General features: G+C 37.8%; 4 protein-coding genes across 4 annotated transcripts; all 4 read right to left on the bottom strand.

The window, feature by feature from the left end:
- LOC102181293 (olfactory receptor 52N4) lies at positions 13413 to 14388 on the bottom strand. The gene has a single exon (XM_005701481.2). The coding sequence runs from the start codon at positions 14386 to 14388 to the stop codon at positions 13423 to 13425; it is 966 nt and encodes a 321-aa protein (XP_005701538.2). The 3' UTR covers positions 13413 to 13422.
- On the bottom strand, positions 37617 to 38594 carry LOC102181024 (putative olfactory receptor 52P1). Its single transcript, XM_005701480.2, has one exon. The coding sequence runs from the start codon at positions 38580 to 38582 to the stop codon at positions 37617 to 37619; it is 966 nt and encodes a 321-aa protein (XP_005701537.2). The 5' UTR covers positions 38583 to 38594.
- On the bottom strand, positions 46831 to 47820 carry LOC102182689 (putative olfactory receptor 52P1). Its single transcript, XM_005701485.2, has one exon. It carries the CDS (start codon positions 47818 to 47820, stop codon positions 46831 to 46833), a length of 990 nt encoding a protein of 329 aa, XP_005701542.2.
- LOC102182401 (olfactory receptor 52E4-like) lies at positions 63849 to 64826 on the bottom strand. Its single transcript, XM_005701484.2, has one exon. It carries the CDS (start codon positions 64824 to 64826, stop codon positions 63849 to 63851), a length of 978 nt encoding a protein of 325 aa, XP_005701541.2.

Here is a 72089-nt window from a genome sequence, read left to right as displayed (position 1 = left end):
CAGTGAGAAACCTGAGCACTGCATCTAGAGGGCAGCCCTGCTCATCCAGCTAGAGAAAAACCCTTGCAGGAATGAAGATCCAGCAGACCCAAAAATAAACAAAAATTTTGAAAAAAGAATACTCAGCTCTCTGTCAGAGAAGACAGGGAGCTGTCCTTTGAATTTTCTTAATATAACTGCAAAAGATGTAGGCATTGTAGGTATGGTGTATATCTGGCTGTAGATTAAAATGTGTTTCTCATTTAACATCATAATATTATAAAAGTATCAATAACATGAATTCACCAGATTTTAGCCAAAATCTGAGTGCTTAGACATATGTATTTATGTTAATATTTGCATTGTCTGCCAAGACAATGTGCACATATTTGATATCAGTAAATATTTTTGAGTGAATGAAGAGGTTAATGAATAAAAGATTCAGATTTTGTAAGACTTTAGGAATTATTACACTGTATTTTAAACATTATTTTTTGAAGGTATAAGAGGAAACATCAGAAGAAAGAACTATACTTTCTATTTCATAATTCAACAGAAAACTTAAATTCCTAAAAAAAAATATTCCCCACTGCAAAACAGATTTAAAAAAAAAATCAAAGGAGCATGGAACAAAATAATCAACAGTCAAAACAAGTATGTTAGATTTGTAAATTAAGTTCAGTCAGTTAGACAATGCTACATGTTAACCATATTTTACATTGATTATATGCAAGTGTTTATGCAATAAAATATATATGTATAAACCTCCATGATTAGCCCTGGTGACTCAGTGGTAAAGGGCCAGCTTGCTAATGCAAGAGATGTGAATTCCATCCCTGGATCAGGAAAAACCCTGGAGAAAGAAATGACAACCACTTCAGTATTCTTGCCTGGCAGATCCTATGGACAAAGGAGACTGGAAGGCTAGGTCCATGGGGTCACCAAGAAATTAGACATGACTTGTGCAATGAAATATATATGTATAAATATGAATCACCAAAAGAGACTGCAAAGAAAATAGTAAACTGAAAATGCACAAGATATTTGGAAGGAAAAGTTATACTAATACACCAAACACATACTCCCAAATAGGGAAGACATATTATAAGAAGCAAATTAGAAACTCAAACAAGTATATGGAGTAAGATCACCTTCATAAAAGGAAATGGCAACCCACTGCAGTATTCTTGCCTGGAGAATTCCATGGACAGAGGAGCTTGGCAGGCTACAGTCCATGGAATCACAAAAGAGTCGGACACGACTGAGTGACTAACACTTTAACTTTTATAAAATAATAGATGACACATTTTACACACAGTAATTAAATCTTAGTGCATCAAATTGTTTCATTCCCATGTTCCTGATGATTGGCCACAAGCAAAATGATAGAATATATTGAAATTATCATGTTCACTTGATTAATACATGGCAGAAAACTTAAAAGTTGGGAATTTAAAGCAATCACAAATTATTAAGTCACAAATTTAAAGCAATCACAAATTATTAACTGATTCTCAATATCCTGTTTAATAGCAAAGGACTTAAGCTAACTGTCGCAAGGCTAACAAAAGTCTTGGAATTTTCATTATTGACAAAGACTAACATGAGTTTACCATATAAGAAGGTGTTTCCATATATACCAAAATTGTCAAGTTTCTTTCTCATGAGGCTTGTAAATTTGTTCCTAATGTTTGTATGCCATTATACTTTCCACATTTCTTTTAAATTTTTCAATAAGAAACAAAACTGTAATAACTCATATATGTATAATTACACATATTTAACTGATTACTGTAGAACAAGATAAACTTTGAAATGTAGTCTTATAAATAATTAACTTGTGTATACAGATTTTCAGAATTGCTGAAAAAATAGGATCATTATGCATTTCTTCCTCTCAAAACATTTAAACGATTAACTGTTAACTCTATGTGTATGTGTAACAAAAGGAGGTTGAGAAATTAGCATAGAAACTGATAAATTGAGAACAGCAACTATATCTCTGAGGTTGCTTGTGCTCTATTCTTAAGGATATAGGTTCAAAATATGAAATAAGTATCCTATTTATATCCTTCATGGTTTTTTGTTAGGTCTGAGTTTGAGTGAACTCTGGGAGTTGGTGATGGACAGGGAGGCCTGGCCTGCTGCGATTTATGGGGTCGCAGAGTCGGACACGACTGAGCGACTGAACTAAACTGAAGATTGATTACTAAAACTGGTTTTATTTTACATTAAAGCTTAGGTACCATTTGCAAAACATTTGTAAAACTCCCTAGTTAATGATCCAAGCTCACATCAAATATTGTAGTATCAACCATACTCATGTATGGATGTGAGAGTTGGACTGTGAAGAAGGCTGAGCACTGAAGAATTGATGCTTTTGAACTGTGGTGTTGGAGAAGGCTCTTGAGAGTCCCTTAGACTGCAAGGAGATCCAACCAGTCCATTCTGAAGGAGATCAGCCCTGGGATTTCTTTGGAAGGAATGATGCTGAAGCTGAAACTTCAGTACTTTGGCCACCTCATGCGAAGAGTTGACTCATTGGAAAAGACTCTGATGCTGGGAGGGATTTGGGGGCAGGAGAAGAAGGGGACGACAGAGGATGAGATGGCTGGATGGCATCACTGACTCAATGGATGCGAGCCTGAGTGAACTCCGGGAGTTGGTGATAGACAGGGAAGTCTGGCGTGCTGCGATTCATGGGGTTGCAAAGAGTCGGACATGACTGAGTGACTGAACTGAACTGAACCATACTTATATTAGATGTTTTCCAAACAAAAATTGAATTATTTCCATACATTATAACAATTTTCTGCAAGTAAAATGGGCTCATATTATTCTATCGGAGACTAGTGTATCAAAGTTGTTACATTAACACAAGAATATGATTACTTATTTATATGCACAATTATCATAGTCTCAGTTCAGTTCAGTTCAGTTGCTCAGTCGTGTCCAACTCTTTGCGACCACATTATAGCCTGCCAGGCTCCTCTGTCTATGGGATTCTCCAGATAAGAATGCTGAAGTGGGTTGCCAGGCCCTCCTCCAGGGGATCTTCCCAACACAGGGATAGACATCGTGTCTCCTGTGGCTCCTGAATTGAAGGTGAATTCTTTACCACTGAGCCACCCAGGAAGCTCGATTATCATAGCACATGTTGAGAATTCCCACTTCTAAAATCCATAGAAAATGTTTGTTTCCTCACTAATTAGTCCTAAATTTTACATCCCATGTTCTTTTCCTAACATAAAGTTTGTTCCTCAAAGTATGTTTTCCTGTCTAATATGGATGAAATGCATAGCACAAGGCATTATTGTGAGACAGAAAGCCAAAGAAACCATTACCCAAGGTTGTGTGTATGTGCGTGTTTATTTGCTCAATCGTGTCCGACTCTTTGCCACCCTTTGGACTGTAGCCCGCCAGACTCCTCTGTCCATGGGATTTTTCAGGCAAGAATACTGGAGTGGATTGCCAAGAGTACTGGAGTGGGTTGCCGTTTCTTTCTCCAGGAGATTTTGCCAACCCAGGGATCGAACCCGGGTTTCCCGCATTGCGGGTAGACACTTTACTGTCTGAGCCACCAGGGAAGTGGGTTGCCAGTTCCTTCTCCTGAGGATCTTCCTGACCCAAGGATCAAACCTGTGTCTCCTGTATTTCCTGCATTGTAGTCAGATTCTTTACCTACTGAGCTTTGGGGGAAGCCCCATTCTGGACGAAATGCAGTCACAAATAAGTGTCTCTAGAAATAAAGAAAAGAAATCAGATTCTTATTCTGAGAGCAGTGGGGGGATAGGTGAAGAGCAGATATGTTGTGACCGTGATCAAGAACCATTCTCTTGCTATTTTCCTATCTCTTCTAGTCATGTGGATGATTCATATCTGACATCCACCATAATAGAATCAAAGGATCCTATTTTCTTAGAATAATTATTCATAATAATCATGGAAAGTTACACTGTATTGCAACCTGAGAATTGGAGAAATAAATATTTCTCCAATCCAGTATTTCATAATATTCCTCTCTTCAAATGGGTAGATGGAATCACACCTGAAGTTATGTAGATATAATAATCAATTCATATACATTCAAAGGCCCACTGTACATTTTTCACTGCCTATGTGTGTGTGTGTGTGTGTGTGTGTGTGTGTGTGTGTGTGCATGCTCAGTCATGTCCCACTCGGGGCAACCTGATGGACTGTGGCCTGCCAGGCTCCTCTGTCCATGGAATTTTCAAGCAAGAAATACTGGAGTGGGTTGCCATTTCCTTCTCCAGGGGATCTTCCCTACCCAGGAATACAATCCGCAACTCTTTAGTCTCCTGTATTAGCAGGCATATTCTTTACCACTTGCATCACCTGGGAAGCCACTTTCACTGCCTATTGAGTGAAAAAAAAAAAATCTGCCTTCACTCTCACTTTCCCATGTCCTTTATTACCTTAGTTTCTGGATAGCAAAACAATGAGCTGAATGCAATCTGGTCCAAGTGTTCAGGATTCTGGCCAAAAAAAAAAAGAATCATGGATCTACAACATATGTACGTTCACAGTCCTCAAATTCTAAATCCCTTGATATTTGTACTGTTGAACTGAATATTTTTAGAAACATGACATATATCCCAAGAGGGTCTTGCAAAGCACTTGAAATACAGGTGCTGGTATGGGAATTCTACTGGAGAAGGAAGAGTAGGAGTTTCCACCCTCAGTCTATGAGATAACATGTGAAGAACAAATTTATCTCAACATATCTAATTCGTGTGCTTGAATGTGAGGAATGTGTACAGGAGAATGAGAATGAGTGCAACCTAATTTTAATAAATATTATAGATTTAATATTTATTAAAGAGTTCTGCTTGTTTCCTTGTGTGTTCAGAAAGTTTTAATCACACACACATTCCTATATCCTTTTTTTTAGAATTAATCTATGTCTTTATTAACATATTAATTAAGATACCAATCAGATATTAGATATGAGGCTTGTTCACAGTTTCACTAAAATTATGTAAAATTCTAATTTAAGAGAGGTTTAATCTTAATCTTTATTTTTATTTTTACTTTATTTTGCTTCACAATACTATATTGGTTTTGCCATATCCTTTTATCCTTTCAGTTTTCTTTCAAGTAAGGAAGATGATGAACATTGAAGAACATCGGTCAATAGTTCAAACTAATTATGCTAGTAATATTTTGATGCCCAGTTTTTGGGATAATAATGATGGTGGTGATATAAAAAATAATAATGATACACAACTGATTCTAGTTGTTTTCATTAATTATATATTAAAATTGATTCCTGTATTTCTTATTAATTGGAAAAAATGATTTTAGAAATAGATAACTCAAACCCTTTAATTTCTATAATCTAGAGGTAACTGTTGATAGATTGTCTAATATGCATTTTCTATATATATATTTGATAAAAAGTTTGAATAATACCACACTGAAACATAAATTCTACCATTTTAAAGTGCTGCTATGTGATAAATAGTTAAAATGATTTTAACTACATATATAGAGAGAGAGACAGACAGACAGACAGAGATGGTGTAATGTTTTTATACTGAAATATAAAAATTATATATCATTTTTGATTGAAGTGAAATTCACATGCTATAAAATAACTACTTAAATCACTTAAAAATGTGCAATTGATTGCCTTTTAGAACATTTTAAAATGTTGCACAAACGTCAGTATTATATAATTTCAGAACATTTCCTTTGTTACAAAGGAACAATCTGTAGCCATTTATCAGTCACTTCTTCTTGGCCTGTCCATCTAGTTCTTGCCAAAACAAATTTGCCTTTTGGTTTAATGATTACCTGTTTTGGCGATTTCATGTAATTGAAGTCAGACAACATGTGGCCATTTTTGTCTTTCTTTTTAAATTTAGTATAGTGTTTTCAAATTTCATATATGTAAGAGCATGTACCAGCATTTCATCATTTTATGAATGACTAAAAATGCCTGATACAGATATGCTTAGTTCTGTTTATTCACTCAACTAACATTCAATGATATTTGGCTTCTTTCTGCTTTTTAAATTTAATACTGATAGGATAAACATTTGTGTATAAGTTGTTTTTACATTTGTGTCCAATTGTCTGGTTATAAGCTTAAGGGTTGATTTTCTGAGTCATACGGTAACTGTGTTCAAAACAAGTAATTGCTAAACTGTTTCCCACAGCTCCTATGTGATTTTTACATACCCTGCAGCAATGTACAATAACTCTAATGTTTCCACAAAATTGCCAATATCTGCACTATTTATGAAAAAAGCTTTTTAGGTTATACATTATTATCTTTGTGGTTTTGATTTGAATTTAGTTACATTGAAATCTTTTCATGTATTTGTTGGCCATCCACATCTTCTTTAGAGATACCTCTGTTTGAGTTCTTTGTCTATTTATAAAGATATAAAGCATGTCATTAAACATACAAAGGCCTGGGGTTACATTTTAAGTTAACACACACCTATATATAAAAAAAAAACCCAACAACTATTTTTGTCAAATACATGAACATGTGTGAAATACTCATGAATATCATTTAATTTTTGTTAAAATATATGAGGTAGGTTAGTATATAATTTTTTTTTGTGAGAAAGCTGACTTCTGCAAATACTGATAAGCTATTTAATGCCAAGTGACTTAGCAGCAGCAGCAACTATGAAATATACAAACATGGTTGGGAAATTTCTATTTTTGAATCCAATTGATTCTGGTTTTAAGCAACTTTCCCTTATTTGGACAGAGTTTTTCTTCTTGGAGGAGTCCAGACAGTCACACTATACTCAATAAAGCAGACATCAAAATATAAAACAATGAAGCTGAGATAAATGTTTTGACAGACAACCTGTTAAAATCACTAACACCATATCTAAGGCATACTTGATTTCATCTTTTATTAGTATTTTAATTTAAAAACTGAACAAAGAATATTTTGTGATCTTTTCTAGCTGTTTATCTTTTCTTTGAAATTTTAAAATATTAAATACATGATATAAAGGCATGATATTTTAATACTAGATGGTTCAAAATTATACTATCTACAGGAAAAAATATTAATATGGACTTGGTGGACTTAATCTTAAACCATGTAATAATATTTCATTTACTTTTAACATAACCAAGAAAGGTAAATAAAAGTTATGTATTTATATACATATGTATGTTGCATCATATATTGTTATAACTTCTAAGTTTCAATCATTTATTTTAGTAGCATGTTTTGTTTTTTAATTTTGGAACTCTTTCTTAAAAGTCTTGCAGTGGTTTACTGTTACCTGACACTAATCAAAAGCCTTTAGAAAGTGGATTTGAAGCTATGCAATTACTGAGATTCATCTACTGATAATATTTACTTGGAGTGTTCTTTTCTTCATTGTAGTAATCCTTAGTTGGAAGTGATCTTCTCTCAGGGACTTTCAGTTTTTCCTGAATATAATCCACCAATTTATTCCTGTAAGAATATGTGACTGGTTGTCAGCATTCTTGACAGTGAATAGTAGGACAGTGGAAATCATACCATATATGTGAATGCTGGATTAAGCCTTCTCATTTTTATGATGCCTCATATTTGGCATCATATTTACACTTTTTTGTTAAATATTCTTCCCAAAGTAAACTGCTAGTCATCATAAGATTATATCAGCATTTAGCATTGTTTAAAATAGTGAATAAACCTAAGATTTCAAATGTTCCTTATTGTATTTCCTAGCTACATCCCATTTTACCTTTATGTATTCACATCAAATACATGGACAGAGGAGCATGGCAGGGTACAGTCCACAGGGTCTTTAAGAATTGGACACAACCGAAGCAACTTGGCATGCACATATTTGCATCAAAGGAAGACAGTTTAGGTATTGTAAAAAGTGACTTGTTTTGAAAATAGCAAAGCAATACATGGGAAACTACTTCATAAGAGCGCTTTTCAAAGACTTATACTGTGTTACTATAAACTCAAAGTAATAAAGAAGTAGTCAGGAAATGGCAACTAAGCAAAATTTTGGAGGGGATCAGGATTTTTTACAAAAAGGAAAGATGAATTGTCTTTGACCTAAAGCTTGATTTGTTTGTTGCTGTTGTTTAGCTGCTAAGTTGTGTCTGACTGTTAGAGATCCCATGGACTATACCCCGCCAGGCTCCTTTGTCCACAGGATTTCCCAGCCAAAATCACTGGAGCAGATGCACCTATGGGCATCTTATCTTTGACAAAGGAGGCAAGTATATCAAATGGAGAAAAGACAACCTTTTAAATAAGTAGTGCTGGGAAAACTGGATAGCTACATGTAATAGAATGAAAATAGAACATATTTAAATATAAGGCCAGAAACTATAAAGAGCTTGGAAGAAAACATAGGCAGTACACTTTTTAACATAATCAGAGCAAGATCCTCTATGACCCACATCCTAGAATAATGGAAATAAAAATGAAAATATACAAAAGGGATTTAATTAAACTTAAAAGCTTCTGAACAGCAAAGGAAACAATAAACCAGATTAAAAGACAACCCTCAGAAAGTGAGAAAATAATTGCAAAAGAAACAACTGACAAATGATTAATCTCCAGAATATACAAGCAGTCCATACAGTTCAACATCAGGAAAACAAATAGCTCAATCAAAAATAGGCAGAAGACCTAAACAGACCTTTCTCCAAAGGAGACATAGATGGCTACAAACATATGAAAAGATGCTAAATATCACTCATTATTAGAGAAATGACTGTATGTTTATATGTAAAAGAGGTAATGTAATGGGGTAATGTCTTTTATACTAAGGAAGCATAAAATTTATGCACCAATGACAAAAAAATTATGAAAAGAGTTAAAAAACCTATCTAAATGGAAAGACTTCCCATGTTCATGAATTATAAAACTTAATATTATTAAAATGACAATATTATCCAAAATATCTATAGATTCAATGCAATTCCTACAGTTTCAACAAAATGTAAATTGCTGAAACAATATGAAAACAGAATAAAATTGGATGACTCACACGTCCTAATTCTAAAACTTAGTACAAAGCCATGATAAGAAAAAAGATGCAATATTGGCATGATGATAGGCACTTATGGTATAGAATTAAAAGTATAGAAATAAGCTCATACATCTAAGGTATATTTGTTAGACTCTAGCCCCAAGACCTTTTTATGAGGCAAGTATTGTCTCCAACAGATAATGCTGGGGTGGCAGGATCTCCACATGCAAGAGAATGAATTTGGACCTTGACCTCACACCACATACAAAAATTTACACTAGATCAAATACTTAAATATAAGCTAAAACAATAAACCAATTAGACAAAAAAAGAGAGGTAAAATTTCATGACCTTATATTTGGCAGTAGCTAATTAGATATAAAAATATTGCTTGAGGACAAAAAAGAAAAAAAAATAAATTAAACTTTATCAAAATTAAAAAGCAAACAGGATTTTATATCAAAGAATAGTAGCAAGAAAAAGACAAATCAAAGAATAGAAGAAAATACATGCAAATTACAGATCTGAAAAGGATCTAGCATTCAGAACACTTATCAGTTCAGTTCAGTCTAGTCACTCAGTCATGTCTGACTCTTTGTGACCCCAAGAATTACAGCACGCCAGGCCTCCCTGTCCATTACCAACTCCCAGAGTTCACCCAAACTCATGTGCATTGAGTTGGTGATGCCATCCAGGCATCTCATCTTCTGTTGATCCCTTCTCCTCCTGCCCCCAACTCCCCCCAGCATCAGAGTCTTTTCCAATGAGTCACTTCTTCACATGAGGTGGCCAAAGTACTGGAGTTTCAGCTTTAACATCATTCCTTCCAAAAGAATCCCAGGGCTGATCTCCTTCAGAATGGACTGGTTGGATCTCCTTGCAGTCCAAGGGACTCTCAACAGTCTTCTCCAACACCACAGTTCAAAAGCATCAATTCTTCAGTGCTCAGCCTTCTTCACAGTCCAACTCACATCCATACATGACTACTGGAAAAACCATAGCCTTGACTAGACGGACCTTTGTTGGCAAAGTAATGTCTCTGCTTTTGAATATGCTCTCTAGGTTGGTCATAACTTTTCTTCCAAGGAGTAAGCGTCTTTTAATTTCATGGCTGCAAGCACCATCTGCAGTGATTGTGGAGCCCAAAAGAATAAAGTCTGACACTGTTTCCACATCTATTTCCCATGAAGTGATGGAACCAGATACATGATCTTCGTTTTCTGAATGTTGAGCTTTAGGCCAACTTTTTCACTCTCCTCTTTCACTTTCATCAAGAGGCTTTTTAGCTCCTCTTCATTTTCTGCCATAAGGGTGGTGTCATCTGCATATATGAGGTTCTTGATATTTCTCCCGGCAAGCTTGATTCCAGCTTGTGTTTCTTCCAGTCCAGTGTTTCTCATGATGTACCCTGCATATAAGTTAAATAATCAGGGTGACAATATACAGCCTTGGTGTACTCCTTTTCCTGTTTGGAACCAGTCTGTTGTTCCATGTCCAGTTCTAACTGTTGCTTCCTGACCTGCATATAGGTTTCTCAAGAGACAGGTCAGGTGGTCTGGTATTCCCATCTCTTTCAGAATTTTCCACAGTTTATTGTGATCCACACAGTCAAAGGCTTTGACATAGTCAATAAAGCAGAAATAGATGTTTTTTCTAGAACTCTCTTGCTTTTTCCATGATCCAGCAGATGTTGGCAATTTGATCTCTGGTTCCTCTGCCTTTTCTAAAACCAGCTTGAACATCAGGGAGTTTCGGTCCATGTATTGTTGAAGCCTGGCTTGGAGAATTTTGAGCATTACTGTACTAGCATGTCATATGAGTGCAATTGAGCAGTAGTTGAGCATTCTTTTGCATTTCCTTTCTTTGGATTGGAATGAAAACTGACCTTTTCCAGTCCTGTGACCACTGCTGAGTTTTCCAAATTTACTGGCATATTGAGTGCAGCACTTTCACAACATCATTTTCAGGATTTGAAACAGCTCTCCTGGAATTCCATCACCTCCACTAGCTTTGTTGTTAGTGATGCTTTCTAAGGCCCACTTGACTTCACATTCCAGGATGTCTGGCTCTAGATGAGTGATCACACCATCGTGATTATATGGGTCGTGAAGATCCTTTTTGTACAGTTCTTCTGTGTATTCTTGCCATCTCTTCTTAATATTTTCTGCTTCTGTTAGGTCCATACCATTTCTGCCCTTTATCGAGTCCATCTTTGCATGAAATGTTCCCTTGGTATCTCTAATTTTCTTGAAGAGATCTCTAGTCTTTCCCGTTCTGTTCTTTTCCTCTATTTCTTTGCATTGAAAGCCTGAAGAAGGCTTTCTTATCTCTTCTTGCTATTCTTTGGAAATCTGCATTCAGATGCTTATATCTTTCCTCTTTTCCTTGGCTTTTCACTTCTCTTCTTTTCACAGCTATTTGGAAGGCCTCCTCAGACAGCCATTTTGCTTTTTTTTCTTTCCCATGGGGATGGTCTTCATCACTGTCCCCTGTACAATGTCACGAACCTCATTCCATAGTTCATCAGGCACTCTATCTGTCAGATCTAGGCCCTTAAATCTATTTCTCACTTTCACTGTGTAATCATAAGGGATTTGATTGAGGTCATATCTGAATGGTCTAGCGGTTTTCCCTGTTTCCTTCTATTTCAGTCTGAATTTGGTAATAAGGAGTTCATGATCTGAGCCACAGTCAGCTCCTGGTCTTGTTTTTGTTGACTGTATAGAGCTTCTCCATCTTTGGCTGCAAAGAATATAATCAATCTGATTTCATTGTTGACCATCTGGTGATGTCCATGTGTAGAGTCTTCTCTTATGTTGTTGGAAGAGGGTGTTTGCTATGACCAGTGCATTTTCTTTACAAAACTCTATTAGTCTTTGCCCTGCTCCATTCTGCATTCCAAGGCTGAATTTGCCTGTTACTCCAGGTGTTTTTTGACTTACTACTTTTGCATTCCAGTCCCCTATAATGAAAAGGACATCTTTTTTGGGTGTTAATTCTAAAGGGTCTTGTAGGTCTTCATAGAACCATTCAACTGCAGCTTCTTCAGCATTACTGGCTGGGGCATAGACTTGGATTACTGTAATATTGAATGGTTTGCCTTGGAAATGAACAGAGATCATTCTGTCATTTTTGAGATTGCATCCAAATACTGCATTTTGGATTCTTCTGTTGACCATGATGGCTACTCCATTTCTTCTAAGGGATTCTTGCCCGCAGTAGTAGATATATGAACCCATAAATAACTTTATTTGTTATTGGGGAAGTCCTTAGTGAGACTGACAGAAGCAATTTCAGTTAATGGAAGTGATGACAGAAAGAAAAACTAGGGAAAGAGTGATTTCAATTTGAGGGGAAAAACTGGAGAGAATGTTGAAAACTCGTTTTAGAAGTTTTGAGGTCAAGGTGAACAGAGAAATGGGATGATACAGGGAGGATAATTGCAGTTTAGGGGATAGAGTTGTTCTGTAGGATTTTACAAGATAGTAAAGAAAAGCAATTAAATAATTCAATGCAATTTTGTGTGTGTGATTAACTGAATTGGGGAGAGACAATGTGTGCTTTTTTTTCAGTTGAAAAGAGAGATAAAAGTAGATTCAGAGTACTCTAAACTTCTCATATATAATTGAGTAAGTTCTGAAAAAACTAATAAAAAGTGCCATTTCCTTTAGTCCCTCACTTGCTTATTAATTTGGCATAATCTTAATGATAGTCCCTCACTTGTTTATCAGAATTTTAATTATCTGAAATATTTCTTTTTATTAGTTTAACAATTGGAGATGAGATGAAAACAGTCAATTTTGATCCAATCTCATGCCATTCTTATAAAAATAAGTTATGCTATTTAGTAGATTTGCTTAGATTTATCTACCTCACCTTCCAGATTGCATGTTTTCAAATACAGTTTCAAAGGAAAATGAACACCAGATTAGTCTGTAGTATAATAGTGTGTGTAGTCTGGCTAAGAGAGACCTATTCAGTATAAAGTGAGATTCTAATAAAATTCCCAGAAACTTAAAATTCATCATAGGATACTCTCTACCTGTTCCTTGAAAAGAAAGAGATATTTTGTTAGTGATTAAAAGTAGAGAGTATATATTTTCGGGGGAAAGTCACAACTGGCTATCTAGTTATTAAATTCACTGTTTAAAACAAAATCATTTCCTCCCATTTTATTCACTTTTTTATGAAAAATGGTCTAATTTGTTTATGTTCAAGAAAACGTGGGTTAGTTATTAGACTAATCTTTCACAGCAGTGAGAAATAAGAAATTCATAGAAAGATTGCTGGGTGTGCAGGTGATACTGAGATTCTCATGACAGGACATGCATTTGGAGATGCACTTACTACTAGATAAGTCCCATTTTAGTGGCCAAAATAGAACTTGCAAAGATTTTGCCAATTCCCGCCTAAACAGGTAACTCAAACTCATCTTTCTCTTTTCTTTCCTGGGAATGCCCACTCATATGCTTTGGGATTTGGTATTCTTAGAACCTGAAAGGATTCCTGAAACACAGTCTCTTATCTGCTTGGTTTTCACCCCATACACAACAGGATTCATAGTTGGAGGCAACAGTAGGTAAATATTGGCTATAATGATGTGACAAGAGGGAGGGATTGTATGGCCCCCAAAGCGATGGGAAAAGAAGGAGAAGAAGGCTGGGCTGTAGGAGAAAACTATAGCACAGATGTGAGCCGTGCAGGTGCTGAAGGCCTTCCGCCGAGCTTCTGCTGTGGAGAGGCTGACCACTGCCCTCAGGATCATGGTGTAGGAGACTGTGATGCACAGGATGTCAAAGCCCCCAATCAGGAGGGCAACAATCAGACCATAGATGGCATTGACCTTGATATTTCCACAAGACAGCTTGGCCACAGACATGTGGTCACAGTAAGTGTGGGGGATTACGTTGCCTCTGCAATAGGGCAGGCGCTTGGTGAGGAAAGGGAAGGGAATGATGAGCAACACCCCTCTGAGAAAGGTGGACAGACCCGCCTTTGCAATGACGGGATTTGTGAGGATAGTTGAGTAGTGCAGCGGGTAGCAGATGGCCACATAGCGGTCCAGGGCCATGAGCATGAGCACCCCAGACTCCATCCCTGTGAAGGTGTGGACGAAGAACATCTGGATCAGGCATCCATCAAAGCTGATTTTCTTGAGATGAAGCCAGAAGATGGAGAGGGCTTTAGGGACTGTGCTAGAGCACATGATAAGATCAGTTAGGGAAAGCATGGCCAAGAAGTAATACATAGGTTTGTGCAAGGAGTCCTCACAGTAGATGAGGTAGAGGAGGCCACAATTCCCTGCCATAGCTACAACATACATGGAGCAGAATGGGAAGGAAATCCAAATATGCACATCTTCCAGTCCTGGGATTCCATTCAGAATGAATGAGGGTGGGTCCCGCTCCGTTTTATTCAGCATTAGCATAATCAAATAGACTTAAACTTTATGTGACTTTTCCTAGAGTAAGATAAAGACAAGAGAAAACATAGTTTATGGTTACTTTCTCTTTTTCTGTGTTTTAAAATTCTGTAGTTTATTTGATCAAACAGTCAACTTTCCTGAGTGATAGTGAGTTTGTCTTCTGTTTGTTTATTGATTAGTTCATTTATTCACTCAACAAATTTTTATTAAGAAGTTCAAGTTCACATCACAGACACTGATTCAAATTGTTTTCTAAAACTAGTTTTTCACCCTCATAGATTTATAATAAAAAGTAATTCTGTTATATCTTCTCTAAAGAGATTTTGGATAGAAAACTTCATTTGTTAATAACTATATAGATCTCCCTGTGGATGTGATCTTAGTGTCCTTTGATAACTATACCCATGAACCAAAAGATATGAGGACTTTAAAAATTCTTATTCTTGTTTAATAGCTGATCATTGATATTTAATTATTAAGGCACTATTTGAAACCTTTTGTAAATATTAAATTATGCATTTCTCAATGGAGATCGGGGTCTCACAAATCAGAAAAATTTTGATTTGGTCTTTTCACATTTAAATTGACTCATTTTGATTTTCTTATCATGGTCTATGTGCATTTATTAGAATGCTTTTGATTTCTAATCAGAATAAGCTTTCAGTAATAGGTTGTAAGTGGCTAATTTTGTTTAGGATGCATAAATATATCAGTGGTAATGAATCCTTTTTTTTTATAATGTCTTTCTACCAATCTTTCTACTATACCTTTAAGCATTGTTGTCTGAGATTATCTGGTGTCTGTAACAAAAACAAAGCAAACTAGTTTCACACTATTATACTTTACTAAAAGAATTCATGTACTTTGCCTTGATTATGCTTGTTTCTCTAGTAATATTCATCATTCAATAAATACACTGACATCTCCAATTTTTATTGTTTTATCATTGGTTGTCTCTGATCTTTCGAATTTACATTTTCATATATTTCACAATGGAACACGTTAGTCGAGTTCTAGTAGGAGACAATATAAATAAATGCAACTTTACATTTGATATTTCTTACCACACATCAAATGTATTTCTCATCTAAGAGAAAAATTAATTAATTCCAAATTCCATGCTTATGGATAAACCTCATTTTCAATTTAAGTATTTGAGATAAGTAAATGCTACCTCATCCTTTTATTAATCTTTTAATTTCTCATATATATGTATTGAACATCTAAAATGTGACAATGTGGAGAAGAAGGGCTTCACTCTTAAGGACATCAGAGTTAATGGACAAAGATGCAAACAATTTATCACAGTAAAAGTAAAAATTAAAATAAAAGTATGTGCAACCTCCTAAATGAGCACTAGACTATTAAAGTGGATATTTATTGTTGTTGATGGGATGTTGAAGGAGGAATTGGTGATTATAAAGAAAGGCTATGTTGAAGAGAAGGTGTTTGGTACCTATTCAGAAGGGAAAACATGCTGTAAAGGAGACACATTTATAAAAGGAATTCCAGAGAAAAGAATCAATAAGCAAAAGTATGGAAATCAAATGATCAAGTCTGTGAGAAGTCACTGGGGTTGAGGGGAAAAGTGATAATTTAGATGCTTGGCGAGGAAGTAAACCACAAAAAATCCTGCAATTAGCAGATAATAGGAAATTCATTGTTGCTAAATAATATGTGATAAATAATTCATAAATATTCAGAGAGCCATTAGTTAACTTCATGGTGCTTGGAAAGCATTGGGCAGTGAAGAAGCTAGAATCCTCTCCTACCCCTCCCTTAAGAAATACGGTCTGCAGTGTTTAGGAGTTAGGTCAGAAGAAGGAAGGAAAAAATTTAGTGCTATTGTAGTGTCTGCTAAACAGGTAAGAAAAATGAGCTTCATGCAAGCCTAAGGCTGATTGCAAACAACAGATAATAATTTAGCCAGTGGGCTCTAAATCACCAAAAATCTATGTAAACTTTATACTTAGAATGAAAATAATTCTGTAACCAATTTCCCAAGGGAAAAAGAAATTGGTTTCTATTAAACACCTTCTTAATAACCCTATAATTACCAGAATATGAGACAGTTTATCAGATTTTTCACAGAAACATGGTCAACTATCATGATGGAAATCCCACCAATTTATAGGATAGAAAACTGGATTCTATAATTGATTTTTATAGTTCAATTAATCTCCTTGAGATTTTATTACATCTCAATTTTTCCATCAGGTAGTACAAGAAGAGCAGTATAGAAGAGAAATATATAGATTTTAATCTTATCTTTTCATTTCTTAAAGATATGCATGAGGATAATTTCTATAACTTCCTTAAAAAACAAATTACTCATCCTTTTAAACGTGGTTAAGAATACTATTACAAGAAGTACAGAGCCAGAAACCAAATTCTGAAATACACATTAAGCCATTTAATTTATGACAAAGGAAACACTGTAGACCGGGAGAAAACACACCATTTTCTATAAGTATTACTGGATCAGTTGGATATACATTGCGGGAAAAGATACACATTTTGTTCATACAACAGTTTTTTTTTTTAATGTAGAGTTAAATGTGAAATGCAATATGCATATCTTCTTTAATATCTGGAATAGACCACAAAAGGTGCTCCCCACAGAAAAATGACAGAGTGAATTAAGTTAAAATTAATTTTTTAAATTAAAAAACACTGCTGAAAGTATGAAAAATGAGCCACAGACTAAGAGAAGGTATTTGCAACACATAAGTTCAACAATAATTAATATTCAAAATATCTAAAATACGCTTACAATAGCAATAAGTAAAGGAAGGAGGGACAAATTACATGAAATATATATTTCACAAAAGAGGGAAAAAGTGACAATAAACATGTAAGTGCTCACCAATTTTTATAATAATTTGGAAAATGAATGCAATTTGAATGTCTCATGGCATAGAAACACATACCAAACTAGATAGTTAAAATGAAAAAGCATAAAAGATACCAAGTATTGGTGAGGACATGGAATGACTGGAATTCTCATACACTACTGATACGAGTGTAGGTTTGAAATAATTTTGGCATATCTTGATGGCAAGTGTACATATAGCCATCACATCCATTCCAACTAAAAATGTGTACCTATTTTTGCCAGAACAAAGGCTTCCTTGGTGACTCAGACAGTAGTGTTTGCCTGCAGTGTGGGAGACCTGGGTTCGATCCCTGGGTTGGGGAGATCTCCTGGAGAAGGAAATGGCAACCCACTCCAGTACTCTTGCCTGGAAAATTCAACGGACTGAGGAGCCTGGTAGGCTACAGTCCATGAGGTTACAAAGAGTCAGACACGACTAAGCGACTTCACTACATTATCAACTATTAATTGAATGATTATTCCAATATTATTTGTAGTATATTAGTAATCTAAATCTGGAAGATATCTAAATTTCTATTGATATCAGAATGGGTAAATAAATTTTGGCGTATTCCCACAGTGAAACTTGATGACAATAGACAACCTATAACTACATGCACAATATGAAAAATATAAATCTCACAACTGTTGATTTTAAAACCTAAACAAAATAGAGTGTAATGTTTAACACCATTTACATTAAATACAAAAGTGGGTCAAAGAAATAGGTGCTATTAACACAGAAGAGTGTTTTTCCCAGGTGTGAATGAGTGAAAAGAAGCATGAGGAGGAGGGGTCTAGTGACATGCTGGAAATATTATCTTTCTGATCTAGTTGTGAGAGAAATGGGTTTCCGGTTGTAAAAAATCATCAAGATGTAATTGTGAAAATTTCATGTGTACATTATGCTACTAAAATCAGAAAATCATATTGAAAAGAACATTGAAGGAGCATACTGAAACATGCTACCACATTTTGTGTGTTCAATATTTGTATATTTTTTTCAGACTGACAGCAATTTTGCAATGCTTACAAAAATTAATGGTCTAGAAAACCATTGAGTGCCACTAAATGAATCCTTTACTACGTTCCATTGGAGAGAATATTCATTCTACCTTCCATTAATAAATGTGTCTATTTCAATATCATTATCTATAGGGAATATAATCACTTCGAAATTCTGCATCAGAAAGTGCCACCAAGAAATGACAGATTAGATTTGTTAGAGCTTTGTAAATATAGTTAATTCATATTCATTAAAAAAAATTCCTCAGAAAGAATTGAATGTCTCTTGAATGTGATAGTAGCGAAACATTCTATAGATAATCTTGAAATAATGTAGTTATAAACTGCCATAATTAGAGGCAAGGAACTGATTTATTCAAATAATAATTATTTTCATTATATTTAACTCATGGTGCTATAAAAATCAATTCGTAGTGGAAATCCTCCACAATTCAGTAAAATTATTTATGTTAAGGACAGTTTGTATAGTTTAAAAAAGGACAGTTTGTATTTACATTAAAATCCCCAGTATCTAACAACCACCTGATATATATCAGATAACCTTTAAAATAAATGAACAGACGGATGAAAGAAGAAATAAATAAATGAATAATATTTTATGTTTGACTTTGAAAATTTTTAAGTTATAATCTAATTAGTATTACTTGGAATGCATAAAATAAACTAGTAGAATAAAAAATACAAAGCATCTTCCTCAAGATCTCTAGAGTCACACATATAGGAAACAAACGAGGTTATCGAGGGGGAAAGGAGGGGAGGGATAAATAGTAAGATTGGGATTGAAATATACAGATATTATATATAAGATAACTGATACGAAACTTTTGTATTAGCACAGGGAACTCTACTTAATACTCTGTAATGACCTATATGAGAAAAGAATCTAAAAAAGAGTGCGTATAAGTATACGTAGAGCTGATTCACTTTGCTGTACATGTGAAACGAAGACAACATTGTAAATCAACTATACTCTAATAAAAATTAATTTTTGAAAAAGATCACTAGAAAGATACACAAATAAACATTCCCCTGATAAAGTAGGGAAACAAAATACAGAGTGGTAAGAATAAGATGACAAACACAGAACAAATATATTCTTTTGGTCAACAGAGGTAAATTACTTAAACCACCTATCAGTTTTAACATAATTCTAATTAAATGAAAAATAGGATTTCTATTCCTTTCTCCATCTATCTACTTTAAGGCATTGAAGAGTTTCTCTTAACTGTGATATTCAATACCTGCTTTGAACTGTATTGTTATTTAGCCACCCAGTTGCATCCAGCTCTTTGCAACCCCATGGGCTGCAGCACTCCAGGCCTCCCTGTCCCTCACCATCGCCTGGAGTTTGCCCAAGTTCGTGTTCATTGCATCAATGATGTCATATAGCCTTCTCATCCTCTGAAGCCCTCTTCTTCTGCCTTTGATCTTTCCCAGCATCAGGGACTTTTCCAGTGAGTTGCCTGTTCGCATCAGATGAACAAATGCTAGAGTTTCAGCTTCAGTATCAGTCCTTCCATTGAATATTCAGGGTTGATGATCTCCCTTAAGATTGACTGGTTTGATCTCCTTGCTGCCCAAGGGACGTTCAGGAGTCTTTTCCAGCACCACAGTTCGAAGGCATCAATTCTTTGGAGTTCTGCCTTCTTTATAGCCCAGCTCTCACTACCGTACATGACACTGGGAAGCCCATAGCTTTGACTATACGGACCTTTGTCAGCACAGTAATGTCTCTGCTTTTCAACACACTGTCAAGGTTTGTCATCACTTTCCTGCCAAGAAGCAATCATCTTCTGACTTCATGGCTGCAGCCACCATATACAGTGATTTTGGAGCCCAAGAAGAGGAAATCTGTCACTACTTCCACCTTTTCCCCTCTGTTTGCCATGCAGTTAATGGGGCTGGATACCACAATCTTAGTTTTTTAATATTTAGCCTGAAGCTGGCTCTTTCACTCTCCTCCTTCACCCTCATCAAGAGGTTCTTTAGTTCCTCTTTACTTTCTACCATTAGACTGGTATCATCCGCATATCTGAGGTTGTTGAGGGTTCTCCCTCCTGTCTTGATTCTAGCCTGTAACTGATCCAGCCCAGCATTTCTCATGATATCTTCAGCATACAGGTTAAACAAACAGGGTGGCAGCAGACAGCCCTGTCATGCTCCTTTCTGGATCTTAAACCAATCAGTTGTTCCATGCAGGGTTCTAATTCTTCCTTCTTGACCTGCATACAGGTTTATCAGGAGACAAGGAATATGGTCTGGTATTCTCATCTCTCTAAGACCTTCCTCAGTTTGTCATGATCCGCACAGTCAAACGCTTTAGCATAGGTGATGAAACAGAGATAGATGTTTTTCTCTGAAATTCCATTGCTTTCCCTATAATCCAGCGAATTTTGACAATTTGGTCTCTAGTTCCTCTTCCTTTTCTAAACCCAGCTTTGACATCTGGAAGTTCTTGGTTCTCATAATGCTGAAGCCTAGCCTGCAAGATTTTATGCATGTCCTTACTAGCATGAGAGATGAGTGTGATTGTCCAATGGTTAGCACATTCTTTGGTACTACCCTTTTTGGAAATTGGGATGAGGACTGACCTTTTCCATCTCTGTGGCCACTGCCAGGTCCTCCAGATTTGCTGACATAGTGAATGAAAAACCTTGAACTGTATATCGCCTTGTAAATAACAGTGTACAATGCAATATTGCAGCTTCTCTTGGAGTAAAAGGGTCTCTTGACAAGAGTGAACAATGTCAGTTCAGTGCCTTAATAATTTCTCTGCAGAAAGAATAATTACTTGTGTTGAAGAAAATCGGGTACTGGGGTGTGTTCAGAGTTACTGGAATAATAATACAAACACAGGATTATGGCCACTTATAAAATACATCTCTGATATATCTGTTGCCAATCTTCATCCTTAAATTTAATAGGTAAAAATGTATTTTCATTAGACCATGTTTAATCCTTGGATTCATATTTTTCTTTTCATTTGAGGGTTCTTTACTCCATGTAATTTTTTCTATCCAAAATCAATGAAACAAAAGTCATAGGTCTGTCTCTGCAGTACATAATCAAGGCAAATTACATTATGATTAGGAGGAATAAGAAAAGAATCAGGGGAAAACAAGAGCATTTTTACCATCAGGCTAATGATTGAGAACCATTTTTCTAACTATTTTCCTATTTCTCTTTGTCATGGGAGTGATTTGCTTCTAATTTCTCTTTGGATAGAGAAATAATAGAAATAATCATAACCACAATGTTACACTTGGGGAAATACACATTTTTCAAGAATGTCCAATATCATACAACACTTCTGCCTTAACATTGTGTGACTAGAATCAAAGATTTATTTCTGCAGAAATAATAAGCAATTGCTATGTATCCATAGACCTTCTTCACTTTGTCTTACTGCCTACAAGACAAAAAGAAAAAAAAGTAATCCTGCCATTATTCTTTCTTTTGTATATATTAATTACCTTATGCTTTGCTTTCACAGCAAAACAGTGAGCTAAAGGCAATCTGGTCCAAGTATTCAGGGTCTTGGTTAAAAAAAATTCAAATCTTAGAATAAATGTCCTTGCATAGCAAGCAACCTCTTGCTTCCTTGCTATCTGTACTATCAAACTGAGCCTTTAAAGGAAAATGTGTGTTAAATGTCCCAGTGGGATATTTCAGAGTATCAAGATACAAGTGTTGATGTGGGAATAAATCCTCTATAAAAGGAAGAAACAGAGTAAACACTTTCCACTTTTAGTGCTGAAATAATGATATACAAATATGTGAATACTCTCATATATGTGTGTTTATGCATTAGCATGTATATTTGTTATGGGAGAGATTGAAAGTAAACACAAATTATTTTAATGAAAACTAGGATTAAATATTTTCTTTTAAATATTTTATCTCAAATGTATATTTCCATTTAGGGTTTTCCTGGTGACTCAGCAGAAAAGAATAGCCTGCAATGCAGGAGACACAGGAGACATGGGTTTAATTATTGGGCCAGGAAGAACCCCTGGAGGACGAAATGGCAACCCCAGTATTCTTGACCGTGAAGTTCTATGGACAGAGGACCTTGGTGGGCTACAGTCCCTGCGGTCACAAAAGAGTCTAACAGAGCTTAGCAACTAAACAGCAAGCAATATTTCTCTTTTACCCACTGCCCTTTGGAAAACATATCAAAAGCAACTGAGTATGGACTCTCTTTCATTCATACCTTGATTTATTTGTTAACATTTCTTCTTTTATTCATGTATTAGTTCATCTCCCCATTTAATAATGCTTATTGAGAATTTTCTACTCTCCAAGCTAAGCTAGGAAGTATATGAACATTGCCCCTGGTTTATAAAGTTTACTTTCAAGTAAGGGAAGTGATAAACATTATGGTGGTCTAGAAAATAAAGTCTTGGACAGTTTAAGCATATTATACTTACATATTAAGTTAGGAAAAATTAGATTAATATATATCCTTAGGATAATAATCATGATAATAGCAGTAATTTTAAAGATAACTGATTCAATTTTTATCTACTTAAAATAGATAATAAAAATGTCAACATATATTGAATAATTTGGAAAAACAGGAGGTATTTTAAAAAGATATTAAAAAGCACCCATAGTCTACAACTTAGAGGAAACCTCACATGTATTTTATCCTGATTAAAAAAAAATACATGTATAAAATATAATTATATATATTTATTATATATGTTTTAACAAAAAAATCATAATATGCTACAGTATACACTGGTATTTTTATTTAACATTTATGAGTCCATTTTCATCAGAATTATTATAATTGAATAAAAGTTCATAATTTACTTAAAGATACCCTAATCTCATATTATAGATCCTGTTAAAAATTCTATAGCAATTGATCCATATGTGAAACTTTTACATTTCTGATCTGATTATTTCTCAAGACAAATTCCTGTTTTGTATTGGACTCCTCCTCTTCCATTCCAAAAGTTATGTGCCAATTTGGTAAGAAAGTGCTGTCTTATTGTCATTTAATTATGCTCTTGGTTACTTATTAAAAATGCTATTTTAAAATTTTATACTACTAGTTTTGATTCACTGTGATGAGAGTTGCTTGTTTCATTTCTCTCTATAGGGCTTGCTGATGGTATTGTGTAATCTGCTTTACAAAAGCATGATATTTTGTTAATTTTTAACATGCCCCTGAGAAGAATGAATATTGTCTGTTATTGGGGTATGTATTCATAAATATCTCATTTATTAGGCTTACTTTTTGTGTATATTCTTGATTTATCTTTCAAATATATTAGCATTTTTAAAATCTGATCTTAAATCTATTTGATCTTATTTTCCTTGAAATTTGTGAATTGACAATAACATATAATTATACATATATATTACACAAATGTGTGCTTTATATATATTATTTTGTATTGTAGAAGTTTCAATGTTTTATTTCTATATCTTTTTTAAATCTTTTACTTTGGAGTTATTTCTCAAATGTATGGTAACCCTTGGCTAGAGTATTACTTTACATTTATGTGTGTTAGTCACTCAGTTGTGTCTGACTCTTTGTGACCCCGTGGACTGTGGCCTACCAGGCTCCTCTGTCTATGGAATTCTCCAGGCAAGAACCCTGGAGTGGGTTGCAGGGGCTTCCCTGGTAGCTCAGCTGGTAAAGAATCCGCCTGCAACAAGGGAGACCTGGGTTCAACCCCTGGGTTGGGAAGATCCCCTGGAGGAAGGCATGAAAACCCACTCCAATATTCTTGCTTGGGAGAATCTCACAGACAGGGAAGCCTGGCAGGCTACAGTCCATGAGTTCCATGGGGTCACAAAGAGTTGGACACGACTGAACGACTAAGTACAGCACAGCAAGAGACTATAGGGGCTTTCCAGGTACAGCTAAAGAACCAGCCTGTCAATGCAGAAGATGTAAGAGACACAGGTTCAAGCCCTAGGTCTGGAAGATATCCTGGAAGAGGGCACGGCAACCTATTCCAGTATTCTTGCCTGGAGAATCTCTTGGACAGAGTCGTCTGGTGAGCTAAAGTCCATAGAGTCTCAAAGACCTGGACACAACTGAAGTGACTTATCACATGCGTGCACGCACACATACACACAAACACAAGAGACTACAGAAAAGTAATTCAAAATTCCAGGTGATGAGTGAACCTCATCAATTGGTTTCATTCACTTTAAGTGCTGAAGTAGGGATCTCTGCCTCTTTCGAGGCATTTTAGGTATCAGATTCAAACTTTTGTGTTGTTTTTCTTTTTATTTAATGACTAAATTTCTCTGGGAAGGAAAAATGCAATAATCTGTATCCTAAAGGATTATATAATTGGTTGCCTGTGTTTTTAGAGATAAGTGGTAGGCTACTGAAGATCTCACACTTGAATATGAATACTGGATCCAGCCTTCAGATATTTAATGATGCTGATCTTTGACCTTTGTCACACTCTGTATATATGTATTCATAGAACATGTTAAAATTTCTTCCCAGGGTAAATTTCCAGTCAGTATAAGAGGAGAAGTAATGTTTAGAATAATGTGTTAATCAGAGGTATCAAATATTTCCTTAGGCAGTTTTTCTCCCTGTGTCTTGGTTTTATTTTCATGTGTTTGCACATAGGATGACAAATTAAATATTGCAAAAGGAAACTCTTTTGGAAACAGTAAAGCAACATGGAATAAACATGTTCATAATAGAGTTCTTCAAAGACCTCTTCTTATGCCATTACAGATATCTTAGAGTCAAATAGGAGCTGCTGCTGCTGCTAAGTCTCTTCAGTCGTGTCCGACTCTGTGCGACCCCATAGACGGCAGCTCACCAGGCTCCCCCGTCCCTGGGATTCTCCAGGCAAGAACACTGGAGTGGGTTGCCATTTCCTTCTCCAATGCATGAAAGTGAAAAGTGAAAGTGAAGTCGCTCAGTCGTGTCCAGCTCCTAGCGACCCCATGGACTGCAGCCTACCAGGCTCCTCCATCCATGGGATTTTCCAGGCAAGAGTACTGGAGTGAGTTGCCATTGTAGGAATGAAAACTAAGTAAATATTGAGTTATATTAGGAAAATTTCCTAAAAGAAATTGCCATTTCTCTTAGATCTGAGGCATGCTTATATTTCTACCAGAGCAAAATAAGGAGAGCAGTGTTCTTTCTTGTTGCTGTTCGCTATTTCCTACTCAAATCATACTAACATTTTTCACTTTGTGAATTTGCAATCTTTTCTCCTTTGTTGACATTCTCCTTGTCACAGCCAAAATAGCCTCTAGAATAACATTTTTCAGGAAAATTCCAGTCTCTTGATCAGGTTAGAGTGCCGACCTCTAAAAGTTTATATAATATATATTTGTTATATACATATATATTTTCTAATTTCATATAATTAGCAAAGTACCAGACTTGTAGTTAAGGAATAGATTTGTTGATGAAATCAATTTTGTCACTATTTTACCTATAGGGTATTATGAAAATATTGTTATATCCTTGAATCATCCAGTTTAATAAAGCCCTTAATTTTAGAACAGATTGTATTTTAAACCTGACGTATATAGCAAGACACCTACTAAATATGACATGCCTGTAAGTATTTTTCAAAGAATGAACAGGTTAATGAATTATACTTTTTATACTTTAAGCATTATTAAATTAAACACTGTGATCTAAATATTTTTATTTGGAAAATACAAAGGAACCACCAGAAGAAATGAAACCATAATTTATAGCTCACAAATTACTAGATATTCTAAATTTCAAAGAAGACCCATCATAAAGAAGAGAAAATAATCTCAAGAAAGTAGAAAAAAAAAGTAGGCAAAAGAAAAATACATTGATTTGGTAAATAGGATCAATTATTTGGTAAATATGATCAATGATACCATTTTGTTGTTATTGTTGTTCAGCTGCTAAGCTGTGTTCAATTCTTTACAACCCCATGGACTGCAGCATGCCAGGCCTCCTTGCCCCTCACAATTATACTATAAATTTATCTTAATTCAGAGTCATTTTTTAAAAATGTGCATTAAAATAAAGAAGTGTATCAGAAAGAAAAATCATGCTCAAAGCAGGTAGAAATGTTTTCATGCTAAACAGAAAACACCAAAATAGCAGAAAGATACCAAATATTAATTTCAGACAATGCAGAAATAAAAGCAAGAAAAATTTGGATCAAGTTCACATTTGGGAAAAATAAAAGAAGGTATCATGAAGTGCAAATAAGTTGCTGTACAAAACAATTCCATTTCTAGGCTTGGCAAAGATTCTTCACAACCAGAATATTAGAGAGTACAGAAATAAGTTCTCTTACTCACCTTGTTGGTCCACAGTAGAAGTTTTAAAATGGTGCAATTCCTGAAATCACATTGCAGCTTATTAGCTGATTCTCAATTATATTTTAATGTCATTGGTGTTGCTTTAAAGTAATAATCAAAAGGTTAACAAAAGCCTTAAATTTTGCATTTTGAAAAAAAAGAATACTTTGGATTTACAATTTTACAGTTGTTTTTCCATGAATACCAAAATTGTCAACAGCTTTCTTTCTGGCTTCCCTGGTAGCTCAGATAGCAAAGAACCTGCCACAAATGCTCAAGAACTGAGTTCAGTCCTTGGGTAGGTATGATTCCCTGGAGTTGCAAACAGTTGGACACAACTGAGCAACTAACACTTAAGACTCTTTCTATCAGGCTAGTAAAGGTACAATTGTTTGAATACATTCTACTTTTCAAGTTACTTTCACAGATGTACTGAAAGAAATAAGAACACTATAAAAATCGCACATATGTATATTTGTGTATATATAAATATAAAAGTACCATTGAAATCGACACCAAAATTGATTTTTAATAAATGTGGCTGTGTTATTCAGTTGCCCAATCTTGTCATTTGCCACGACATGGGCTGCAGCATACCAGCCCTCCCTGTCCCTCATCACCTCCAGAGGTCTGCCCAAGTTCATGTTCATTGCATTGGTGACGTCAAATGTTTGGATAGTGTATTCTAAACTGTTATTAATTGTTGCAAAAATGGCATCACTACTCATTTATTCTTAATACATTTGAACAGTCAACCCTTAACTCCATGTAATCAGTTAAAGAAATCAAGAAAAGTATAGGTATTTATCCAACCTATAAACCTTCAGAACCTCCTATTCTGAAGGAGATCAACCCTGGGATTTCTTTGGAAGGAATGATGCTAAAGCTGAAGCTCCAGTACTTTCGCCACCTCATGCGAAGAGTTGACTCTTTGGAAAAGACTCTGATGCTGGGAGGGATTGGGGGCAGGAGGAGAAAAGGACGACCAAGGATGAGATGGCTGGATGGCATCAAGGACTCGATGGACATGAGTCTGAGTGAACTCCGGGAGATGGTGATGAACAGAGAGGCCTGGTGTGCTGCAATTCATGGGGTCGCAAAGAGTCGGACACGACTGAATGACTGAACTGACTGATAGGTATTTATGATTTAAAAACAGACAACAAATTTCAAAGTGCTGCATTCTGAAGAATATCTTTCCTAAATATCAAATAAATATCCTATTTATACTTTTGTGCTTTTAAAGATATTTTTTCATTACTAAAACTAATTTCTTGTTATATAATAATTTTAGGTCCCATCTTCAACACATTTGCAGCATTGTCAGAGCTCCATCCTTATACCACATAATAAGACATTTTCTAAAACAAGTTGAAAATCATTCAAGTACATTATAATTTAATTTTTATTACAGGGAAAATTAATATTATGCTATGAATGTGGACAGCATATATTGGAATAGTAACATTAACACATGAATATCATACTTTATAAAGCACTATTTCGACATCATCTGTTATAGATTTTTCCTAAACCCTGTAGACAACAAGCTTGTTTTCTCACTGCTGCTGCTGCTAAGTTGCTTCAGTCGTGTCTGACTCTGTGCGACCCCATAGATGGCAACCCACCAGGCTCCCCCATCCCTGGGATTCTCCAGGCAAGAACACTGGAGTGGGTTGCCATTGCTTTCTCCAATGCATGAAAGTGAAAAGTGAAAGTGAAGTCACTCAGTCGTGTCCAACTCTTCGCGACCCCAGGGACTGCAGCCCACCAGGCTCCTCTGTCCGTGGGATTTTCCAGGCAAGAATACTGGAGTGGGTTGCCATTGCCTTCTCCATGTTTTCTCACTAGGAGGTCCTCAATCTTAAAAACTCATGATTTTCTCTCAATATGTCAGTGGGCTCCTCCAGGCAAGTGTTATCTAAAATGGATGAAATATAGCCATAACTACATCTCTCTAAAAATGAACCAAGGAAAATTAGACTGTCATTTGAGAACAAGAGGAGGGCAGTTAAAAGTCAAGAGTATTCTGACTATAACTGAGGAATATTCTCTGACTATCCCCCTATTTCTTCTTGTCATGGGGATGATTTGTATCTGACTTCTACCACAACTAAATCAATCATTCCTACTGGTGAGGGAAATAACATAGCTATTCATAATCAAGATGGGAATTTACATTGAAATGCAATCTGAGAATTGAAGGAATAAGCATTTCCAGCCTCCCAAATTCCCAGTACATTTCTGCCTTCAAACATAATTAATGAACTCAAAGCTACATTTCTGAAAAATATCATAAACAATTCATATGCATTCAAAACCTCACTTCCCTAATAATTCTATCACTACTGCACTTTTTATTTCCTTAAATACCTTAGCTTCTGGATAGAAGAACAGTGAGCTGAATGTAATCTGGTCTAGGTGTTCAGAATCTTGATCAGAAACTATCATGCTTCTACAATATATGTACATGCGTAGTCCTCAACTTCTAAATCCCTTGATATCTGTACTATTGAATGTGTATTTAAGGAAAATCTGTGTCACATATGTCAAGAGGCTAATTCAGATGATAAGAGACACAGATGCTTGTACAGCCATCAGGTTAACCTCACGGGAAAAAGAAAGGAACAAGCCTTCTACACTTACTGCTGTATAATACGTATATAAGTGAATTATTCCATATTTTGGCATCTGTGAATGTACTTATGTATGTGCATGTATTCAAAGGAGAGAAAGTAAAATGAATACAAACTAATTTTAGTAAAAGTGAATGTTTTTAGTATTTGTTGCAGAGTATTGTCTTTCTGTGGGAGGCATTCTGAGACACAAGTCAAAAGCTCTTAAATAAGAATGTTTCAATTGCTCACATATCCATCGAACTTTTATTTTGTCATGTTTGTAAATAACATCGTAGTGTACTTAGTGCCTTCCAAATCATATTAGGAAATGTGTAGAGGACAGGTAACATTGGCCCTGTTATTCAAGAAGTTTACTTTCAACTGAAGTAGATAATGCATATTACGGCATTCTAAAAAGTCATCAAAAATTCAGGTTTGTCATGCATACATATTAAGTTAAGAATAATTAGATGCCTGAACCTTTATGTGATGATGATAACTATGAAAGAAGCAATAATAAAATTCAACAACTGATTCTAATGATATGGTTGCACAGTATTGTGAGTGTACTAAAAGTCACAGAATTGTACATTTAAAATTGCACCTTTAAAATGCTCTAAAGAGCAAATTTTATACTTTATGAGTTTTACAACACTTAAAAAAATGTCATATAACTCTCTAATTGTGTGCATGCTAAGTCGCTTCAGTTGTGTCCAACTCTCTGTGGCCCCATGGACTGTAGTCCACCAGACTCCTCTGTCTATGGGATTCTCCGGGCAAGAATATTGGAGTGGGTTGTCATGCCCTCCTCCAGGGATCTTCCTGACCCAAGGATCAAATCCATGTGTCTTACATCTCCTGCATTGGCAGACAGGTTCTTTACCACTAGCACCACCTGGGAAGCCCACCTCTCTTACTGAGAATAAGCTATGTTTTTTCTTGGTTAAGCCTTCCCCTAGTTGTAGCAAATTTTTAATTAGTATTGAGATTTGTGAAAGATTGATTCTGACAATTACTTTTTCAGGTTATCCATTGTTTTATTAGAGACAAACTTTTATATTCCTACTTTGCTATTTTTATTGATGTCATTCACCATCTACTGGCTTTTATGTGAACATAAATATTCATTGTTCTGGGATAAGTATCCAGAGATGTAACGCTAAGCTGAAATAGTTACAGGTTGTGATTTAAACAAATTTCTAAAATATGTTCCAGAGTGGCTGTATCATTTTACATTCCCACCAGCATTCAGCATTCCCATTCAGTTTTTCCATATCCTTGCCTGAGTTTCATCTAAAGTTATACCTATCCATTCTCATATTTGTGCATTCATATTCTGTTTTAACTTATGCTTAATAATGCCAAACATTTTTATGTGCACATTTACCATTTGTATATTTTATCACTGAAATTTCTGTTTGTATTTTCTGTCCAGTTTCTAATTTTGTTTTTGTTTTTTGTTTTTTGCATTTGAGAAATAAACACTGTACCTTAGAGCTGTCGGTTATTGTTTTCTGCATGAACTAATCAAGATAAGATGCTTATCTTCTTCAGATCTCTGCAGGCATTTTGACCTTTCTAACCCTTGTTCTTCAGTTACTGAAAAAGTGAAAGTAGCTAGACCTGTCCAGCTCTTTGTGACCCCATGGACTATACAGTCCATGGAATTCTCCATGCAAGAATACTAGAATGGGTAGCCTTTCCCTTCTCCAGGGGAATCTTCTCAACCCAGGGATCAAACCCAGGTCTCCTGTGTTGCAGGCAGATTCTTTACCAGCTGAGCCACAAGGGAAACCCTCAGTTACTGAAAAGACCTGTTTAAAGATCGAACTTTAATTTCACTGTGAATTTGCTAATTTTGCTTGGTTCTGTTAAATTTTTCTGTGTTTCTGTGTATATGCATATGTGTCCATAATGATATTAAGCACATGCAAATTGAGTCATTTTATATTTTTGTGTTGAAATACTACTGTAATCTTTATGAAACGCTGCAGTTTATCACTCCTAATATTTATTATGTTAAAATTTACTTTGTCTGTTATAGGCAGAACACAAGTTCTTTTTGTATTTATATACACCTGATGTCTCTTAAAATCATATATTTTTATTGAAGATATTTTCTAAACTTTTATTTCATATTCTATCAGTTTGATTGCTTAGGCAACTTACATTATATAGTTTCTGACCTTTTTTCAGGTTTACTATGTTTCTATCATCTTAGTTTAGTTTCCTCTGTTCTCTTTTTCCTTTGTTCCTCTTGCCATTTTAGACCAGTAAAATAGGTGTTATTATTGTTATTGTATCTTTCTCCAATGGTAGTTTTTGTTGTCCATTCCTTTACTTTTCTGTAGAGGTTAACAGGTATCACATTGTACTTTACCTCCCAGTGTCTAATGTGCTCAAAGTAGCACATTTATCACTGTAATAATATAAGAACCTTACTAGACTTTGACTCCATTAACTCCATTCCTGCTCTTGCTGTTTATTGCTATATATTTTACCTCTATGTATGTTTAGACCTTACATATTATTTTTCCCATTTAAAAGAGTAAATATTTGTCATTAATATCCTCAGCTTTTTCTTTCTAGCAGTTTAATTTCTGTAGTTCTTTCTTCCATTAGTAATCATTACTCTATACTCTGAATAACATAATTTATGCAAATAAGTATTTATTTTTGATGGATATTTTCATTGGATTAGAATTCTAAGATGGAAATTGTTTTTCAGCACTTCAAAAATATAATTTCAGGTCTTCTGGCTTCGATGGTGTCTTTTGCAAAGTTGACTGCATGTATAAAGGCTACTGTATTAAAGGCAGTGTGCAGAGATTATTATTCTGCAAGGTCACTTCTTTTTGTATATTCTAAATAAAATATCCCTTGTTTCATAAGAACGTGCCCGTGTATGTATGTGTGTATGTAAGAGATGTTTGTCATAAAATTATTCCTGGTGACAGAGAGATTAGAAAACGTTAGATATCAATAATCAGATAATAATTTTTAAAAATAGTGTCAGTTGCATGTTATGAAAGTCTATAAAGTAATTAGAAGCAAAAGTGAAATATAAATTACATAAACACACTTAAAATGATGGAGTTGAAAGTAAGCAATATAATAATAGTTAACACAATATAATGAATACAAGTTTCTAAAATAAGCATTCAGTAAATGACTTTATATTCACGTATCTGAGGACATATGTCAAACACAGTATAAGTGAAGTCGCTCAGTCGTGTCCAACTCTTTGCGACCCCATGGACTGTAACCTACCAGGCTCCTCCGTCCATGGGATTTTCCAGGCAAGAATACTGGAGTGGGTTGCCATTTCCCTCTCCAGGGGATCTTCCCAACCCAGGGAGTGAACCCGGGTCTTCCGCCTTGCAGGCAAACACTTTAACCTCTGAGCTACCAGGGAAGCCCGAGGATGCCAATGATTGATGGGCCTAAGGATTAGGAGTGAAATTGGAGCAAAAAAGTACAAACAAAAAGCAAAACAAGAACTAGACTCAGAAAAGATGCAGTTTGTGTACCATTAAGAAAAAGATATTAGGAAGCTTACTTCACCTTGAACTTGCAACTGAGCTTCAATAAATTTATTAATGAGTTAATCAGTTTTGGAGTCACTAGCATACATTGATGCTTATGGCCATTTAAATTGGAAGACCTAGGGAAAGAGTGAAAAAGAAACCTAAGTCCAAGGATGTCCTGGTATAAAGAAATCCAGAAAAAAATAAAGGGCCAGAGGTTGATCAGAAGTGTTTCATGAGAGTGAAAAGTAAGTTTGAATGTGTGGTATGCTCCAGAAGTCAAGCAAAGAAAATGTTTCTAGACAAAGGGACAAATCAGTTATATTTAGGATTGTTGAGAAGTAGAATATAATTGACACAGAGGTGAAAGTGCTAGATTTAATGACATGAGAGTAATACGTGAAATTGACAAATGCTATTTCAGTGAAATGTTCAGATGTACGGTATTCTGGAGAAAGCCAGAGGTGGCTAAAAATTATTTTGTGATGAATAGGTAGAGAGAACAAACACTGGCAATCTTTCATTAAATTTTGCTTTCAAGATAAACTATTAAAATATGGTGAGTTTGTGATGAAAGATTGCTTTGTGCCTTTAAGAAATGAAAAACACAAAATGATATATCAAAACATAGAAATTAGTGTAACAACATTGGGGAAAGTATTGTGAAATCTTGAAACTAGGCAGGAAGAATTAATGCTGAAATCTTTGCTATGATACCTGTGACAAGTCTATTAAAGTAAAATTACTCATTGTGTCTCACCTTCATATTAATTTTAAAAGACCCAGAATATTATACAGAAAACGTTTACGTCAATCTACTAATCTCATTTTCAGCTCAATGGGAAAAGCGACCACTGCTCTCCATAACCTTCTACTCATAGAAACACATTTGTATAATATTTTATAAATGTCATTATTGTACTTCTCCCTCCAAAATGTGCATTCTTTGAAAGCCCTCTTAAAGAAAGGAGACAACTCATTAGGTGGGAATAAGCAAATACAAGTAAGACTCATGCAAGGAGAGACCTGGTCAGATATCAAGTCACTATGTTTCTCATAAGACAAACAGAGGTTTACAATTCATTATATTATTGACCTCATGGTAAACTCTCTATGTCATCTTTAAGATATCATTGAGAAAACAGAGAACTTTGGTGAAAAATAAGAATGTACAGTACATTTTGTTCAGAGTTAAATCACAGTTATTAAACTGAAATTTCTTTCACAAGTGAAAACAGCAATTTCAGTCATCTGGCCCCAGATCATTGGTTTCTGTAGATATATGTTTCAAGATGACTGTTCAGTTTCCCATTCATATTTTTCTTTCCTGGAACTTGATGTTATTGAGACTTGAATTACAGGGAGAACTCATGTGGAGGGTAAGATCGCATGAAATTTACTTGGTATTCTGCAAAAAATATCATGGAGATGGACATTCAAATTTAGAGTTTCTTAAGAACAAAAGAGTTTGTTTAAAAAAATTAACAAACAGAAACTTCAATTAAATAGAGTTGGGAGTTCAGAAAGGGAAGATTTCACAGATTAGAGCCCAACAGGAAGAAAGACCTTGATCCTTTCAGGCAAGGATTTAGCCAGTAAAAAATGCATGAAGCCTTGGTTCACTATGGCCCTCCCAACTTTCTTCCTCCTGCTGCAAAAAAGTTATTTCCTTGATATGCCAGATACTCATATGTTTCAGTAGGGTTTCAGAGCCCAGACTGCAATTCCCTGGTGATTGGAAATAGACCTATCTGTACTGGAAAAATATCTGTCAGTCTGTTTGCTTCAGGTCAATAGTATTGACATTTCAAAAAATCTCTAGTCTTATTTTACTCAGTTTTGAAATATTTTTTATTATTTTTCCTGTGGACCTCATTGAGGTTTTCTTTTTGATCTAATATCATTTTTTTTTTCAGAACATGAAGGAAAACATTGTAGACTTAGAAGAAAAGATAGGATAGTGTACTATCAAGGAAGTCAATAGCAGACAGATGGTGGAGAAGTACATTGGTCAATAATACAACTTGTTGAAAAGTAGTCCAATTAGACAAGATACTGCTGACTTTGATGACCCACACTTCACTGGAAACTTCAACCCGCATTTGAAGCCAGATTATAATGGAGGGAAGAGGTAGGAAGCAAGAAAGCAGAAATGATTAGTTCCAAATATATATATCAAAAACTTGCATAAAAATGAAAAGTCACAAGGTCTCTGCTATTAGATATTAAAGTCGGTAAGTTCAAACACATTGTGAACATAAGAGGTGGGAGGGGGGTTCATGTTTGGGAACGCATGTAAGAATTAAAGATTTTAAAATTAAAAAAAAAAAAGAAAGAAACACACACACAAAATAAATAAATAAATAAATAAGTTTGGTGAAAAAAAATACGTGCTTAATTGCATGTATTTCACCTTTACCAAAATCACATATATACTGTCTTCAGAGCAGTCTCTTAGAGCTAGCTGAGGTGCTGTCTCCCAGGCTGCAGTCCTCATATTGCTCCAAATAAAACTTAACATGCAACTCTCAAAAAAAAAAAAAAAGAAATAGAGAAAGTGAGTGATGGTCTGAGCTCCCAAGAGCATGTTTTGAGAACTTTCCTTGATCAGAAAAATAAATTAGTAATAAACAAATACAATAATATGAGAAAATAATGACTGTAGATGTCAAAAGATTGGAATTTGAGATAGTTTGCTTCTATAGTGATAGTGAGATAGTGTTAGTCTTTCAGTCGTGTCCAATTCTTTGCACTCCCTTAGACAGTAGCCTGCCAGGCTGCTCTGTCCATGGAATTCTTCAGGCAAGAATACTGGAGTGGATTGCCATGCCCTCCTCCAGGGGATCTTCCCTACTCAGAGATCGAACCTGGGTCTCCTGCATGGCAGGCAGATTCTTTACCATGTGAGCCACCAGGGAAGTCCAGTTTACTTCTAATACTTTTATTTTTCTTTATGGAATAGAAATTAATGGAATATGGAAGCCACGAGGGGCAGGAGGTACATAATAGATTTAGTAGGATAAAAAATTTATTGCTATAAACCATGTAATAGGTAAAGCATAGTTATGTAATGAGATATGAGTTAAAGTCTGAAATTATGAGCAAATGGTGCTTGAAATTGGCCCATTCTTATACTTTCTTCAGAAGTGCTCCATACTGAGAGCAACATATACAGCAACACATGACACAGAGCACAAAATTGTTCCAGAGTTGGTGTTGTAGGGCTTGTGTGCCAGTATGATGGTCATTTTGAGGGATAAAATAGAAATTTAGTTGAGGAAACATGGTGTTAAGAATTGTATACAATTCTTTAATATCTGTTAAGAACATTTCCATTTGAGGACTATAATTTAAAAAAAGATTAAAGTCAGTGCCACTCCACGCAATGGCAATCTTCCTATAGAACAGTGTAATGATTACCTTTCCTTTGAAAAATAGTGTTTGACATATTTTATTGACTTCTAATATTTGCGAACTGTTTATTCCCATCTATGTGAAGCATCAGAATTATTCACATTCATGAGAATGGAAGCTTTAGAAGCTCATCTTAGTATTTTGCCCTTGAGACTGGTGTGGAAAAATCTGTTAATTGCAACAGGGAATTTCATGTCTCTTCCACCTAACAGTGTGAGATGGCAAACTGAGAGGATGACAAGCAGACAATGAGAACCATCTATAAATTCACAACTGAAAATTAATCTGTCAGTTAAATGTGTCAGGCTGATTGTCTGAAGCTATTCTTTTTGGAAGCAGAAGACTTAGGCTGTACAGTAACAATTTTCAAGCCCAGTTTCAAAGATGTGGTTAAGACCTTTCCACTACATTGTGTTAGCTAAGACTGGAAGATTAAGATCAACTTGGGACCTTTTTCCTTCTACATAAATGTATGAATGAATGGCTAAGACTTCCTATCCCTACTAGTTTGAGCAAGTGACTATCCTGACTCCTAGGTTCAGAGTTACAAGTCAACGATCTCTGGAAGGACCTCTTGATTACATGAATGCATAATAATATTTAGAAACCTTTGTCCCAGAATGATTTCCAGGTCACTTGGACTTAGGTTGGATCCCTAGAGACTGGAGTCAGAAATGTATCTGTGAGATGAATATTCCAAGTTTAGAAACAGCTCTTCCTTACCTATGCTGTGCCCTCATTCATGAAGGTCTTAATGTTTTAGGAGTCTAGGTTTCAAGCCCTTGATCTGCCACTTGCTAAAACTGAGAGTATAGGTTAGTCTTCCTGCCTTCAAGCTCTAATGGAGAAATATACCATTAATGCAAAAGCGCATAAGTCCCTTGCAGTTCTGATTTCTTTAACTGTGTATGGTCCTATTATTTGATCTTTCTGATGGTAATGAAAGTGAAAGTGAAGTCTCCCAGTCGTGTCTGACTCTGCGACCCCATGGACTGTAGCCTACCAGGCTCCTCCGTCCATGGGGTTTCCAGGCAAGATACTGGAGTGGGTTGCCATTTCCTTCTCCAGAAGATCTTCCCAACCCAGAGATGGAACCCGGGTGTCCCACATTGTAGGCAGACGCTTTACCGTCTGAGCCACCAGAGAAGTCTGGTAATATACCTGCCTAAATTATGAGGCTAGAAATCCATGCCCGCAGAACTGGGAGACGGCCAGGTAGTGAGGAAAGTTCTGATGACTATGCCAAACCTCCTCTAACCAAGTTTGGAAGAATCTCCCCAAGTTATACCTCCTTGGATAAAAATTAAGAATGATGAACCAACTTGAACTTCATTGTGATTTTTTATGCTTTAGAATGGTCTAGAAAATACTGTAACCCAACATAACCTTGTTTAAACCTCTATCCAAGTATCAAACACTAAGGACAGTTTAATCTTGAAAAGCTTATTACCATATGGACTAAGTCCCTTCTATACTCCTAGGTCACTCTGACGCCTTGAGCCCAGTTCCCTGCCCCTTTTGAAACACCCTGACAACTCTTTCCCGAATTTCTTTGGTCTTAACTCCATATACCATAGGGTTAAGAGCAGGTGGAAAGAGCAGATACACATTGGCCAAAAGAATGTGGATGTGGAGTGGAACATGGTGACCAAAGCGATGGGTGAAAAAAGAGAAGAGGGCAGGTGTATAAGAGATTAGGATGACACAGACATGAGAACCACAGGTCCCAAGGGCCTTGGACCGAGCTTCATGAGATGAGAGGCGAAGGACAGCTCGTGCAATGAGGAAATAGGAAAGACCAATGCAAAACAAGTCCACCCCAATGACCAAAAGTGCTGCTGTCAGCCCATAAACACGATTAGGCCTGGTGTCTCCACAGGCCAGCTTCACTACAGCCATGTGCTCACAGTAGGTGTGCGGGATCACATGGCTTTGGCAGAAGCTCAAGCGTTGAATGAGGAAGGGGCATGGGAGCATGAGAATGGAACCTCGTACCATAGCTACCACCCCAATGCGGGCAATGATGGTGTCAGTGAGGACAGTGGTATAGCGGAGTGGGTGGCAAATGGCCACATAACGATCAAAGGCCATGGCCAGCAACACGGTGGATTCCATCATGCAGAAAGCATGAATGAAGAACATCTGTGCCAGGCATGCAGAGGCAGACAGGTGTCCAGCTCCACACCAGAGGATGGCCAGCAGCTTGGGAACTGTGGAGAAAGAGGCAGCCAAGTCAATGGCTGAAAGCATACACAGGAACAAGTACATAGGCTTGTGCAGGGCTGGTTCAGTGGCAATGACCACCAGGAGGGTTATGTTCCCCACAACTGTGACTGTGCCCAGGAGGCACACAGGGAGTGAAAGCCACAGGTGGAACTGTTCCAGACCTGGGATGCCCATGAGTATGAAAACAGAAGAGTCCAGGGAAGTATGATTAGGAGACTCCATGGTCTGGCCAAGAGTACTAGGCAACTTCTTGGGTCAGAAAGCCTCATACAGTATGACATCACCTAAGGAAACAACACAGAACAGGGATATGAATCAGCTAGAGCCACATTTCTCTTTCTTACTCCACATTTGTATTTAACAGAATACAAACGAAGTGAACTCTCCTATTGCTTAGTAGACCAGACACTGCATGTGCATAGTCACAGGATAAGAAAAATCAGGGAAGAAACTTTTTCATTTTGGACGTCACAGAATATCTTTCCTTACAATGTGGATGAATTTAAGAGATAATGTACCAGATAGCCCAAATGTGTAGAACAAGATCAACTATTGTTGTTTGTTCTCATAAACATAGGGATCAAGAGGAGAGAAGGTTGGTGACAAGCACTATTCTAGCAACAGGTCAAGACCAATAAACTACATGACCTCCACAGAAGGTGGATAAATATGGCTTATTCCATTAAGTATTTATGTAGAGTATTGTTGGACACACTGTCCCATGAACTTATATCCGAGGGGCCAGAGACAGCAAAGATCTAATGTTCTGATCTATTTAACTTAGGATCTTTTCATTCGTAAATGAAAAGTCATTGAGGTGAAAGTTTTTACTGTTCCAAAAATGTGAACATTATTTATGTGCTTTGAGCTCTCTAGATCACCACCAAATATTCAAGTGAGAGTATATTCTAGACTCTTTTTTTTTTTTTGCCTTCTCCCACTCTAGTACTCTTGCCTGGAAAATCCCATGGACAGAGGAGCCTGGTAGGCTGCAGTCCATGGGGTCACCAAGAGTCGGACACGACTGAGCAACTTCACTTCCACTTTTCAGTTTCATGCATGAGAAGGAAATGGCAGCCCACTCCAGTGTTCTTGCTTGGAGAATCCCAGGGATGGGGGAGCCTGGTGGGCTGCCGTCTATGGGGTCGCACAGAGTCGGACATGACTGAAGTGGCTTAGCAGTATTTTCTAAGAGAGGCCGGAATATTTTAGAGATACAGAATCTTAGAATTTTTAAAGCTGGAAGGTGTGGTCACACACACACACAAAAAGCTTGGGACCCATATAACTGGGAACAAATCTCTACTGACAGTATTGCCTTGGACAAGCTAATTTTCCTCTAAGACCAGATTTCCATTTCTGGTCTGGAATATGGTAATAATACTTTATAAAAATGTTGAAATGCAAACACCACCTTGTACAGTGTGTGGCTCATAGAAGGTGTTCAGTAAACAATGTCATTTGCTGTTACCATTGCTTTCATATTAATAGGTCAGTGACTTCATATCCTACCTTAACACAACTTCCTTAACCTGCTATTTATTAGAATCTAATCTCATCTTGAGTATTTATACAATAAGAATTAGAAGGTAAACCTACTCACAAAATACATATTCTTTCTGTTTTCGATATGATCTCTACAGTTAAATGATGATCGTTCAGAGACTGGAAAACAGCTTCCCAGTCTGATCTCAGCTACACTATATGTCCTCAGCTCTTACTTTTATGACACAGATTCGCCCACTGAGCTAATGTGAAGTGCTCAACATGGATAGCGGAGCAGGAGTCAGATTGTGAAAGCAGAAAACCTCTGCTCACAGCACTACCCCAACCACTTAGTTTATGCCAGACATCCCTATGGCTTTCAGTCTCTCACAAATTCACTCACCCTTAGCCTGATGCTTAATTTGAGGATGGTTCTCTGAGTTTCCTTCCTACTTCTTAAGTCACTGACTCTATGTCTTAAGACTTTTTTTCTTATAGAAGTTGGACTTATCACGTGTTGCTCATATCACCTGACTAGATTGGCTCATAATTGGATTGATGCAAGTGAACACGACCTGTAGTTCCTGTAGTTTTCATCTAAGGAATCCCAGACTTCATGCATACCACCACCTGCATAAGGCTATGTCCTCTTAACATGTCACTCTCTCCCACTACCATCTCATCCAGCTCACAGGAATAAACCCCTATCTCACACCATCTCTTACATAAAATATTTTATGATATTGATAAATATTTGGGATCATTCTTACTCACACCGCAGTTTGAACCTGGCCTTCTGACTAAATTTCTAATCCAATTCTTATTGTGATGTTAAAGCCAATGCCCTCAGTAAGATCAAAGTTCCAACATCACCATTTGGAGAAACATAGGTTGGAGAAAACTTTCCATGCCTGAAACTGCAGCACAAATCAAAGCCTGTCATTCTGTCTGTGTAAGAGCACAGCTAAACTGGGGTACCTCTGGCAATTGTAAGACCATTGAAACATGAAACAAGTCAGTGGAATCAATAAAGTTCTGCTGATCCCTCTGCCCTGTTGTTGATCTCTGCAAAGTGTCACTACACACACATTCCTCTCAAGTGCTTAGTGAGTAATTAGTTCTTAGCAAATGTCTTGAATTTACTTCATAATGCCTCCCATTTCTCTGGTTTGGTTAATAAATCACTTGCTACTTGCTTTGTTGAAGGCTTTCCACTCAGCTTCCCTTTCCAACTAGAGGGCTTAATGACAAATTAAAACTCCCATTTTAGGAAATCTGCTGAACAAACTCCAAATTAGATTACATAGAATTGTTATTTAGCAAAATCCCCTTTCCATACCTCTAAATCTCACTTTCTCTTCTTTGAAGAAAATTTTCCATCACCATCTACACAGAAAGATTTTTCTTGAGGACTAAGAAACATCTTTCCTAGAATCTTTCCCTAGCCCAAACTCACATAACCGCAGGACAGCAGAGAAGAGAAGGCACAACATTGTAGAAATATTCTCCGAAGATGGAAAGAACATTACTAGTCTCCCTCCCTCAACTTTCTGTATGCTGAGCCCAGAGGTTGTTATGCTGATGAAATCTGTCTCACAGTTCCGCTTGGGAGTTAGGTGGATTGCATTGTGTTTAAGGCCAGAGCCATCTAGGGAGCATCTGTGTTTCCCAGGAAACAGAACATCCAAGCCTTTCTTTTCCAGATGATCAGATCAGATTATAAAGGTGAAGCTAGAGGCTTTTGTTAAAGAGTCAGGGAAGGAAAAAAAAAAGAGTCAGGGTAGGAGTATTTATAGTCTGTATCCTTGAAATTCTTTCTCTATTTTTGTTTTGTTTTCTTTCTAATTCTCCACCTCTCAGAGATGGGACTATTTATCTAAGGGCACCTAACATTTTTAACTTGCAGATACAAGTGCTATGGTTATCTGACATGGATCCCTGTTTCCAAAGCAGCTCCATTTTCCAAGGATCCCAGGATGGATATGCTTTCCCTTTCACGTCCCTGTTTATCCCAGAGTCATTCTGCCTTGTTTACTTTTTCCTGGGACTACACTGTTATACAGGATTTATTGCACATGTCCCCAGACCGCTCACTGTTATGTAGTTGCACAATAATTGGCTTTGTTAGACACTTTGTCTTTTTTTTTTTTAACTTGTGCATGATGTAGCAAGCTGGTAATGGAATTCAATAGGAAATTATACTGGTATCTAGGAGACGTGAATACTAAAGGCAGTTTTTTACCATATGAAGTAATTATATTAAAAAGTCATATACATTAAATATTACTAAACCTCTATCTCCTGTTGTTCTTTGTTGAGAATTTATCAACTGTGCTAATCTCAATGAGGGTTTCCTAGGTGGCTCAGTGGTAAAGAATCCATCTGCCAATGAAGGAAATGCTGGTTCAGTCCCTGAGTCAGGAATATCCACTGGTGGAGGAAATGGCAACCTACTCTAGTATTTTTGCCTGGAAAATCCAATGGACTGAAGAGCCTGGCAGGCTGAAGTCCATGGGACCACAAAAGAGTTCAACATGATTTAGTGACTAAGCAACAAATCTCAGTAAACTGTACTGTTAGAGAGCTCATTTGCATTAAAACCATAATCCTGTCTTCTCTTGGTAACAATACTCTCATATGTAAAGAGTCTACTTATTTGATATAACTTTACCACTCATAGAGTTTACTTACCATGCATCCCAAGACTCTTGAAAAAATGTCTTAAACTTCTATTCCCAGTAAACCAGCCCCAGCCATCATCTAGGGCCTTATATTATGTGGGGATCTGTAGAATTATGGTCTCTATCCATAATTTACTGCAAGATTTGGTCTCCTTATCACCATTCTAAATGCTTCTCTTCTAATCCCACCATATTCAAACAGATCAATTTTCATTTGTAGACACTTCACACAATTAGACTAGATCTACGTTCAATCAACTGCATGCATGCTCTTGATCCTAGTTTGGGAGAGTCTCTCCAAAGTCAACAGTTTTCAAACTTAATGTTCTTCAAAATTACCTGTAGCTCCTGTTAAGACACAGGTTGCCAGTCCATACCTTCAGAATTTCTGATTCACTAAATTTGGAGCAGGGTCCTAATGTGTGCCTTTCTTATGACTTCCCAATTAATGCAAATGTAACTGGTAAAGGAATTACAGTTTAAGAAACACTGTTTTAAGGAAATGAACATTAAAAAAAAATCTTTTGGTTGGGTTTTCCTTATCAAATTGCTCTATGGTCTGCACTTCTGGTGAGTGCTATTGGACAATGTAGCTATCATAAACACCTTTAACATGTTACCTTAAAAACCTAGAGCAGAACAGGATTGCAGCAACTTTCCTTTCCTGAAACCAGCCTTGAATGTTCTTATCTGTCTACAGCTAAAAGTGCTTTAGAGAAACTTTCAATCCATTTCACTCCTTTTAGTTAAATGAAAAATAAAAATAAAACAAGGGAGAAATAAAGGTTTGCAATGTCTTTGTTCCCCCCTAACCAAGGCTAGTTCTCAGCAAGATACAGGAAAAGTCCTGGGTGGTGCATTCTATGGAGCTTACAGCATTGCTATGATGTGTCAACTTGGATAGTCTAAACTATGGTTTGATAGGGGAAAATTGTCCCTTCTATTCCTCTTGAGTTCTTATGGCCAGATGAATAATAAAATTGGCACATAAAGACTAGCAGGAGAAAAGGAAACAAATTTAATCCATGCACATTGAGGTTTTGTAGAAGTAGAACTTAACAAACGGCAAAGCAGGCAGTTTTTATACATATAGAGAAGGAAACTATAAATTTGTGAAGATTTGATAAGACAAAGAAACTTAAAATAATTAATGAGGAATCTAAACAGAGTGTGGGCTTGAAGTAGTAAATTAGAAAAGGAGCAGCATTTCTTTATACAGGCTTCTTGGCCCCAACATCCTGTCTCTGGTGAGGAAGTTGTCATTTTGACATGAGAAACTTATTGTTTGCTCTCATGGAGGGAGAGAGGAGGGTTAAAGTATATCTCTTCCCTTTTTTTTTTTTTTTTTCGAGATCCATCTTTATTCTTTTTAATTTATTTATTTTAATTGGAGGCTAATTACTTTACAATATTGTAGTGGTTTTTGCCATACATAGAGATGGATCAGCTGTGGATGTACATATGTCCTCCTATCCTGAACCCCTCTCCCAATTCTCTTCCCACCCCATCCCTCTGGGTTGTCCCAGAGCACCAGCTTTGAGTGCCCTGCTTCATGCATCAAACTTGCACTGGTCATCTATTTTACATATGGTAATATACATGTTTCAGTGCTATTCTCTCATATCATCCCACCCTTGCCTTCTCCCACATAGTCCAGAAGTCTGTTCTTACATTGTGTCTCTTGCTGTCTTGCATATAGGTTCGTTGTTACCACCTTTCTAAATTCCATATATATTCGTTAATACACTGTACTGGTGTTTCTCTTTCTGACTTATTTCACTCTATATAATAGGCTCCAGTTTCATCCGCCTCATTAGAATTGACTCAAATGTGTTCTTTTTTATAGTTGAGTAATATTCCATTGTGTATGTTACCACAGCTTTACCCATTTGTCTGCCGATGGACATAGAGGTTACTTCCATGGCCAGCTATTGTAAACAGTGCTTCAGTGAACTTTGGGTTACATGTGTTTCTTTCAGTTCTGGTTTCCTCAGTGTGTGTGCTTAGCAAGAGGATTGCTGGGTCATATGGCAGCTCTATTTCCATTTTTAAGGAATCTCCACAAAGAATTGATACTTTTGAGCTGTGGTGTTGGAGAAGACTCTTGACAGTCCCTTGGACTGCAAGGAGATCCAACCAGTCCATTCTAAAGGACACCAGCCCTGGGATTTCTTTGGAGGGAATGATGCTGTAGCTGAAACTCCAGTACTTTGGCCACCTCATGTGAAGAGTTGACTCATTGGAAGACTCTGATTCTGGGAGGGATTGGGGGCAGGAGGAGAAGGGGACGACAGAGGATGAGATGGCTGGATGGCATCACTGACTCAATGGACGTGAGTCTGAGTGAACTCCGGGAGTTGGTGATGGACAGGGAGGCCTGGCGTGCTGCAATTCATAGGGTCACAAAGAGTCGGACATGACTGAGCGACTAAACTGAACACTGTACTCATTTGCATAGTGGCTGTACTAGTTGCATTCCCACCAACTGTGTAAGAGAGCTCCCTTTTCTCTACATCCTCTCCAGCATTTATTATTTGTAGACTTTTTGATGGTTGTCATTCTGACTGGCATGAGATGGTACCTTATTGTGGTTTTGATTTGCATTTCTCTGATGATAATTTTAAGTATCTTTTCATGTGTTTGTTAACCATCTGTATGTTTTCTTTGGATAAATGTCTGTTTAGTTCTTTGGCCCATTTTTAAAATTTCATTGTTTACTTTTTTGGGATTGAGCTGCATAAGCTGCTTGTATATTTTGGAGATTAATTCTTTGTTATTTGTTTCATTTGCTATTATTTTCTCCCATTCTGAAGGCTGCTTGTTTATAGTTTCCTTCATTGTACAAAAGTTTTTAAGTTTAATTAGGTCCCATTTGTTTATTTTTGCTTTTATTTCCATTACTCTGAGAGGTGGGTCATGAAAGTTGAGAGAGTCAATTCCAAGGCAGGTTGATAAGAAGTCCAGGGTACCTGAGGAGGAGAAAGGGGTCTAGGGCTCTAAAGGAGACAGGAGTCTGGAATTCTCAACGAGAAGGAAAGGACAAAGTTTTTTTCTACATCCTTAGTCTTAGAGATTCCCTGGTGGCTCAGAGGTTAAAGCATCTGCCTGCAATGTGAGAGATCTGGGTTCGATCCCTGGGTCGGGAAGATCCCCTGGAGAAGGAAATGGCAACCTACTCCAGTATTCTTGCCTGGAGAATCATGGGGGGAGAATCCCATGGACATAGGAGCCTGGTAGGCTACAGTCCACAGGGTCACAGAGAGTCAGGCACGACTGAGAGACTTCAATTTCACTTTCACTTTCACTTTAGTCTTAGTAAGAGTTATATAACAACAATGTATCCTGCTTGAGGACACATTTCTCCTTCTTGAGAAATTTCAGACTAATCCTATTATCCTAAAATGTATATAATGGGATTGGGTCTGGTAAGATCTTTCTATTATTAATTCTAATCCTGTCATCTTAAAATGTAAATTGTGGGAGGTCTAGTGAGATCTTTACAACCTTGAGACATTCTTTTGATTTATTGTAATAACCAATTGAAAAAGTATGTAATTCCCTTTCCAAAGACTAGCGAGGGGGGCATTCTCTGTCCCCCTACTGATGTTTATGTCAGAAGCTTTCTATCCTTTTTCACTTTAATAAAACTGCTACACAAAAGCTCTTGAGTGATCAAGCCTGGTCTAGATTGTTCTCTATATTTGGGAGTTTCTTTCTGTTTTGCTAGTCATTCATGATATTCATTCATGATAATTGATAACACTGTATTTGCCTTTCTCTGATTTATTTCACTAAGCAAAGTACCCTCCAGGTCCATTGCAGTAAAAAGTTCAGAAATATTACATGTTAAGGTGATATTTAAGATAATGAGTATGTCAAGTCCCTTGCAACAATACAATACTATTTAAAAACAGGCATAGAATTAGAGAAATAAAAAATTGAAACAAATACAAACCTTCCACAAGATAGAAAAAGTTTACCTTGGATCATTCACAGAAAAATTTTGTCTGCAGTTAGCAAACATGAACACATATGTAAAAATTATAAAGAGACCCATGTCATAAGGATGGTGCTGTTAAATAGACATAGAAAGAGCTATCTTGGCTTTCCCCTTTCTAGTTGACAAATCAATGAAAGTGCAATCATATTTGTTCTTCATATAAGCCAGCACATGCAACACACACTTCTTCATGGTCTCCACAGTTCATCTGGAGATACAACTGGACCTTGGGTGGTTGGGCAAAGGTATATATAATCATCCTCATTGTTCACTTACTCACAGGTATTTGATCAAGGCTTGTAACCTATGAATGTCTTCCACACAGGCATTTGGCCACCTTGATCTTTATATCCTTTGTCTTCATGCCATAAATGATGGGATTGAACATTGAGGGTAGAAGAAGGTAGAGATTGGCAAGAAGAATATGGGCATGAGGTGGGATATTGTGACCAAGGCGGTGGGTGAGAGAAGAGAAGAGTGCGGGCACATAAGTGATAAGGATGACAAAGAGGTGGGCTGAGCAGGTGTTAAGGGCTTTGCAGATGGCATCTCGAGAATTGAGACGTATCACGGCCTGCAAGATGAGACCATAAGAGAAGCCAATGAGCACTAAATCAAGCCCCACCACAAGCAGAATCACAAAGAGCCCATAGATCCGGTTAGGCCTGGTGTCATCACAGGCCAGTTTCACCACAGCCATGTGGTCACAGTAGGTATGAGGAATGACCATGTGGCAGAAGGTCAACCTTTGCAGTAGAAGAGGCATGGGCAGGATAAGAATCACCCCCTTGGCTAAAGCCATCAGTCCCAGGCGTCCAACTAAGGAATGGCTCAGAACCGTGTGGTAGCGTAGTGGCTCACACACAGCCACATATCGGTCAAAGGCCATTGCAACAAGTAGGGCTGATCGTACCACGGATGTTCCATGGATGAAAAACATCTGAGTGAAACAGGCATTAACAGCTATGTCCCGATCATTGAACCAGAAGAGGCAAAGGAGCTTAGGCAACAGAGCCAGAGCAGATATAAGGTCAGCCACCATCAGCAGAGCCAGGAGCAGGTACATTGGCGTGTGAAGTGTGGGCTCCATGTGCAGCATGTAAAGGATGGCGCCATTGCTGATGAGGATAGCCAAAAACATGGAGAAGAAAGGAAGAGATAACCACAAGTGCTGTGCCTCTAAGCCAGGTATGCCCATCAAAGTGAAGGTCATAAAGTTGGAGCGGTTGAAGACAGCATAGTAGAAACTGGTGGTGGTTGATAAAGGAAGTTTTGACACTTCCCAATGAGACATGGCAGTGTGCTGTTTTTTCATATCAGTTTGGCTTTCAATGACTTACTTGAGTTGGGGCTCAGAGAAAGACAGAAGAATACCCCTTTGGAAACATGGAGTTTTCAACATGGCTTCAGTTCTATCACAACATCATTTTCACACTCACTTCTTTATGAGCCTCAAGCTTCTTTTCTGTATAAGGAATGTTGTAAGGACTTTAACTCTCACCTCTTCCAGTTCAGCAATTCTCTACATCAAAAATTTCGTCTGAAATTCTGAAAGAATAGGAGAAAAGATTTTCAACCTTGATTAAAAGATGGAAGAACATGATAGAAGAACTGTAATATTCCCATTGGGAAGCTTCCTACAGAGAGGAAATATGCTTACCCTTTATTGCAAGAGTGATGAGTTGTCGGGAGTCTCTGTGTTCTTTATGTTATCCTTCTTTCAGAAATCTAGTCTCTGGTTATGATTCTGTTTCTTCCCACTGGATTCCTCTGTTTTTTTTTTTTTTTTTTTTGGACAAAATGTCATAGATATGTTATCTAAATGAAGACAACATCAGCTTGCTCCTTTTGTAGGATAAGCCCTGACAATTGGCTTTTCTCTTTTTTTGTAATGTGTTTGCCTTGAGCTTTGATTGCCTAGGCATACACTTCAGAGATGGCTATCTCACATAAACACCTTGGCAGCCAGAGGACTAGATGAATAGGGAGGCCAGGTTCCTTTATTTTAGAGTTCTTGGTTGTTTTTGATATCTGGCCATTTGGGTCCTTTGTTTTCCCTATCCCCACACTTTAGATTTCTGCTCCTATGTTTTATTTTTTTTTATTTATTTTATTTTATTAATTTTTTTTTTTGCTCCTATGTTTTAAATTCATCAACAAACAGTGAGCCTACAAAATCCTAAGCCCACACACTTGACTCCAATAAAAGAAGAACCCAAGATCTAGGTGCTACTCATGACCTCACTGTGTCGTCCCAAGTTTGCTATATAATTTCTAGCATTTCTTAGTAATAAATATTCCTCTCCTTCCCCACTTGCTGCAAAGTTTCCTGATGGCTATTGCTGAGGGCATCTTCCATTTATGCCAAGAACTACAAGGACAGGTCCAACTACCACACTGGTTATCCACAGGTAGCGTCAAGTACAAAACAATCTCCTACTCTCTCTCTCAAGCTATGTATTTATGCACTTGATGGACAGTCTTCTGTGGTTTTTCTCCTGATTTGTGCATCTTTCTTTCATTACAGTCAGCCCTCATGAATTGCCTTTAATCATAACTAGTTTAATTCAAATTTGTCCACTGGGCTACTAATTTATTCTTCAGCCATATCATGAAGTGTTTGAAGCATGATCAGTTTGTTCCTGCTTCAGGATATTTGCCCTTACTGTTCAACTTCTCTGTGTACTTTCACATGACCCACTGCCTACCCTTATGTAGGTCTGCAAAAAAAAAAAAACAAAAAAAACAAAAAACTGGTTTATTAAACTTCTGTTTTTATCACAATAACTGTATATCATCTTCTAAAGCAGCCATTTTTCTCTATTCCCTCTCCTGGCTTATTTTCATACTTCATAGAGTCAAAAGAGTGGTTCCCAGTCTTGGTTGCATATTAGGAGAATCTGAAAAGTTTGTAGGCTTCTGATTCCTAGGAAACTTAGGTATATTAAGGAATAGTGAGAAATTCAGTGTGATCTTGCTATCAAGTGAGTGGAGTTCTGGAGACAAGGTTAGAAGTGGATCTATGACTGATAGTTCCTATTACCTAAAATGCTTTCCTAAAATTTACCTAAAATTTCTTTCATTTTTTCCTGAAAACTCAAGAATTATCCTCACCTCATAGTTACCTTCCCTTTCCTGCTGTTGCTCACATCATGGGGTGAGTTTAGTCGCTAAGTTGGGTCCTTGCAACCTCATGGACTCTAACCTGCCAGGCTTCTCTGTCCATAATATTTTCCAGGCAAGAGTACTGGAGTGGGTTGCCATTTCTTTCTTTGGGGGATCTTCCTGACCCAGGGATCAAACTCTGGTCTCCTGCATTGTGGGCAGATTCTTTACCAACTGAGCTACCAGGGAAACCACATCATGCTTCTGTCCATATCTCTGCCCTATTGCGTAGCATTTAAGCTAAGTTTCATTTTCTTAAGCAATTTCTCTACTTAAGCAATACTTATTAAGTATATTATGAGCCAAAACTATGGCTTTTCCAGTAGTTGTCTATGGGTGTGAGAGTTGGATCATAAAGAAGGCTGAGCACTAAAGAACTGATGCTTTCAAATTGTGGTACTGGAGAAGACTCTTGAAGGTCTCTTGGTCTGCAAGGAGATCAAAACAGTCAATCCTAAAGGAAATCAGTTCTGAATATGCATTGGTAGCATTGATGCTGAAGCTGAAGCTCCAATACTTTGGCCACCTGATGAGAATAGCCGACTTATTGGAGAAGACCCTGATGTTGGGAAAGATTAATGGCAAGAGAAGGGCCAACAGAGGATAAGATGGTTGGATGGCATCACCGACTCAATAGACATGAGTTAGAGCAAACTCTGAGAGTTAATGGAGAACAGGGAAGCCTGGTATGCTGCAGTTCATGGGCTCACAAAGAGTCAGACACAATTTACTGACTGTATGATAACAATGAGCTGGGACTTATAAATCAGCCCTACATGCTCATATATAAATACATTTCTACATTATTTGAAAGCCATCTGATTCTTGAAACTTTTATTCTGTTACCTCCTATATACCCTGTAAACCTGTTTACTTTTCTGAAGTGAGGCACTACTTTCAGATATCTGGGGTAGAGGTTGCTAAGTGACTAGCAGATGAATGGCCAGTTCAAAGTAGTGGGTGCTGCAGATGGAAGGCACTTACAGAAGACAATCTGATTAAAAGAAAGGGATTTAGGAGTAGTTCTAATGATTTACATCAGAACTTACCTGAAAAAGTTTTCCCATAGTCTTACCAGCTTCGTTTCTTCTGATAACCAGAGATTGTCATTCCAAAGTCACAATTTGAGTCTGCCTATTTCATGTTTCATAGAACACTATTTTTCTTTTCTGCCATAGTCAAAGGAAAGGGATCTCTTCCAGCCTGGGTCTCCTCCTGTTTCTTTTTCTTGGGGCATAACATATAGCGTCCTTTCTACATGGACTAAGGCTCTGACACAATATAAGCAAAATTTTGGACTCTATGATTTCATCATCCAAGAACTTAGGCACAGCCTGATTCTATAGAGATCAAAGAAAGAGGGAAGGTTAAAAAAAAAAAAAAAAACTAGCTCATTAGAGTATCCCACTGGGCTGGATTCATTCAAAGAACAACATAACCTGAAAAGTAACTCTCAGGGGAAAAGGGATAATTTTGACCATTCCCAGTTTTTATGTAATGTTGGTTTTGTATGACTTAACCTCTATTTGGTGGATGCCTACAGATAGAGCTTTAGCTTTTTAATATAGACTTGTTTGCTATTTCTTTTAAAAAATATTTATTTTTAATTGGAAGATAATTGTTTACAGTGTTGTACTGGGTTCTGCAATACATTAAAAGAATCAGTCATAGGTATCAACAAGACTAAGCTCACTCTGCTCATCACATAAGAGGCCAATGAATTGAATCAGAGATGAAATATTGAGGCAAGGAATACTACTTCATCCTGAGCCAGCTGATTAATGTCGCAAAAAACCATCTTATTGAGGTCTAGAAGTGCTCTTTCTTTATGATCAGAGATGGGAGGGAGGTGAGGAAACAAAGTAAAAAGGCCTTGAATCTTGCAAATATCTCCTGAATGGCAAGCTTTAGGCAGGAGATGTGTGAATTTCTTCCTTCCTGACATCCATAGGTGGACAAAGTCCTGAACCAAGGCTCTTAAGCTTAACACCAAGGCATAGGGGCAGGATTCTCTGAGGAAAGTCATTATATATGACTATAATAACAAAAGCAAGTCAAAGAAACTGTTCCAACTTGGAGTCTGAACTGACTTTTCCTTGCAACAGGTATGCATACATATGTTCCTTCCCTTTCAACCTTCCCACCAACCTTCCCCTCCACCCCACCTCTCTGGGTTGTCACAAAGCATTAGGATGAGCTCCCTGCGTCATACTGCAAATTCCCGTTGGCTTTCTATTTTACGGTAATGTATATGTTTCAGTGCTACTCTCCCAATAGATCTTTGAATAAGGCCATGCTTCAGATGATAATAGTCTAACTCACATAGCCCTTGTACACAACAGTGCTGTGGTGGCTCAGCGGAAAAAGAATCCATCTGCAATGTAGGAGATGTGGCAGTGATCTCTGTGAGGCAGCAGTGAGTGGCGGCAAGAAGCGAGATCTTAAATCCTTGCCCAGCTGTTGAACCTGGGTCCACCTGGATGAAAACCAGGAATCCTAGCCACCAAACCAACAAGGGCTGGAAGCTAGATGCTAATTTTCCCTGGATCTTTGCCCCCAGAGAAAAATGCATTTATCATGAAGACAGAAACTGTAAATGCTGGTACAAAGTTTATTATAAGAGATACAGCGCAACAGCAAGTAGGAGAGCACACAGAGAAGCAGTTTGTTTAGGTGAGGTAGAAGCAAGGCAGAGATGCATACCTGGAGAGAAAGGGTGTAGGTGTCCCCTCTAGTGAGGAAGAGCATAGCAAAGAGACAGTTAACTCTTTTATATTGAAGGAGGAAACAGACAGAACAGGCTCCATCTTGAAAGCAGGCCTCCATCTTGGGCCGGACTGTGGACTTTGAGCTATATGCCCAGTATCTATGGAAGCAACATACCAACTGGAAAACCAGAACCCCCCCCCAAATGGAAGAGTCCCAGGGCTTGTACCTAGACTCTCTGTAGCCTAAAAAAATACCTTAATTATCTGTGTAATCAAATACAATCATAAATTCTATTATGCTTATTGGGGTATGACCACAGGCCTACTGATAACTCTCCATTGTTAACTACTTAGGCTTGTTGCTACTGCTGCTGCTCAGTCGCTTCAGTCGTGTCCAACTCTGTGCGACCCCATAGATGGCCACACACCAGGATCCCCCGTCCCTGGGATTCTCCAGCCAAGAACACTGGAGTGGGTTGCCATTTCCTTCTCCAATGCATGAAAGTGAAAAGTGAAAGTGAAGTCGCTCAGTCTTGTCCAACTCTTCAGAACCCCATGGACTGCAGCCTACCAGGCTCCTCCACCCATGGGATTTTCCAAGCAAGAATACTGGAGTGGGGTGCCATTGAATCATGGGTTAACTTTGATTGTATCTTTCTTTTCCATGGGGCTTCCCAGGTGGCGCTAGTGGTAAAAGAACCCACCTGCCAATGCAGGAGATGTAAGAGACGTGGATTCAATCCCTGGGTTGGGAAGATCCCCTGGAGGTGGGCATGGCAAACCACTCCAGTATTCTTGCCCAGAGATTCCCATGAACAGAGGAGCTTGGCAGACTACAGTCCATGGGGTCACAAAGAGTCGGACATGACTTAGCACTGCACCATCCACTGTCATAGGCCTGGGCTGACTCCCACAGCATTCAGTGCTATTGCTATTTGTTTTTCCTTTGTTCAGACTGGTTTCAGGGAATTTGGAGAGGTGGGTTTGGGCACATACACTTAGGGTATATAAGGTTTTCACAAAAACTGGTCAGGGTCCTTGGCTAAGAGGAGACTTTGCCTTGGGCCCACCAGTATAATAAACTGCATTCCACTATCTGCACTGTCCTTCTGAGTGTTTGTTTCCTGGAATGAACATGGCTACAACAATATAAGGCAATTCTTCTGACTTTGCCTTCCTTCAGGCCAGTTATCTGGTTTCTTTTTCCACACCTGCCCTGCCCTGGAACTCTCTCTTAGGGTGCACATGCACCCCAAAGCCAAGATGGATCTTGAAGTGAAGGCTTCTGGCAGGAACAAGACTCATTATGGCCTGGCATTATGCCTTGGCTTTTGACTCCAAGGAGCCTTTCTGTGCATGTATACTGTCTCCCTTACCTTTTACTCAGAAGAATCTGTGCCCCTCTTTGTCCTTGCCATGATTATTCCCCTGAGGTGTAAACAAGAGACAAAGACTAGCTATTTACCCTGTTCTGCTTTATTGACTATGCCAAAGCCTTTGACTGTGTGGATCACAATAAAGTGTGGAAAATTCTGAAAGAGATGGGAATACCAGACCACCTGACCTGCCTCTTGAGAAATCTGTATGCAGGTCAGGAAGCAACAGTTAGAACTGGACATGGAACAACAGACTGGTTCCAAACAGGAAAAGAAGTACGTCAAGGCTGTATATTGTCATCCTGCCTATTTAACTTATATGCAGAGTACATCATGAGAAATGCTGGACTGGAAGAAACACAAGCTGGAATCAAGATTGCCGGGAGAAATATTAATCACCTCAGATATGCAGATGACACCACCCTTATGGCAGAAAGTGAAGAGGAGCTAAAAAGCCACTTGAAGAAAGTGAAAGAGGAGAGCAAAAAAGTTGGCCTAAAGCTCAACATTCAGAAAACGAAGATCGTGGCGTCCGGTCCCATCACTTCATGGCAAAGAGATGGGGAAAGAGAGGAAACAGTGTCAGACTTCATTTTGGGGGGCTCCAGAATCATGGCAGATGGTGACTGCAGCCATGAAATTAAAAGACCCTTGCTCCTTGGAAGAAAAGTTATGACCAACCTAGATAGCATATTCAAAAGCAGAGACATTACTTTGCCGACTAAGGTCCATCTAGTCAAGGCTATGGTTTTCCCAGTAGTCATATATGGATGTGAGAGTTGGACTGTGAAGAAGGCTGAGCGCCGAAGAATTGATGCTTTTGAACTGTGGTGCTGGAGAAGACTCTTGAGAGTCCCTTAGACTGCAAGGAGATCCAACCAGTCCATTCTGAAGGAGATCAGCCTTGGGATTTCTTTGGAGGGAATGATGCTAAAGCTGAAACTCCAGTACTTTGGCCACCTCATGCGAAGAGTTGACTCATTGGAAAAGACTCTGATGCTGGGAAGGATTGGGGGCAGGAGAAGAAGGGGACGACAGAGGATGAGTTGCCTGGATGGCATCACGGACTCGATGGACATGAGTCTGAGTGAACTCCGGAAGATGCTGATGAACAGGGAGGCCTGGCATGCTGCGATTCATGGGGTCGCAGAGTCAGACACGACTGAGTGACTGACTTGAACTGAACTGAACTGTTGTTACTTTCATTCCTAAATGTGGAGCTGGTTGTAAATTCCTCAGCTGGAACACACATATCTCTTATCTCAGGAAATGCGAAGAAGAGGCTGGCTGATTGGGAATTTTCAACCTGGAGCCTGTCTATCTCCTACCCAGGAGGAGCTGAAGGTTCCAACCCTGGGCTGGGAAGATCCCCTGGAGAAGGAAATGGCAACCACTTCAGTATTCCTGCCTAGGAAATCCCGTGGACAAAGGAGCCTGCCAGGTTACAGTCCATGGGGTCACAAAGAGTCAGACATGGCTGAGCCACCAAACAGCTAATGGCAACAAAATATGCCACTTTAAAATTCTAAAAACACAATACATAACAAGATCCTGGAACAAATATATGTCTATCAATAGATGACTGCTGAAATAAACGTTGACAAACATCTACAGGAATGCTATAGAATCATGAAATGGAATAAAATAGGTCTACCTATGCTCATATGGAATGATTGCTAAGAGATATTATTAAATAAACAAATTTTTAAAACATACTTATGTGTTATCATTTATGTTTTTCATCTGTAATGCTGTCAACAAGTTATCTCTTGTTTAGTTTTCCAATGCATGCATTTTTTTCCATAGAAGACATGTAAAGATACCTGTCTTATCTTTTTCCTTTCTTTTTTATTTTTTAAGTTATGAAAGTATGATAACACATTTACAGAAGACTTGGAAAATACAGAACAAAGTTACATATAGTGACACCTTTTCTTAAAATGCATTTTTCTTAAGTTCATTTAGTAAATAGCTAAAATTAGAATATTCTATGAACAGATTTATGGTGGTTGCTGAGCTGTAACATCTATCCAGATTTTCATGTCCTAATCCTAGTTTTCAAGATTCCAATTTATCTAAACAACACAATCTGGTTACAGTATAGTGGACAAGACTGTTGTGATGCTTTGTGGTATTAAATATAAAAATAATATCTTTGGACTATTTAAACACAAAATTAATTGGTTTTACCATTAATATATTTAAGCAAGAGCAGACTCTTCAAATATGTAGGGTAAGGAGACAATTCAAATTGGAATCATTTTTATTTTTCACCTATCAGCAATTACTGAAACTTTTTCTGATGAAATTCCAGGTATATAGCTCAGAAATCCACAGTGGAACTTCCCTGAAATCAGGCCACTTCTGAAATAGCTCAACAACAGTTCAACTGATGTTGACAGACCGCAAAATCTGCCAAACTCTGATGTGGTTTTCTTTCATTGCGGTCAGCAGTGTTTTGCATGACCTATGTGAATATTCCTCTTATTCTTCTGATATCAACTATTTGAATTAATATTTACATATTCAGTTATGGTCCTCTGCCCATTCTTGACAAAGAATCAAATTTGTAGCTTCTTCCATAGAGCTATAATATATAAACTCTGAAAACTTGCTAATAATTCCCAGAATTATAATAGGACGTCTGTTTGGATAGATCTTTATCAGCTCAGTTCAGCTTAGTCACTCAGTTGTGTCTGACTCTTTATGACCCCATGGACTGCAGCACTCCAGGCTTCCCTGTCCATCACCAACTTCCAGAGCTTCCTCAAACTCATGTCCATTGAGCCGGTGATGCCATCCAACTATCTGATCCTGTCATCCCCTTCTTCTCCTGCCTTAAATCTTTCCCAGCATCAGGGTCTTTTCCAATGAGTCAGTTCTTCGCATCAAGTGGCCAAAGTATTGGAGTTTCAGTTTCAGCATCAGTCCTTCCAATGAATATTCAGAACTGATTTCCTTTAGGATGGACTGGTTGGTTCTCCTTGCAGTCCAAGGGACTGTCAAGAATCTTCTCCAACACTACAGTACAAAAGTATCAATTCTTCTTTATATAGTCCAGCTCTCACTTTCATACATGACTTTGACTAGACTGGCCTTTGTCGGCAAAGTAATGTCTCTGCTTTTCAACATGCTGTCTAGGTAGGTCATAGCTTTTCTTTTTTTTTGTTTTGTTTTTGTCTCTTTTTTTTTTTATTTTTATTTTTACTTTATTTTACTTTACAATACTGTATTGGTTTTGCCATACATTGACATGAATCCACCACGGGTGTACATGCGATCCCAAACATGAACCCCCCTCCCACCTCCCTCCCCACAACATCCCTCTGGGTCATCCCCGTGCACCAGCCCCAAGCATGCTGTATCCTGCATCGGATATAGACTGGTGATTTGATTCTTACATGATAGGATACATGTTTCAATGCCATTCTCCCAAATTATCCCACCCTCTCCCTCTGAGTCCAAAAGTCCGCTATACACATCTGTGTCTTTTCTTCCAAGAAGCAAGCATCTTTTAATTTCACTGCTGCAGTCACCATCTGCAGTGATTTTGGAGCCTAAAAAACAGTCTGTGACTGTTTCCATTGTTTCCCCATCTATTTGCCATGAAGTGATGGGATCAAATGCCATCATCTTAGTTTTCTGAATGTTGAGTTTTAAGCCAACTCTTTTACTCTCCTCTTTCACTTTCATCAAGAGGCTCTTTGGTTCCTCTTCAGTTTCTGCCATAAGGGTGGTATCATCTGCGTATCTGAGGCTATCTTGATCCCAGCTTGTGCTTCATCCATCATCCATTCTACATGATGTACTCTGCATAGAAATTAAATAAGCAGAATGACAATATACAGCCTTGACGTACCCCTTTCCCTATTTGGAACCATTCTTGTTCCATGTCCAGTTCTAACTATAGCTTTTTTAAATCTGCATACAGGTTTCTCCAGAGGCAGGTAAGGAGGTCTGGTAGCCCCATCTCTTGAAGAATTTTCCAGTTTGCTGTGATCCACACAGTCAAAGGCTTTGACATAATTAATAAAGGAGAAGCAGAAGTTTTTCTGGAATTCTCTTGCTTTTTAGTTGTCAGTTCACGTACTATTGAAGCCTTGCTTGGAGAATTTTGAGCATTACTTTGCTAGTGTGTGAGATGAGTGCAATTGTGTGGTAGTTTGAACATTTTTGGCATTGCCTTTTTTGGGGGATTGGAATGAAAACTGACCTTTTCCAGTCTTGTGGCCACTGCTGAATTTTCCAAATTTCCTGGCATATTGAGTGCAGTACTTTCAGAGCATCATCTTTTAGGATTTGAAATAGCTCAACTGGAATTCCATCACCTCCTCTAGCTTCATTCGTAGTGATGCTTCCTAAGGCCCATGTGACTTTGCATTCCAGGATGTCTGGCTCTAGGTGAGTAATCACACCATCGTGGTTATCTGGGTCATGAAGATCTCTTTTGAATAGTTCTTCTATGTATTCTTGCCACCTGTTCTTAATATCTTCTGCTTCTGTTAGGTCCATACCATTTCTGTCCTTTATTGTGCCTGTATTTGCAAAAAATGTTCCCTTGATGTCTCTTATTTTCTTGAAGAGATCTCTAGTCTTTCACATTCTATTATTTTCCTCTATTTCTTTGCATTGATCACTGAAAGCCTTATAAATGTGAACAAATGAAGAGACAAAGAAAAATAAAACAATGTTTGTCTGAAGCTGAAGTATTCACCACCTGAATAATAGGCCCTCAGTCAGTTGCACATATGTAAATTATCAGACTCCAAAATTTAGATCTAAATATACAGACCTACCTGCAGACATCATTGACACAGAATTGAATATTGAAATGTTTTGATAGAGTTGTTAACAAAGAATGCAATGAGATACATGGCTAGATAAATACATATTTTTCTCTAAAGTTAAATAAAGTAAAGCTGAGAAGTTATGAATATGGTAGATTACTCTCAGATGTGTTGGTTTATTAAAAGAACAACAGGGACTAACATTTTAAGAAAAGAACTTCTGAGCAGTATTATTTTAAGTAAAGGCATAGAAAACCTATCTAAAAATCTATGTTAAACTGATGATAGGTTTATTTGGAAAAAACACATTCAGTCACATGATATGAAATTTAATACCTCACAAACAGAAATAAACTATTATTTTAAACTACAAACTAAAACCAGTAAACTTAGAAAGCTTCATTTGACACTAATGGATAGGAGGAAGAGAATACCACCAAGCTTCCAACAAAGAAATCAGCTCTCCTGCATATACATGGGAGATTCTCAGGAGAGGCATGTGGAGTGGTATTTTTATTTTATCAAAATGGAGCATGAGCTCCAATTGGGAAAGATTTCTCAATGGAGAAAAAATACAAGAAGCACTTCAGGTGAAAGAACCCTGCAGCAGTGGAGGAAACATTGTCCTGCTCAATACAGGAAGTCTGTGACTGGCAACCTGATAATACAAAGGGAAGGGGAATATAGCCTTATTTGTCTTTAATTTTCATTTGAAGTAGGTCTGTTTTTGTCTCATGTATGGTGAAGAAGAATGAATTATACATAGGGAAGTGTTGCTGACCAAAGAGCCAAAGTAGAAAAGTTCAGGACTCGATGAATCAAATGAAAACAAAGAAAAATGCTCCTTGGTCTTGTCAAGAGGCAGAAAAGGGAATTCACAATTGGCAACAAAGAGAGAAGTTTTTAAAATCCTGCTGCACATAAAAGTTCAAAGTTAAATAAATATGAAGAATTGATGCTTTTGAACGGTGGTGTTGGAGAAGATTCTTGAGAGTCCCTTGGACTGCAAGGAGATCCAACCAGTCCATTCTGAAGGAGATCAGCCTTGTGATTTCTTTGGAAGGAATGATGCTAAAGCTGAAACTCCAGTACTTTGGCCACCTCATGTGAAGAGTTGACTCATTGGAAAAGACTCTGATGCTGGGAGGGATTGGGGGTAGGAGGAAAAGGGGACAACAGAGGATGAGATGGCTGGATGGCATCACTGACTTGATGGACATGAGTCTCAGTGAACTCTGGGAGATGGTGATAGACAGGGAGGCCTGGCGTGCTGTGATTCATGCGGTCACAAAGAGCTGGACACGACTGAGTGACTGAACTGTATTTATGAAAAGAGGAATCATATCTAGATGCTTGTATCTATATGCTTACTTTAAATAGCAAAGTAATTACAGTTAGTTAATTATGCATAAAATCTATTTAAAGGGCTTACTTCCAGGGACCAGTTTCATGTAAAAGGAGAAGGAAGACTTTTACACTTCATTGTGTATCTTATCACATTTGTTTGCTTTACAAAGTGTATGTATTATTTTAACAACAAAAATAGAAATAACAACAATAGTAAGTAGCAATCTTTATTTCATTCTATGTAAAAGAGAAGACAAAAAGAAGAATTGAGAAGAACTATACACATCTATAGAAGCTCTTGTCTTTCTAGGAACACTTTTAAATATTTTAAGAAGAATACTTTTTAGTAGTTATAGTTATGGATGTTAAACCATGTTAATGAGATAAAATTTTATTTGAAGTTGAAAAATTAAAATAATGAATCTGTTGGATGAACTCAAGGTGTGAGCCCTTCTTAATCTCAAAGAAAGTTCACAGCTTATGGTGAGGCCGCCTGCACGCTCACTTGCTCAGTTGTGTTCAACTCTTTGTGACCCCATAGACTGTAGCCCACCAAGTTGCTCTGTCATGGAGTTTTCCAGGAAAGAATACTGGGGTGGGTTGCTATTTCCTATTCCAGGGGATCTTTCTGACCCAGGAATTGAAACTGCATCTCTTGTGTCTCCTGCATTAGCAGGCAGATTCTTTACTGCTGTGCCACCTGGGAAGCCTGTGAGGCCTTGGTCGTGCAGATTTTTACGTTAGACAGTTCTTGCACACCATCCACAATCCTCTTGTATTCATTCAAGCAGTGCTGCTGTGACCAGTTCCTAGCAGGTATAATCAGCCAGTCAAGCTCAGGTCATGCCTAGTAATGTGGAACATCTTGCCATGGGGCTTCCCCAAGTCCATGGATAACCCTAGCAAACAGCTCTGCTGTCATGTGTAAGTACCTGGAGTTAACACCTGTTGGGCAGGCCAGGAACCCTGTTTGAGCCATTGGGAGAAGTCTTTTCATCCCCTGGGGATGAAATACTCTGATGTATTTCAGAAGGCTCTTTAGATGGTTCTGGCAGGGCTGGATAATAGTCTCCACTAACAATGTGCAACAGGACCAAAAAATCCTGGCTTTTCCTCTTTCCTGTTTCACTCTATTTTACAAAGGCCCATATTTTGTGACTACATACCTAAATGAGCTGCCAGTATGCAAGCTTTTGTCTCAGGCCTGTTTTCTGGGGAATCTAGATTTATATTCCCCAATGTTACAAAATCTTTTGCTCCAATACCTGAAAGTCTAGTCAGGTGTTGCCTCCATGAAAATTTATTACGAGATACTTATTTATATATTTACTATTATATAATTATTTTCTAATTGTTTATATTTTAGGAGCTTGAGACTATTGCTAGGCATATTTGCTGTTTAGTTGCTCAATTGTGTCTGACTTTGTGACTCCATGGCCTGTAGCCCACCAGAACCCTCTCCATAGGATTCTCCAGGCAAGAATACTGGAGTGGGTTGCCATTTCTTCCTCCAGCGGATCTTCCCATACCAGGGATTGAAGTCTCTTGCATTGCAGGCAGATTCTTTACCTTAAGTTCTCCATAAAATGGAGATGATAGAAGGGTAGTCATCTCTGTATTAACTCAAATCCGAATACCTAGCAGACAGAAAGCGATTTAAACTTGACCATGATACAAAACATGTGAACATTTTTCTAGCTTTGCATGGCTAGAAACAATTCTATAGACATGAGAAAAATAATAGTTTATATCTATGTCATATACTATCTTGTTAGCAAGTTTACAGGAGATGAATCAAGCTGATCTTACAGTAGAAACAATAAAACACTCTTAAATAAGAAGAAAACAGGCCAAGAGAAAAAACACAGATCGAGTCAGACTTGCTTCTTTTTCTGAGTTTCTCAGCTCTCTGTTTTCTCAGAATCATCTGCTGTTGACAGCTTTCCTGCCACGATTTTCCCAATATGCATTTTATTCCCAAGTTAATAAATGTTTTGCTCATAATTTCAGTAAAAACAGACTTCTTATTTTTATAAAATATCCAGTCATAAAGCAAAAGGAAGAAAATAAATATGAGAGATAAGCAATATTTTATTATGCAGATCTCTGCTTCTGTAACTCATTAAATCAGACAGAGATCTCAGCAAAATTAAGTTTTGTGCTGCCACAGCCCCTCCAGCTAATGAGTGCCTCAGGGTCCTTCACAAACTGCTACTTATTTGTCAATTAAATGTTTAATCATAAAATATTATGCTGAGTAATTTGTGCATGTGTGTGTTTAATCTTCAAGTTTGTGGTGTCAGATGGGCAGTACTCTGCACCTCAACCATTTTTTCTCCTGTAAGCTTTCCTTCATCTCTAGTTCTCCATTTGTAGAAGAAATATTTCCTAGTAAGCCTCATATTTTTTTCCTCCTGAAGGTTGTGCCCATTATTTCAAGCTTTGAAATATTCCATCTTTCACAGCCCTTGTTAATGAATTGTTCAATATACTGGATTGAACAATATAATGAATTGTTCAAAGAACAATATGTATAATTGTTCAATAAATAATTTATTAGTATTTATTACAGCTGGTATCACTCTCTGGAGGAGTATCATTTATTTCTCTCTAGATTAGTGTTTTAAGAGTCTCCTTTTAGGGAATTCCCTGGTGATCTGTTGGTTAGGGTTCTGCGCATCCACTGCGGAGGGTATGGGTTCAATCTTTGGTCAGAAAACTAAGATCCCACATGCTGCGAGGCATGCCCCCCCCCAAAAAAAAGTCTCCTTTAAATGATAGCTATGTGGCTTCAAGGGTGTCTTTTCACTGAACTTTGTCTTTAAATATTAGTTCTACAATATAATGACCAACCCTAGAATTTGGGGACTTCATACATCTTGAAAGATTTGCACTATATCCTAAATCATTGTCTGAAAGTGATAATATCCTCTGAACTTTATGAATTCTTAAGTTTAGGCACAAGATCTGAGCTCTACAAACTGTGCGAGAACTTGTTTCCATGTTGCCAGAGAAATTGTCTTTCACAGGTCTATAGCCAATGACTTCCAGTATAAAACTGACTTATAACTACAAGCAGTAAGAAAATATTCTCAAAATTTTCTCAGTAAGAGATTCTTAAGAAACACTGGAATTAGTAGAGACAAGCAAGAGGGTTGACAACAAGAATTTTTTTAAATGTGAAATTAGTTTAAAGGCATATCCACCTTTTTAAGCTTAGGAGCTTCCCATTTCTCCTTTTCCACTGGAATTTCTCTAGGAATTGAGAATTATGTTTCTTGTCCATATTCCCCCTAGTTCTACAAAAAAGCAAGTTCTATAAACCAAACATTAAGTCTCCTGCAGCAGGTATAATAAATTAGTGTACTTTCCCTGACCTGCTCATTCACCCTCAAATAATCTTAACCTCTTCCCACACAACTTGACCAGCCTTGGCAAAGTGGTTGTTTTTGTTTTAGTCACTAAGTCATGTCTTACTCTTTGTGACCTTATGGACTGCAGCATGCCAGGCTCCTCTGTCCATGGGATTTCCCAAGCAAGAAAACTGGAGTGGTTTGCCCTTTCCTTCTCCTGGCAAAGTGGTAGACAAGTTCTACCACTATTCTCTTCTACCAATATTCTCTTTATTTGGAAACATTCCACCTCATGTTATTTGCATTTAGTGTGTGTTGTTCAAAGTTCTCTTATGTACATCGTCACATTCAGTTTTCCCAATTGCCGTGTCAGGATGGAGAGAATATGTGATTTTTTCATTTAATGTGAGACTGTAGCCTTGCTTTGGAAATAGTGAGAGTAAGTTCTCCTGTATCTTAGACTCTCAATTTAAGAATTTTGGCAGATAATTTGTAATATGACATATTTCTTCCATGAGCTAATTCCTCAAGGAACTTCATTTATGTTGATATTTTTTATTTTCCTATAACCAGCAGTGCCAGATAATCAGACAGGTTTCTGACCATAGGTAATATTTATGGGCTCCTTCCTCCAGCACCCATATTTTGTCAATTTGTCCCGAAACTCTTTGGTTTTCACTGCATAAATAATAGGGTTGATCATTGGAGGTACAAGGAAGTAGAGGCTGCCAAGAATTGTGTGCACATGAGGTGGGATTCCCTGCCCAAAGTGATGAGTGAGAAAAGAAAACAGGGAGGGAGTATAAGAGGTAAGCATGACACAGATATGTGTGGTGCAGGTATTTACTGCTTTTTGGTGAGCTTTCATAGAAGAGAGCCACATTACAGCCCGGATGATCAGCACATAAGATGAGGCAATAGCTGAGATGTCTACCCCAACAACCAACAAGGCCACCACCAGACCATACACCCTGTTGACCGTGGTGTCCACACACACCATCTTCACCACAGCCATGTGCTCACAGTAGGTGGTGGGGATGACATGCTTGGCATGAAAGGGCATCTTCTGGAGGAGGATGGGCATGGGGAGAATGAGCAGGACAGCTCTCACTAAACTCACAAGGCCGATGAGCCCGATGCGGCTGTTGGAAAGGATGGTGGCATAGCGCAGGGGCTCACAGATGGCCACATAGCGGTCAAAGGCCATGGACATGAGGATGGCAGACTGCAAGGCAGAGATGGAGTGGAGGAAGAACAGCTGGACCAGGCAGCCCTCAAAGCTGATGTCAGTCTGCTCAAACCAGAAGATGCACAGCACCTTGGGGATGGTGGTTGTGGACATGCCCAGGTCCATGAGGGCCAGCATGCCAAGGAGCAGGAACATGGGCTTATGCAGGGAGCACTCTGTGGAGACGGTGAAGAGGATGGTGCAGTTCCCCAGGATGGTGACAAAGTACATGGAAGCGAAAGGAATAGAGATCCACTTGTGTTTGTCCTCCATCCCAGGAATGCCTTGGAGAAGGAAGAAAGAGGGGTGGCCCTGGGAGGCATTGCAGTCAGTCATGCTGGCCCCCTGGTGGAGCACCTGAAAAGAGCGATTCAGAAACAGCTGAGCCTGGACTTTAAAAAGAATCAAGATTTTCAAAGTAGAAATAAAAGTTGGAATTTTAAGATACACAAAAATAATCGTGGGGGAGGTTGGACAAAGACAATCAAAAGGTACAAAGTTTCTGTTATAATTAGTACTAGGGATGTAATGTGCAATAATGATAAATATGTATGACAGTTAAGAGTAAATCCTAAGAGTTCTTATCAAAAGGAAAAATATTTTTTCTATTTCTTTAAAATTTTGTTTATGCATGAGATGTTGGATGTTCACAAACCTTAGTGTGATAATCATTTCATGAGGTATATAAGTTAAATTATGCTATACTCTTTAAACTTATACAGGTGCTGTATATCAACTAAATCTCAATAAAACTGAAAAAAAGAGAATATTTTCAAAACCACCACAGACTGTTTGACTTCCATTTGATCAGAATTGTAGGTTTCCACAGTGTTTTCCAAAGTTCAACACTGAAGATTCAGCACAGTTTGGGTTTTCCTGCAAGCCCACATGTGTCCATCTGGCAAGAAATTTAGACTGTTATAGTTGAAAATATCCTATGAAGCACTGACTCCCCTGTTTTCTAGACTGTATTCAGATAAGTTATAATTTGTAGTAACACCTTGATATGCTAATACTGCTATTGACTTCATGCTCCTGATTCCCCCTCTATGTTGCAGTCTAAAAGAACAACCCGGGACTCCAAATAAAAAGTGATAATAAATGAGAAAAAAGGTGGATTTAAAGTAGCATAAAAAATAATTCTGATATCATGATATATATAATCAATATAATATAGTAGCACACTGTAGTATTAGAATAGTAATAACGTGGCATAAAATTAATATCTAAGAGAATATGTTTTATCATAACTATTTTATTAAGGACAGATTGATTCATTGTTTATTATCAGAATATGCTAATTTTTAAGAATATATTACATCTATTTTTAATATATTTTTACTTAAAGACTATAACTTAAAATATGTGAAACAAAAATAAATTCAATGAGAAATTAATAAAATATTACAAAACCCTATCAGCAAACAAGATCAAATAGGTCAACAAAAGTTTTTGAAAAATAATAAAACTTAGGCTTATAATATAATTTCCTATTCAAAAATTTAAATATATACATTTATGATGTTATATGTACAGTGTAATATTATTCAACCATAAAAAAATCTTGCCATTTGGGACAATGTGGATAGACTCAGAGGGTTTTTTGCTAAGTGAAATAGGTCGGACAGGGAAAGAAAACTATATTTTCTTTTTCACTTTTATTTGGAATCTATTTGTATATTTTCACTCATATGAGGAATCTAAAAAAAAAAAAAAGCAAGAAATAGTCTCAAAGATACAGAGAACAAACTGTTGCCAGAGGGGAAGGTGGAAGAATAGATGAAAAATGTGAAGGGGACTAAAAGGTGCAAATTACCTGTTATAAAATAAATAAGTCACAAGGATGTAATGCCTAGAACAGGGAATATAATCAATAATATTATAATAAACTTATGTTTGTAATCTACAAAAAATTGGATAACTAAACTATAAACCTGAAGCTAATATAATATTGTAAGTCAACTACACTTTAATTTTTTTAAAAAAAGTATTGTTAAAAAGGAAGAAAAGGAAAACTTATGATGCAGATAAGGAATATATACATTTATTAATGAGGAAAATTTTTTAAGAACATGTATCACTTTCATACAGGAAAGCAATCCACAGTTATTTTAAAAATACAGATTTACTGTTCATATGGGACTCAAAGGGACTCTAGTGACTAGAAATGTGCAATAATGAATAAGAAGGAAATAGGGGATGAGATTCTGATCACCTGATGCTCAGAGATGAGGCCACCAGAATGTGGCCCTTACTCACCTAGAACCACTTACCTGAACGCAAGGCAATAACAGAGTGGAAAACTAGTCCCACACACTGTCTTCTAATATGGACATGTGAGTGTGTACACAGGTATGTAGGCATATCTTAGCAAACATCCATTTGCCTCTTGGAGAGCACATTCATTGTCCTGCATTTCTCCACTCTTCACCTTCAAGCTTTCTTCATGGTGTGGCTCTTTAAGTGACCTAAGTAAAGTCCCCCATAATGCCCAGAATTAGCTCTTTTTTAAACTCTCTGATTCCCCAAACATAATCACTATTCATCACTACTATTATGTGTAACATTGACTCTGGAGGTTGCCTTGTGCTCCCAGTAGATAAACCTGGTTGATTCAAGGGATTCTGGGAAGCTTCTAGTGTTTTCCATTCCTGGAGGAGCCTGAGAGACAGGATGTGAAGCTAAAACTTAATCTAGAACTAGATTAGGGCTTTGCAGTTTTGGTATCCCAATGGCCCTCATTCCCATACATGTGTAGGTAGGAGAGCCAGGAGAGATTTACTCCACAGCTGGAGGAGTTGTGCTCACAAATGCAAGAGGTCAACCCCTGTTGTTGATATCCTGACTTTCACGCTAACCTTTTTGCAGGTCAATGGCTTTTCTATGGACACTCCCCAGGTCATTTTCTGCAACTCACCTTTCCCCAGCCCTTATAGTCTCTCGTGTTATTAGAGTCCCAACTTTCTGCAGTGGAAGCTGTGTGGTTGTGTCCCTCAGCAGATACATCTTTGCTGGCCTGTTTATATGCTCTCAAGCACTGGATCCAGATTTGGCCAACGTTTCTTTTCTCATGAGTCCAGAGGAAGCAAAGTATTAAAGTTCATCAAAAAGTATGCTGCCAAGACCATTGCAAAATGCACAAGGCAGAACAAAACCACCACAAAATTTTGCAAAAACTAAACAGGAATAGGACTCAGAGAGCTAGACTTAAAACGTGATGTAGTGCAAGCTCTTCCTGCAGGCAGGCTCTGTAGGGCGACTTTGTTCAGGGTCAGTGTCAATAAGAGTGAAACAGTGGCAGAGGAACGTGAGTGCCAAAATAAAGTGCTGGGTCAATCGATATATTAACAGAAAGAGTACATCAATATGAACATAGATGCACCTGCTCATAGACACATCCACACAGATTCCCCTGCAGAAGCTGTGGCTCTTCAGTACACTTCAGTTCAGTCACTCAATCATGTCTGACTCTTTGCAACCGCATGGACTACAGCATGCCAAGCCTCCCTGTCCATCACCAACTCCCAGAGTTTACTCAAACTCATGTCCATTGAGTCAGTGATGCCATCTAACGACCTTATCACCTGTTGTCTCCTTCTCCTTGCACTTTCAACCTTTCCCAGCATCAGGATCTTTTCCAATGGGTCAGTTCTTTGCATGAGGTGGCCAAAGTATTGGAGCTTCAGCTTTAGCATCAGTCCTTCCAATGAATATTCAGGACTGATTTCCTTTACGATGGACTGGTTGGATCTCCTTGCAGTCCAAGGAACTCTCAAGAGCCTTCTCCAACACCACAGTTCAAAAGCATCAATTCTTCGGTGCTCAGCTTTCTTTATAATCCAACTCTCTTACCCATACGTGACTACTGGAAAAACCATAGCTTTGACTAGACAGACATTTGTTGGCAAAGCAATATCTCTGCTTTTTAATATGCTGTCTAGGTTGGTCATAACTTTTCTGCCAAGGAGCAAGCATCTTATAATATCATGGCTGCAGTCACCATCTGCAGTGATTTTGGAGCCCCGAAAAATAAAGTCTGTCACTGTTTCTATTCTTTCCCCATCTGTTTCCCGTGAAGTGATGGGACCAGATGCCATGACCTTTGTTTTCTGAATGTGGAGTTTTAACCCAACTTTTCCACTCTCCTCCTTCACTTTCATCAAAAGGCTTTTTAGTTCTTTGCTTTGTGCCATAAGGTGGTTGTCATCTGCATATCTGAGGTTATTGATATTTCTCCTGGCAATCTTGATTTCAGCTTGTGCTTCATAAAGTCCAGCATTTCTCATGATGTACTTTGCATCTAAGTTAAATAAGCAGGGTGACAAGATACAGCCTTGATGTACTCCTTTCCCTATTTGGAAACAGTCTAGTGTTCCATGTCCAGTTCTAACTGTTGCTTCCTGACCTGCATACAGATTTCTCAGGAGGCAGGTCTGGTGGTCTGTTATTCCCATTTCTTGAAGAATTTTCCAGAGTTTGTTGTGATCTACACAGTCAAAAGTTTTGGCATAGTCAATAAAGCATCAGTAGATGTTTTCCTGGAACCCTCCTCCTTTTTCGAGAGCTCATTGCCATGATCCAACAGATGTTGGCAATTTGATATCTAGTTCCTCTATCTTTTCTAAATCCTGCTTGAACATCTGGAAATTCATAGTTGACATAATATTGAAGCCTGGCTTGGAGAATTTTGAGCACTAATTTACTAGTGTGTGAGATGAGTGTAATTGTGTGGTAGTTTGAGCAATCTTTGGCATTGCCTTTCTTTGGGATTGGAATGAAAACTGACCTTTTCCGGTCCTGTAGCCACTTGAGTTTTCCACATTTCCTGGCATATTGAGTGCAACATTTTCACAGCATCATCTTTTAAAATTTGAAATAGCTCAACTGGAATTCCATCACTTCCGCTAGCTTTGTTCATAGTGATGCTTCCTAAGGCTCACTTGACTTCGCATTCCGGGATGTCTGGCTCTAGGTGAGTGATCACACCATCATGATTATCTGGGTCATGAAGATTTTTTTTTTTTTTGGTATAGTTCTTCTGAGTATTTTTGTTACCTCTTCTTAATATCTTCTGCTTCTGTTAGGTCCATACCATTTCTGTCCTTTATCGAGCCTATTTTTGCATGAAATGTTCCCTTCATATCTCCAATTTCTTGAAGAGCTCTCTAGTGTTTCCTATTCTATTGCTTTCCGCTATTTCTTTGCACTGATCACTGAGGAAGGCTTTCTTATCTCTCCTTGCTATTCTTTGGAACTCTGCATTCAAATGGATGTATCTTCTTTTTCTCTTTTGCTTTTCCCTTCTCTTCTTTTCACAACTATTTGTAAGGCCTCCTCAGACAGCCATTTCCTTTTTCGCATTTCTTTTTCTTGGGCTTGGTCTTGATCCCTGTCTCCTGCACAATGCCACGAACCTCCGTCCATAGTTCATCAGGCACTCTATGAGATCTAGTCCCTTAAATCTATTTCTCACTTCGACTGTCTAATCGTAAGGGATTTGATTTAGGTCATATCCGAATGGTCTAGTGTTTTCCCTACTTTCTTCAATTTAGTTCTGAATTTGGTAATAAGGAGTTCATGATCTGAGCCACAGTCAGCTCCCAGTCTTGTTTTTGCTGACTGTATAGAGCCTCTTCATTTTTGGCTCTAAAGAATATAATCAATCTCATTTCGATATTGACCACCTGGTGATGTCCATGTGTAGAGTCTTCTCTTCTGTTATTGGAAGAGGGTGCTTGCTATGACCAGTGCATTCTCTTGGCAAAACTCTATTCGCCATTGCCCTGCTTCATTCTGTACTCCATGGCCAAATTTGCCTGTTACTCCAGGTGTTTCTTGACTTCCTACTTTTGCATTCCAGTCCTCTGTAATGAAAAGGACATCTTTTTTGGGTGTTAGTTCTAAAAGGTCTTGTAGGTCTTCATAGAACCATTCAACTACAGCTTCTTCAGCTTTACTGGTCGGGGCATAGACTTAGATTACCGTGATATTGAATGGTTTGCCTTGGAAAGGAACAGAGATCATTCTGTCATTTTTGAGATTGCGCCCAAGTCCTTCATTTCAGACTCATTTGTTGACTATGATGGCTACTTCATTTCTTCTAAGGGATTCTTGCCCACAGTAGTAGATATAATGGTCATCTGAGTTAAATTCACCCATTCCAGTCCATTTTAGTTCGCTGATTCCTAAAATGTTCATGTTCACTCTTGCCATCTCCTGTTTGATCACTTCCAATTTGCTTTGATTCATGGACCTAACATTCCAGGTTTCTATGCAGTATTGCTCTTTACAGCATCGGAACTTGCTTCCATCACCTGTCACATCCACAACTGGGTGTTGTTTTTGCTTTGGCTCTGTCTCTTCATTCTTTCTTAGATTATTTCTCCACTGATCTCCAGTAGCATACTGGGTGCCTACCGACCTGGTGACTCCATATTTCAGTGTGCTGTCTTTTTGCCTTTTCATACTGTTCATGGGGTTCTCAAGGCAAGAATACTAAAGTGGCTTGCCATTCCCTTCTCCAGTGGACCACGTTTTGTCAGAACTCTCCACCATAACCCGTCCATCTTGGGTGACCCTACATGGCATGGCTCATAGTTTTATTGAGTTAGACAAGGCTGTGGTCCTTGTGATTAAATTGGTTAGTTTTCTGTAATGGTGGTTTTCATTCTGTCTGCCCCCTGATGAAGAAGGATAAGAGGCTTATGTAAGCTTCCTGATGGGAGAGACTGACTGAGGGGGAAACTGGGTCTTGTTCTGACGGTCAGGGCCATGCTAAGTAAACCTTTAATCCAATTTTTTGTTGAAGGGTTGGGCTGCGTTCCCTCCCTGTTATTTGACCTGAGGGGGGCAAATAGTGCGGGTAATGAAGATAATGGCGACCTCCTTTAAAATGTCCCATGCACGCTCTGCTTCACTCAGTGCCCCCAACCCTGCATCAGGCCACCACCAACCCAAGCCTCCACCAGAGGCTCCTGGACACTCATGGGCAAGTCAGGGTTGGTCTCTTGTGGGGTCACTGCTCCTTTCTCCTGGGTCCTGGTGCACAAACGTTTCTGTTTGTCCCTCCAAGAGTCTGTTTCCTCAGTCCTATGTAAGTTCTAGCAGCTCTATGGTGGAATTAATGGCAACTCCTCCAAGAGGGCTTTTGCCATGCCCAGGTCTGCTGCACCAGAGCCCCTGCCCCTGCAGCAGTCCACTGCTGACCCATACCTCTTCAGGAGACACTCACACACAGTTCTGTCTCAGTCTCTGTGAGGTCTCTGAGTCCTGACACATACAGGTATGTTTGAGCGCTCTCAGCGTCTCTGGTGGGTATGGGGTTTGATTCTAACTGTGATTTTGCCCCTCCTACCATTTTGCTAGGGCTTCTCCTTTGCCCTTGGACATGAGATATCGCCTCACAATCACTCCAGTGCCTCACAGCCGCTGCTGAAGCACCAGGCAGCTGCTGTGGCTCTAATAACAGGCAAAAATTCTGGGCTCAGTCATTTATTTTTCCAACTGTCCCAAGTTGGCCCTGAGAGGCTATAATGACAGGTAACAAGAAAAAAATAATCATTTCTTCCTAGTCCTGCTTCCCATTATTTTATCTGTGGT

Source organism: Capra hircus, chromosome 15 (genome assembly GCF_001704415.2).
Source record: "Capra hircus breed San Clemente chromosome 15, ASM170441v1, whole genome shotgun sequence".
Lineage (NCBI taxonomy): Eukaryota > Metazoa > Chordata > Mammalia > Artiodactyla > Bovidae > Capra > Capra hircus.
The sequence above is the reverse complement of the archived record's forward strand: the minus strand, read 5'-3'. Positions and strand labels throughout refer to the sequence as shown.

Coding starts and splice junctions, on each gene's coding strand:
- LOC102181293 (XM_005701481.2), bottom strand. CDS start 14,388: ATGCTAATGCTGAATAAAACGGAGCGGGACCCACCCTCATTCATTCTG.
- LOC102181024 (XM_005701480.2), bottom strand. CDS start 38,582: ATGGAGTCTCCTAATCATACTTCCCTGGACTCTTCTGTTTTCATACTC.
- LOC102182689 (XM_005701485.2), bottom strand. CDS start 47,820: ATGTCTCATTGGGAAGTGTCAAAACTTCCTTTATCAACCACCACCAGT.
- LOC102182401 (XM_005701484.2), bottom strand. CDS start 64,826: ATGACTGACTGCAATGCCTCCCAGGGCCACCCCTCTTTCTTCCTTCTC.